The sequence below is a fragment of the Brachypodium distachyon genome, chromosome 3 (genome assembly GCF_000005505.3).
Source record: "Brachypodium distachyon strain Bd21 chromosome 3, Brachypodium_distachyon_v3.0, whole genome shotgun sequence".
Taxonomy (NCBI): Eukaryota; Viridiplantae; Streptophyta; class Magnoliopsida; order Poales; family Poaceae; genus Brachypodium; species Brachypodium distachyon.
The window spans coordinates 47526063-47593977 of record NC_016133.3 but is presented as its reverse complement, the minus strand read 5'-3'; the positions used below and the strand labels follow the sequence as shown (position 1 = coordinate 47593977).

The window sequence follows — 67915 nt, the reverse complement described above, 5'->3', positions numbered from 1 at the left end:
CCAATCATATTATTGCCATCGAGGAGTCTTCCCATCTAGCAAATTAACCCAGAAAGTACAGAACTTTTGCAGATGACCATCAGGTGCAGACTGCAGACACACTCTCTCTTCCACATACTACTACAAAAGTATGTGTATAATCAGATGTGCATAAATTTTCTTACTCAAAAAACTTATCAATAATCCATGCAATTCTCAGTCGGGAACATAATGCAGATTTAAAGATTCAGCTATTTTTTTAATCCTTCCATTCGCAAGTAATTTTTTGGTGATGTATCCAGTACATGGGAAAGCTAGAGAAGCTGGCAATTTTCAGCATCTAAGGGTATATCCTCCAGTACATGGGAGTCTTCTGATATGTACAGAAACAAGTGGATTCAAACTATCCTACTAAGTCAGGATATATTGTCAATCTTTTCCCCTCTTTCCTTTGTTTCCTGGGATCTTTCTTGGGTATGTACATGTACAGACTTCGTTCTTGAATTTTAACGGTGCTAATACACTAGGACAAGACGTGGTTGCGAGTTGGGCCTGGCAGAATCGTTGTGCATATCCTCCACTTCCTCCTGGTCTTCTTAGGTGTCCGATGAAGGCATGTCAAGAAGAGCTCCATAAATCCTTCCCATCACAGCTTGATTCTTTTGAGCAAATGCATCGTAATCGCTCCAGGGCTTTCTCGGTTTCTCTCGACACAAACAATAAGTAGACGAGTCACTAATCAGAATATAAAACAGAGCAGTGAAGAACACTCATACCGGGCAGTGAAGTTCACTTTAGGCCAGTTAATACTAATTTCCTGAGTCACATAGTATCTGAATGTAGTGTAATTGTCTTCTTTCCACCCCCCCCCCCCCCCCCCCTGCAAATAATGTATTCAATGGTAGGGAAAAACGATAAGCAGTAAAGAGTAAGACGGAGCTCACTGTATTGGACTGGTAAGATAATAATAAACCACTGTCTGACAGCAAACTAAGGAAGCTTAGTTATATTGTTGTGGGTACAGAAAAAAAGAACAACAATGAAATAAATTTTAAATTTTAATATTATAAGAACCATCGCGGAATACAGTCAGCTCTGAATAGCAAAGCAAAGAAGGCCAATGGCAAACAAAATTGAGACATCTCATGCTTTATTACAAAGTGGGGCAATTAGAGCTATAGATCTAGTGAGCTGCTATAGAAAAAAAATGACTCATTTGACATCATTCCTCTTCATGCTTATATAGTTCAGTCTGACAAAACCTGCAAATGAAAAACAAATATTGGTAGCACCAAAAGTAGTTATAGATACAATAACATAGATGCAAAAAAAACAATGGAAGACCGCACCTGCCTCATCCTCTAAAACATCCCTATAGGCAATGTTCTTGGTGCTTTTCCTCAATTTAACAACCTCCTTGTTCGGCTTGGCCGAAAGCCGAAATATGTGTCGTCTTTCTCGACACACCCTTAACAATGCAGCATCCAACATATAGTTGGCCATGTGAGAATACATGCTCGGGAAGGTAAATACGGACGTTTTGGATGAACTAACCATGTAACTACCTTGTTAATGGTCATCGCAAAACTTAGGAAGATGGGGAATTGTTTTTCCTAAGCTTGAATTTAAGTGAGATGTCTTCTGAGGTTGGATCCTAGGTATGAACATCTTTCCAGCATGCTGGCCGCCAACAATCTCCACATCTACCGAATTATCATGGAATGCTCTGATCATAAGTCTTGTTGTCATTGCATGGGTTATTATGAGGGTTGAGATTCCAGAGCAGAATAACTAGGATTGACCTTTACTCTCAAGACATGCGAGGGGCAAGCCTTTTGGTGTAATCGAGTTCAGAAAGTCGATCATGTAATTATTATGCAAGTCATCATCGATAGGGTTAAAGCTATGGTATATCTATTCTTCACCTGGAAACCTGGAGATTATCTACACATTCAGCTCCTCCACATGTTCGTTCTTGGTCGAAAGAATTGCGCATGCACCTCATGTACACTCTCGACCTAGCATTTGCGTGCAGCGATGGGAAGACAATGTTTGATGAACCTGTTAATTGTTTCTTCATCCTTGGTATAACCAATCACAATGTCGTCAAGGAGACGCACATAGTTGCTGCCAATTGTTTCTTATGTTCCATTGCCTATCCTTAGGAGGTATTCGGAGAACCAGGGGCTAGCTGCACCCGCAATATTGCGCGTGAAGCATATCCTGCGTGACCCCCCCCCCCCTCTCCCTGCAGTGATCAGGATCTATCAAGCGTCTGACCTACTTGACGGTTTGTCATGGCGACTTCATCCCAAATTATCAAGAATGCTCGTTTAAGCAAATCCCTCGTACCACTCTTCTTTGTGAAACCACGCATGTTGTAGTCGTGACCTTGATTAGGATTTTGAACATGGACCATCAACAAAGAATATTTGGCTTTTATGGTTCGTCACATGATATTTGATGTCATTAAATCTAGCAAATTGCACACTATTCAAACAACTAAAAAGATCTAGATGTTCTTGGTCCACGGTTGACTTGCATGTAATTTGTAACCTCTCTAAACACAACGTTAGAAGAGCCATTTGTCTCAACCAGATCCGAAAGTCCATACATATCCTTGCCCATGGATTGCACCAAATCCCGGACGTCGGTTAGAACAATCTGCTCAAGTGCTACCTCGTTGGATTGAGTACGATGGTAATCCTCAGGCAACAATGCTTGATGTTTCTCCCACAAGTGAAGATTTGTGTTGCCTCGGAGAATACCAATATTGTTGCAAACAAGGCATCTGAAATGTGGCTACCTCCGTCATACAACCATCAAGGGAACTACCGTGCTCAATGAGGCCTATTTGCTCACACGCATCTTCGCAGGAAATGCATGGATTGCCATCTACCGTTTTAAATCATCAAATAAAGTTGCATCTTGAACATTAGTTAAGAGCACCTGCAAATAGTACCTCTCTTCTTCCGCAGGTTGCGCATACACGAGTCTCCCAATTCGTGACCTCTTTTTTCTTGTCTTCTATCACTTCTTATTTCCACCAGTCCACCTAGTGTTTCGGAAACTTATATAGCCATTTTTGTGCCTTCGAATACATTTGGTACATCTCAGAGTACTCAGTAAGCATGGATTTGGAAGAAGATGGACGAGCGGCAACATCTCCCATATTTTCACAAGCTCCAAATGTGAAGCTATGCATGATTGGCAGATGAAGGTGGAGCTGCAAAACTGAATGACCAACACCAAATATGTGAAAACCTAATATTCTATAGCCTCTAGATGAGATACATACCGTGCATCCCTATTACTGACGAATTTATTGATGATTCCCCACTCATTGATGAAGTCCTGCTAAAATGCAAGGATTTGACAATTGCTTTTGTAAATGTACCTGAGCCAGTACTTGACTGCTTTTATCCTCTAGTAAGCTTCCACATTAATGTGCCTATTGTATCGTAAGTCTGTTGCTCTAATCCAACTCCCCGCCAATCATCCCTCCTATAGATGGGATATGAGTTCCAGCAGCGGGGCCAAACTGTCGGGGATAATGAAAATGACATTGTCCATCAATCATGCAATTACAACTTTTCATCAAGTGATAACAAGGTTCGTGCAGCATGTGTTTGACAACCTGATCATGTAGAACAGGGTACTTATCTTTTGTAAGGTATCTCTACATATATCACTGTATCATAGTCATATGTGGTCTTTAACTAGCTACGTGCTCATGAAACTACGTAGTAAGTTAAAGACCCCAGATGACTATGATTGGGTGATATCTACATGGTCAGGTCGTCAAACACATGTTGCATGGATCATGTGGTCAGTTGAACAAAAGTTGTCCTTGCATGATTGATGGTTGTGTTGTTTTCATTATCCACAACAGTTTTGCCCACTACGCGGAAGGAAAAGGACTCATATCCATTTATAGAAGAAGGGACGGTGTGTGGGGAGTTAGGATCAAAGGAGCAGATTCGACAATAGATGAGTGCTCCCGTTGAAGTTTGCTCGAGCATCAAGGCAGTCAAGAACTTGTTCAATTACATCTACAAAGGACATCACTGAACATCGTTTGCATTTGAGAACGATGTCATCAATGACGGGGGAATCATCAATGAAATTCGTGAATATAGGGGTACATGCTATGTATCTCCTCCAGAGGCTATTGATAGAGCTTTCGGTTTTCAAATGTTTGGCGTTAGTCCGTCTGTTCTACATCTCCAGCTTCATTTGCCAAACATGCACACCATCGCATTTAAAGCTTGTGAAAATCTGGAAGATGACGTGAATCAGCTATCTTATTCCAAATCCATATTTACCAAGTACTTTGAGATGAACCAAAAGTAATCAGAGCCACGAAAATAGTTTTATAGAGCGTTTCCGAAACATTATAGGTGGATTGCCCGAAATAAGTGGCAGCTAACAAGAAATAAGAGGTCAAACATTGAAAGATGTGTGTCTGCGGTACTAGTTGTTGATGCTCCTAAGTCATGCCTGAGGTGCCAGTTCATTTGATGATTTAAAAACAGTAAATGGCAAGCCATGCAGTTCCTTCAGAGAGACGTGAGAGCAATTAGGCCTCACCGAGCACAATAGGTCCTAGATGATCGCATAACAGCGGCAACGACATTTCAAATGTCTTGTGCACTTAGGCGATTATTTCCGATTATATTGGTATCCCACGTGGCAATAGAAATCCGCCACTTGTGTGACAACACCTAGCATCGATGTCTGAGGATTGTCGTCACACTCAATCTAAGAATACCAAAAGTTATGGACTCTTCTGACGTTGAATTTAGAGAGGTAACAGAGAGCAAATCAGCGTTTACCAAGAACATCTAAATCTTTTAGTTGTTTGAACAATAGCATGATGGGTTCGATGACATCATAAATCATGTGACAAACCAAAAAAATCCAGGTACTTTGTTGATTGTCGAGGAGGCATTGGGAAAACGTACATGTACAAGGCATTGCTTGCAAAGGTGCATTCAATGGACCTAATAGCTATTGCAACTGCTACATTGGGTATAGCACCGTCGATATTGCTTGGAGAGCGGACTCCAGACTATAGGTTCAAAATCCTAATCAAGCTCACTGACCACAGCATGTGTGGTTTCACAAAGAAGAGTGGTACAAGGGATTTGCTTAAACGGGTGTCTTGATAATTTGTGACGAATGTTCAATGACAAAGCGTCAAGCACTTGATACTCTTGATAGATCGCTATAGGATACTATGGACTGTCCTTTTGGGGGGGGGGGGGGGGGTTGTCGTCTTTTGGGGATTTCAGGCAGGTACTTCCCTTTCTGGCATGTGGGACAAGATCACATATCACATATCCTACACTGTTGAGATCATATATGTGGGAAAAGATCCGCAAGATACGCCTCAAGTGCAATATGCGGGCACTTGATGGCCATTGGTTCTCCAAAAACCTGCTAAGGATAGGCAATGGGACAGAAGAAACAACTAATGGCAAGTGTGTGCGTCTTCATGACGAAATTATGATTGGTTCACCAAGGATGAAGCAATTAATAATCTCACCAAATTACCTAGATTGGTGTCTTCCCACCACTACACGCCGATACTAGGTCAAGAAAACATAACTGTGAAGGGGCGCGTAGAGATAAACAAAAACTTTTCCTACGCGAACTCCCAAGATCTAGCCGAGGTAGAAGGCCACGAGGATTACCACTAGACGCGCAGTTGCGGATTATCGATGCGGCGCCTTGATGCAGTGCAGTCCCTCGATCCGATCCAGCCGATCCAATCCCGCGATCGTCGAAGTGCTGAACGTACAGCACCTCTGCCGGTATCCACACGTGCGAGGAGGAGCTCCGGCGGCGGACTGCTAGGTCCGGTGCGACGGTTGAACTGAATCGGGCTAGGGTTCTCAACGCATGAGAGTGGAAAAACCGTGCCCCTTAGGCATCCCACGCCCCTGCTTATATATCGAGTGGAAGTGGGCTCCAAGCCTTGTGGCCCATCCACCCTGCGAGTCCAACTCGCATTGTCAGCCCAATTCCAGTTCGGGTCCAACCCGACCAAATATTTGCTCCCGCTCTTAAGTGTGTGACCCCGCAGGCTCATGGCGACTTGGACATGATTGGAGTCCGACTCACAATCGATCAATCGGTAGCGGCTCCTAGCAGAACGTGCCGACTCCCAAGTACCATCGAGTCATGACAACGTACCTTCCAATGTGACATACGTCTTAGTCCCTTTTGCCTCACGATATACCTTGTCGAACTATAGGCGATTAATCGTCATCCCTTTAATAGTTCAACTCTCTTCTCGATCCGTGATATACGATTCATCCGACTAACTCTTAGTCGATCGACCCGGTTAACAGTTAACCAAGTCGCGCATGGCCATGCTTCCCGAATCATATCACTCGAGAGGGCCCAGAGAATATCTCTCCAGTCGGAGGGACAAAATCCCATCTTGGTTATCCACATCACACAGCTTGATTCTCAGTCAACCCGAACTCTGCCTTTATAACTGCCCTGTTACGGAACAACGTTTGACAGAACCTAAGTTGGTGATTCACAACTCGGATTGTGCGATAACCTCAGGTCTAAGGATTACATTGATTGAGACATGCAAATGACGACCTACTAGTTGCATCTCAATATGGGTCAGTCCGACTCGCTAAACTCTTTAGCCGAGTCCGTGTAAGCTGGAATGACATCACCATGCCCATGACAAGTGGAACCGAGTCATCAGCCAACTTTCACATTAGTCTAGGTTATGTGTCCAGCACAACCTCAATGACTAAGGACAATTTAGTATGAACAACATGAATACATAGTTCCACAATCAAATCACATATTCAATGATACATATCAGATGTTCAAACAAGGACAACTTAATAATATTTATGAATACATTGGGAATTACATCATACATGATTGCCTCTAGGGCATATTCCCAACAGACTGGACGTGCAATTCTTTCGACCAAGAACAAGCATGTCGATGAGCTGAATGCGAAGATGATCTCCAGGATTCTAGGCGATGAAAAGGTATACCATAACTTCGACTCTATCGAGGATGACTTGCAGAATAATTACACAATTGACTTTCTGAACTCGGTCACAACAAATGGCTTGCCCCCACATATCATGAGAGCAAAGGTCAAATGCTCGGTCATTCTACTCCGAAACCTCGACCTCATAATGCCCTATGCAATGGAACAAGGCTTATGATCAGAGCCTTCCAAGATAATGCAATTGATGTGGAGATTGTTGGTGTCAGCATGATGGAAAGAGGGTGTCTATTCCTACGTTCTCTATGTTGCCCTCGGAGGGCATCTCACTTCCCTTCAAGCTCAAGAGGACACGTTCGCCATCCTCTTGAATTTTGCGATGACCATTAACAAGGCACAGGGTCAAACCATCCCAAACGTCGATATTTGACTTTCCAAGCCCAAGTTGTCACATGGCCAACTATATGTTGCATTGTCATGCAGCGTGTAGAGAAATACAACACAGGTTTTGGCCAAGCCGAACAAGGAGGTTAACAAATTCGGGAAAAGCACCAAGAACATTGTGTATAAAGATGTCTTAGAGGGTGAGACATGTGCCTTCTTCGATTGTTTCTTTGCATCTATGATGATTTATCTATAACTACTTCAATATTTGTTTTTCATTTGATGAACTATATAAGCATGAATGAGAAATGATGTAGATCTTGGATATATACGAGTCACTGTTTTTTCACAACTGATAAGACATATAGCTATAATTGCCCCCACTCTATAACAAAGCATGTGATGTCTCAATTTGTTCGCAACAGGCCTTCTTCGCTTTGCTATTCAGAGCTAAACGTATTTCCCAATGGTTTTTATAATATTTATCACTATTTGTGATTTTGAAGATTTCTGAAAGAAGACATTTACATTACAGTTAGAATATTAACTATGTGGCTCGGGAATTGGTTTTAACTGGCCTAAGGTGAGCTTCATTGAAGTACGAACAGAATGAAGCTACAAACAATATCCCTCCCATGGAACGAGGCATTATTGATCGCATAAATAGGTAGACCTTCATCATAGAACAAATTATTGGATAATATTGTTGACTAATTGTCTTTTAAGTACCGATTTAAATTATGGTTGAATTGTAATATTTCTGCAACTAATTATAATATATTTTTGTGCTCATGAATTTCATCAGATGCAATGTGCGTGGATCGTACATTGCACGCACAAGCTAATAACGTTCTATTTAAGTGGCTCGGTGAGGAAAACGGCAATAAAAAGCAACTACTTAAAGAGAAATAAGATTTGAAAGACATGTTCTAGATGTGATGTCCCTACAGTCGTGCTCAAGAAAATTCCCAGTAACAGGGCACTAGTGAACACTCTTGACAACCTTCGACCGTACTTCCATTGATTTGATAGTACTCTCTCCGTCCCAAATTAATTGGCGCTGGCTTTTTTGCAAAGAGATCCCTGTAAATTTCCGAAATAAACCTGCAGCCCACGTTCTATTGGAACTTCTACAAAAAAAACCTGTAAATTTTTGAAATTAACGCGCAGTCCACGTTTAATTGAAGATGTGGACTGTAGGTTTATTTCGAAAATTTACAGAAATTTCTTTGCAAAAAGGCCGGCGCCAATAAATTAGGGACAGAGGGAGTACTTAATTATAGGTATAATGAACCAAGGGATTTTGAAGAAAAAAGTGGCTAGCTATTCATCGTGTGGGAATGGATATTATTGGTTATGTATGGTTGACAAGGCATGGATGTTGACTCATTAACAGTGGACACTGTCAGGCAAATAGTTCAGACCCAAGCTTTCTCACTTAAATTGTTCACATAAGCTTGGTTGACAATAGAAAATTTCAACAAGTACACTAAATTCATCCATCACCAGCACCGCCACAGGATTATACCTGAAGCTATATGCTGTACTCCCTCCAATTTTTCTTTAAATGACATTCTGAACATAAGTTTTAAGATTTCAGCACTAACCTATCTGATGAATGATGCTACGGGTAGGAATTTAATGAAAATTTTGCTACAATTTTTTTTTGACGAACCTCGTCACAGGGTGGGGAGCTCCCGCAATTCATTTAAGAAGAATAGAATGGCCCGGTTTATGAGGAAAACTAGGCCGAAAACCATACAAGAAAAGCTCGCCCTGCCTAGCTCAACTAGGTCCGGAACCCGACACACCCACAACATAATACTGTTTCGTCGCCCACACAACACAAGAACAGTAATGCTCGCGCAACAAAACACATATCCGGGGCCGCTGCCCCGGTGTCCAACCACCCAAATGCGCCCTACACAAACCACCTGCACCACCTTCCAGGGCCGCCGCCCTGACATCCGCCGCTCACATAGGAGCTGCAACGCCGCACGAGACGGGCTCTTCGTAGCCCTAGCCGCGCAAGGCAACCGCTCGTAGACCTCAGCCGCCGCACCAAACCCGAGGCCGCCACCCCGACATCCAAGACAACCGATCCCCAAAGAGATCGCGTTGACCGGGCCAACAATTTTGCTGCCCCAACAGCACAAGATCCACACCCTAGCCGTGGCAAACCGCAGCCCCACACCATAGAGCTGTAGAAGCAACGCTTTCCGGAGCCGCCGCCCCGACGTACACTGTAACCAAACCCGAGGCCGCTGCCCCGGCGTCCGCCGCCCACGATGACAAAGCAAAAACACATAGAAGCCTAAAGCTTGTACCCGTCGACGGTCTTGGCCTCCAAGACGATGCCTCCAAGGAGGAAGCGACGTGTCCGCCGCCATCGCCCGCTCCGGACAAACCAAAGCTTGGGTTTTCACCCGGAAAGCCAAGCACCCGCTTTCGGAGAGCGGGAAAAATCTACAACGACGCCTCCAAGGAGGGAAACGACGCCAAAGAGCGCCGCCGCCGTTAGCTCCGAGCACATCGAAGCAAGGCTTTCGCCTAGAAGCACACCCCATCCACCAAAATTAACAGCCAAGAAGGCTGCAGCCGACCAAGGCACAAGACCAAGCACGCCACGCAAAAATTGCAATTGTCATCACCACCACCTCACCACCATGCCCAGCAACCACCGCAACACCCCAACCGCGATGCAAGCTAGGCCCGGCGCCAGGGACGACCGCCGGGTCCACCGTCGTGATGTCGCCGCGCCGCCATCCCAGACCTACGACACACCGCCACCACCGTAGATCAGCAGCCGGGGCTCCACCGGGGCTGGAGTCCCCGTGGCGACACAACACCTCGAACTCCCTGCACCATGCCGCAGCAGCTCACCGAGGCGCCACCACCGTCAGATCTGAGCGCCAGGCTCAAGACTGACGGACGCCCGGCCACGGCGCTGCACCCGCACGACTCCTCGCCGAGGGCTCAAGCAAATCCCGCAATCTCGCCCCGAGGCCGCCGCCCCGGCTTCCCCGCGCCGGTGAGCCCACCATCTTCGTCCCAGTCGAGGCCAATGGGTGCCAGCGCCACACGCAGAGAGGAGCCCCCCCCCCCCCCCGTCCTTTTTGGCAGTGGAGGCCCGCTGCCACCGCGGCTCCGAGGCCAGCAGCAGAAGGTAGCACGGGGAAAAACTGGGGCGGCGCTAGGGTTTCTCCCGGTGCCGCCTGGGAGCAGCACGGGGAGTCATGGGGTGGGGGAAAACAGTTTGAAATTGTTGATTGCTAGAATTTATCAGAAGTAAGTTACAACCAATACTCAGCTAATCACAAAAACCCTCAACAGAAGAAGCAACTCGTTTGATAAACAAGGAGAAGGAAGAAGCTATCAAGCAACCTTGGCACTCACGTTCCCCATGCCCGTATCGCCTCCGCCCAAGGCTAGTCACTGCACCGCCGACGTTGGTGACTGCCTGTTCAAGCCTCCAGCGCGATGTTTTTTTTCTTCCGGCGGCTAGGGTATCCAAATTGTGAGTATATATGATCTAAGCCCAACGCTGTCGTCAGCCCATCGAGCCATCAGCCGGCCAGCGGCCCATCCCATCGGACCTTAGCCCATCTTCCATCAAGGAGACGACGTCGAATCCATTCTGCTGAAATAACGCTCGATTCAGTACTCCCATGTCCATGCTTGGTGCGCCAGGATCCATGGCATCTCAAGCCCAAAGTGACCACAGATGAAACGTTGTTCTACACAAACAGCTTGCTGCCAAAGCTCCCGGTGACTCCCCCGCTATCTACCCCCATCTTCCCAGCCACACACCTGTCCATGTCTTTTTTTTTAATCTTTGAGGCCAGGTGATTAGCAAAAGGTGTCGGTCCCTCCTTCTCTCTCTCATACTTTCTCTCCTGGGCATCTCTGTATCCCACCTCTCTCCTCCTCCCTCTCCTTTCTCTCCTTCATCTCCGTATCCCACCTCTCTCCTCCTCCCTCTCCTTTCTCTCCTTCATCCAGATCCCACTGCCTCAACTCCTCCTGCAGGTGAGCGCTGTGCTCGTGCTCCACCGCATGGAGAGGGACGACGGAGGCCCGAGGAGCCAGCGACCCTGCCGCCTCCGCCAGCGCATCATTCAGGACTTGCCCTGGCTGCGGCGTGGGACTAGGCCGTGCTGCCCTTCAAGACTCATTCAACCGCGTCGTGGCCTCTGTCCCTGTCCCCTTGTTGAATTCGAGTACATAGTTACTTAGGTACTTGGTTTGTTGAATTCGAGTTCTCCTCTTCGATTCCTTCTTTCTATTTTTTTATCCATCGATTGTTGATTGTTATGATTGAGGATTGATGAGATACTTAGGTATCTGTGATGTACCTTAATGTACTTGTCATGTAACTTGATGTATCTGTGATGTACCTTCATATACGTGTCATGTATCTGTGATGTACTATGATTTTTTTGTGGATAATGTGATATACCATACGATGTACTCGTCTCAGAAGTTCATGTACACGAGGTACTTAAAAACTGATAGGTACTTGTGATGTACAATACGATGTACTCGTCTCATCAGTCCATGTACACGAGGTACTTCAAAACTGATAAGGTACATGTGATGTATCATTTGATGTATTCGTCTCATAAGTCCATGTACAAGAGGTACTTAAAAATTGATAAGGTACATGTCATATACCATAATGTACTAAATATTGACGACGAACTAAGTATTGACGAGGTATTTCTTTTGTAAAAATAAAAAAATTTGAGTGTCTGACAAAAAGCGAGAGAGAAAGAACAAAAGTTGCCAGGAATCCCACTGTTAATCCCCACTTTTAGCCTAAAGCATAATAATTAACTAGGAGAGAGAATAAAGGGAAGATGGAAACTTGTGGACGGGAAGATGGGCTAGATAGCCCCGGTGTCACAGGCTCCGCGTTAACAGCTTGCCAATGCTGTGTGCCTGTGTCCAGATCGGCTGCGCCGTCACACGGTGATCAGGCGTCCGTGGTGTGAGGAGCAATGAGGGCCATCAAGATATGCACGGCACAGAAGAATAGCAATATAACAAATGGAGTTCCCAGCCCAAGTGCAGAACACGATGCGGTAGCAGTTAGCTTCCTCGTCACAGGCTTGACGGTGTGTTTTTAGTCCCCAGGATTTTACAAGGAACCGACTGTTTTAGCATGGCAAAATTGCCATAGCATCCAGAGACTATCAAACTCGAAATAGACCAATTTGCTGAGTGCCGACACTGAGCTCCCCTGAAGAAAATGGATGAAGTGAGCCCAGAAGAAAGCACCAGATTCACACTGTGTTCCCTTATGATTAGCAGCGGATAGAACTGACCTTCCTTTCAAAAAAAAAAAAAAGAAAGATAGAACTGACCACTCCCATCTCAAGAACGATGTTACATACCTTATGATTAGCAGTGGATAGGACTGATGACCACTCCCGTCTCACGCCTCAAATTCTCAGGAAGACTCCCTACTGTCAAACGTTCCAAAACAACGTTCAATCACCAAACTAATAATCCAAAGGTGAAATCAATATCAGAATCATTCTGGTCAAAATTGAGAAGGGCTGGAACCTGAAAGCAAATCAAGTATGCATTTTTCTACAAGCAGAATCACTAACAGTGTACAACTTGCCTGATAAAAGTGTTTCTGTACCAATGTTAATGCTCTCGAATCATTCGTTCAGTATAATGATAACATAGCAAGATTTAATGGCATCATACCACAACCAATCATAGCTACTGTAAAAAGACAACTCTTAGGTCAACTTGCTTGTTCTGAATAGTTTGGGCATAGTCTCTGACTATTACGAAGCAATGTATATTTGATTGTAGTGACAACTTAAATTTCTGAACCTGATAGTGTTATTTTTAGCACTATAACAAGGTGAGAGAACCAGAAAGTCCTAACCTTAGCACTATAGCAGTCCATGTTTGCAAAATCCTGCTGCTTCACAATAATTCAACAATGCAGATATTCAAATATGACTTGTTCAACAGAACATTGGTTTTCAAATGAGACTCATTAGCAGGAGTTGTTCTTGTATGGTATGGTGAAGATTGAAACTGAATACAACCGTGCTAGAACCTAATAAGTCACGACACCAAATCTGGTCTTACCTCTATGACTCTATCCTGTAGTAACTCAAGAGTACTTGACTATTTGTCTTCACAATATAGTCAACATTGGATATGATGAGATAGATGAGACTAACTCTGTTGTATGTTGTAATCATTGTACATAAAATTTGGGTCAACAGTCATTTTATCAAACTAAGGAGTGCCTAGCAGTCTCTTTCTACAATCTTCACGGCAGAACTTCGAAACAAAAGATGCTATAATTCAAACTCAAATAGCATTATGTTCATATAACCTAGAAGGCTAGAACTAAACTACAAGAACTGAAGATAGTCACTTTCTCTCTGACTCATTCTAATATGAGAACAAGTTCTATAGCTAATGGGAACCATAGAATTCTCCAGTTACTATTGTACTTTCGAAATGAAAATATATAGTTTCAAACATCTTGATATGAAGATGACAGAAAAAACATGGTGCCTTTCGGGCTTCCGGCACCAACTATGTGCTAGTAAGCAGAATTTTCATTTCTAATAAAATGATATACTTCCATGTTCCTATGCATGGACGCATGGTACAGAGCTCATGGAGACTGACCTTAAAAAAAGAGCTCATGGAGACTGACTATTGAGTTAGCTAACAAAAAAAAAGGACACAGAGAACTTTCTGCTGCAATAATATGAATTCCTCAACCTCCCAGTACAATGAGGTCACAGAACTGGAGAAGCCAGCAATTTTATAGTACAATTCAGAAATTGTTTTGAATTCTATGCCATCTACCAGAATTACATGTGTTCACCCACCTAAAGTGTGCATATATATTTCCCTTCATAAAAACAGTTGTAAACTCCAATGCCATCAACCAGATCTCCTATACTAAGTACTCCGTATTGTGTCTTCCTCATACTGGATATGCATAACTATCATTAATTAGCACCCTTTAAACACACTAAATTTCTTCATATTTCAAATTCTGAATTGGCTATCAGCGAAACATAACAAAATCCTGAACTCAGAAAGCTCTAGATACAATGGAAGTCATAAACTTAAAACAAATGCGAGGGTAATCTTCATAAGCATCAGGATTCACAACCAGTCCAAAGCAACAATCCAGAAACGAGAACGGGGAGTGAAAATTCCCAAACAGCTCAGCTACTATCCTCTCGCGCCTGAACTTCCGAAATATCGACAGTTTGCAGCCGTTCTTCCTCCGGAATCAAAGACCAATTCGGTGACTGCACAGCCCTGAGCCACTTGAAGTCATCCACATTGGCCCAATTACCAGTGTCCTCCTCAAGGCCAGAATCCCTCAGATCCTTTTCAATCCCTTCATACTTCAAAGCATGTGGTGCAAATCTTACACCACAGCAATCTTCAATGATTGGTCTGCTCCTCACACGCAAGTAGAAGTCTGTTGCCCTCGCTTCATGAATCCTGATCTGGTGCGCAGCCATTACAAATGTGCAGCGCTCAACATCCTCTATGAGCACTGAGCCAAAAACAGGGCCGACGAACAGACGGCAATCTCTTAGCTTATGAATGTACAGCGCCCGGCATTTGCCCTTGAGGTAAACTTCGCAGGAAACTAAATCCGCGAGCGTGAAATCCCCATCCTTCTCGTTGGCAATTCTCAGATCCTTCACCAAGGTAGCGCCGTTCCTGCTCCGGAAAGCAAACCCTGGCAGGACCGCATCGAAAGTAGGCTTTGGCTGCTCCGTAGGTGGCTGAGGTAGGGTGGGAGGATCTTGCTGGGGGGTCTTGGTGGCTTTGCTCTTGTTCCTGAAGGAGAAGGACTTCTTCGGTCGGATTTCGGAGGCGGCGAGCTTGTGGGCGGCGCGGAGGTCGGAGACAGAGGCGAGGGCGGAGCGGAGCTCGTAGGGGGGAAGGGAGTGGGAGGCCTCAGCGGCCAGGCGTTCGAGGTCGTCGATGGCGGATGCGGCGGCGGCGAGGGAGGCAGGGGCGTCGTCGGGGGAGGAGCGGCAGGCGGAGAGGGCGGACTCCGCGGCGACCTTGCCGGCGGCGAAGCGGGAGAGGAAGGCCGAGACAGGAGATGCCTCGGGAGAGGCCACGGAGGTGGTGGCGCTGCGCTTCGAGAGACGCTCGAGCATGGCCAGGTGCTTGCGGTTGCCTGCGGCGGCAGGTTTGGAATTGTCGAGCTCCGGCTCCATTCCGGCAGCGGTGGCGGCGGCGGCGTTGGATGGGCTCGGATCCATGGCGGCGTTTGCTTTTGCCGCTTGGTCGATACGGAAACAACGATTGCAAGCGAAAGGGTTCGGCCAGACCGCAAACTACCGTCATACCGTGGGCAAGGTCAATGTGGTACTGGTGACTGGTAATGGTAAAGCCAGACCGGACGTTCCAATGACGGTCGAAATACCCGGCATCACCACCGTGATCTGCATTCATTTGTTCATCACCCGGCATCACTACCTAAATCCCTCGGACATATGATTACAAGATGGATGGGTATAGCATTTCTCTCTCTCCTCGTCTTCTCATAACTTGTCCCATCAATTCTCTCTCTCACACCCGCAAGCCCTGGTCACCTCTAATCGCTGCCGCTGCCGTCATGCGCTTGCCTCGCCTCGCCCTCCCTGGCAGCGGAACCCAATGAGGAGGAGAAGGCGCCGCGGCGAGGAGCGAGATTCACCTGCTCCACGCTGCCGTCACCTTCCTCCATCCTAGATCTGCCTGCTTACAATCTGGTCGCCGCCGACATGCTCCTCGTGAGATCTGCCTGCTCCGCACCAGGAATCACTCGGCGCCCTCGAAGAAGGTCGCGAGGTGCACTCAGGCCGTAGAGGAAGGTCACATGGCACACTTGGTGGCAATCAGGTTCGCGAGTGCATCCTCCTCTTCGATTCCTTTTTTTTAATCTCAGATCCATCGATTGTTCATTCCTATGATTGAGGACTGATGAGGCACTTAGGTACTTAACCGATGAGTTACTACGTAGAAAAGTTCCTTGTGTTATCTTATACCCATGAAGTAATCTGATTGATGATTGATGAGGTATTTCTGAAGGAGTTCCTGTCTACGATGATGGCTTGTTAGGCGCATTTCTTATGTTCATGCCTAACTGATCTGTCATTGGGCTGTAGTTGAGGATTTACCACAATGTTTCATTTTTTTATCTTAGATCCATGAGGTACAGTGATCGATGATTGATGGTGTATTTAGGAAGGAATTTCTGTATATGATGATGCCTTGTTTTGATTTCTAAGGCGCATTTCTTATGTTCATGCATGTCTGATCTGCCAGTGGGTTGTAGTTGAGGATGTATTTATAATTGACGAGGTATTGGTTAATTATGGCATCAAATGTATATCGACAAGGTACTAAAAATTGATGAGTTGCTAAGGTTGAGAAGGTACTCAGTACTTTGAGTATACTCGTAGTGTAGATGAGTATTGACAAGGTATTTAAATTGATGAGGTACATAAAATTGACAATATATTGCCATCTACTATAATGTACTTGACATGTATTCTAATATATTTGTTATTTTCTATGATGTACAACCAGACGAGGTACAATGTACTGAGATGATGTACTAACTTTCATTACCATGGATCACGGTGTACTCAATATGTCGTGCATTCATGTACACTTCACATATCACGTACTATCTAAAATCTAAATAACAACGGCTAATTATTATTATCATACACCGCAATGCACGTCGTAGATTTTTTTATCAATTTGTTTATGTACCGTCGTTTGATGTACATGCACCTGGGGCACTATAATATGTTTTATAACGAGTAAAATTAGTACAGACGAAACAAGTCGTCCTCTAAAATTTCATGTACAAAAAAGCAAAATGTACTAGAGAAAAACGTGATTGAGAAAGGAAAAGTGCATGTTTGACACAAAGAAGTGAGAAGCACAAAAGAGAGAGAAGCAAAGAAAATAAAAGGTTGTCGGGTGGTGACCACCCAAAAGATATGTGTCTGACACACAAGTACTTTCTTCGTTCCATAAACTTAACGTGGTTTTGAACTAGTTCTAATTTAACGCCGCGCCAGTCTCTGTAAAACGAAGAGAGCAGTATTTTTCGTGGATAGTCATGTGTCTAACAGGCAAACTAGACTAATTTGATGTGTAGGATGAAACATGTGCCTGCAACGATGCGTAGATACCCTTGTTGCGTCAGACGTAGAGAAATTTCATTTTTTTATTATTATTCCTCTAACATATTTTATTTGTAAATTATAGTGTTACACATTTTCTGGAATGAAGGGTGCAACGTGTAAATACACGGCATGCTCGGGTCGATGCTCGATGCACGTACGTGTACAACGTACAAACTTCCTTGGCAATCAGAGCAGATCTGTGTGCAGAGCTTTTCACCTTTTCCCCACCGCCCGCAATCGCGGTTCCTCCAAAAAAAATTCCCCCCATTTTTTCCATCACTTCCGCGCTTTAATTTCATTCGACTCCATCTCCTCCATAAAAAGCCAACTCGAAAACGGGAGCGCGAAACCAAATTGGACCCAAAGCTCCCCGCCCCGCCCGCGCGACCACCACGATCTGAGGCACTCTTCGGTTCTTCGCCGCCGCCGCCGCCGTCGCGTGACTGCCCGGCCTCACAGCCGAGCTCCTTTGCCTGGAGTCCCAGACTACCCGCGGCGGAAGTTCGCACTCGGTGAGATCCATGATCCCTAGTGTTTTTCATTGGTTTCTGCCATTCGTCTGAGGTGATTCGGCCGCGGTCCGGGAGCGGGTAGCCAGGTTCCAGCAACGACGGCAGGGGCGGCCGGTGCCGCCGTCTGGCTAGCTGGGTGCGAGGGCGTGTGATTGGGATTTGGAGGCGACTTTTTTTGGGGAAGACGCCAGGTCAGGGAGACGTATGGCTCTTGGGTTCGTTTGGAGCAAGTGCGTGACAGGAAGCAACCTATGCAAAGTGATGTATGGTGCTATTCTGCGTAGCGGAAACTGTTGCTGGTTGATCTCGGATAGATTCCTGCGTTGGTTTGGGTTTCTGATATCTGCTACTTGGACTGCGAGCTAAATTACTTGCCACGTTACACTGCATTCACGCTATACTCACTTTTTTCTCATCGCTTCATAACCTGGCATATACTGCATTTTCCATTCTTTCTACCTGGATTGTTAGCAGCATCCCTGATCCTTTCTCTAGTGCATCATGACTTCTCATGGGAACCTTCTTTATCCTATCGATGTATTATCTTTATGCCATATAAATTGTATCAATGCACTAGCTTTATGCCATATAAATTTGCTTTATTATTGTGTAGGTTGCATCAGAGGTACAATGCCTCTCTTCATGAAGAAACCTTTCTCCTTACTAGAGCCCCCTAAGGACTTGGATCCTAAGGAGAAGGTTTTCCAAATTCGGTTCACCAAGGAGATATTCCTAGATTACCAGTATCCTCTTTCATGACATTGTTGCAGCTTCTTTGTTTTTAATCTGTTTAGAAATATCATCATGCCATGCTGGAGTTTATGGCTTTTAGGTTTGCTAAGGAGTATGTTACATCTTCCAAACCTCCAATGCTTGTGCCCTTAACGACTGATCAGAGAATATGTAAAGAGGTTAAACTTGTATCGCCAAAGAGTTTGGACATGTAAAGCGTCTGGGAAATCCAATTTGACTTTTGAAGAAGCTTTAGTGTCTGAGCACAATGCGATGAAAAAGGCTCAAAACTTGCCAAAAGAGCTGATGGCTCATGTTCTCCGGATGACTCAACACAGTGAGTTCAAATATTTCTTGATTTTGTGCAAATACTTCACTTAATTGTAATGAAAATTGGTTCCATCTTACCTTCTATTTTAGGCACACTTGGCTTGCAGGCGCTTGTCGACAAGATATATGCTACTCTACAGGAAGATATGTTACATGCTAAAAAGGATGGTTTCGAGGCTGCCTGCAATACTACGAAGACTACAGATTCTGGTGACACAAAGATGTATACTGCGATCGACACATCAGTAGTCAAAGCTATAGATTTGGTGCGCCGCAGAGCACCTGTTAGTAGGAATACACTGAAGCTTCTTATTGGGGATTCAACATCACAAAGTACCCCATGGATTATACATGAACATCTTGCCAAAGAATATGGCATACCCATGGACCCCCCTAATGACCTGATGGTAAGCACCCTCATTCATATGCTTTGATTCTCATGCATGTTATGCTGAAACTAGCTTTCTTGTTCTAGTACGGGGAAGGTTTGCAAAGGAAGGGGAGGAAAATACATGAGTGTGGAACCACAGATGATGCGAGAAAAAAGTTCAAGATAGGTGATTCAGTTGAAACTGCACCATTTGTTGTAATGGTTTTATTAGCAGGCTTTTGACATGTGGCATTCACCCAAGCTTCTTATTATTGATTTTTGTATGGCTTTCAGGTGATGAACTTGCATGTGTGCCAATTAAGTACCCAATAGACGATCTCTTATTAAGCCCTGCAGTAGATGACCCTGCTTTGTTGAAGAGGCCTCCTCTTGCTACAGATTTTGGAATACCAAGAAATTCTGTGGGAGATCTACTTATGGTATGGGACTTCTGCTTGTCTTTTGGGAGGGTTCTGAATCTGTCTCCGTTTTCACTAGCAGATCTGGAGAATGCAATTTGCCACAAAGAAAGCAATGCTCTTCTTGTGGAAATACATTCAGCAATGTTCCATTTGCTTATTAAGGATGAAGGTGATTATTTCATGGCTCTGAAGAACAATAAACGGAAGTTAAAGGTTTCCCCTTTTTCTCTTAAGATTACCCTCCACTCCCTTCGTCTCCATTGAAAATACCTCATTTGTTCTCTTTTTTGTATGCATCCTCTACAGTTAAGTTTAGAAACATGGGCTGAATATCTCTGTGATTTCTTGGAAATGGCAAAGATTGAAGAACTCTCCAGCAACATTGCGACTGTCAGAAGGGGTTACTATGGTCATATTGATGCTGATATGAAGCTTAAGATTCTCCGGGAACTAGTAGAAGAAGCTATTACAACTTCTGCTATAAGAGAGGAACTAATTGAGCGGGTGGACCAACAACAAGCTCTTGTTGCAACAAAAAGAGAGAACACCAGAAAGGAGAAAGAAAAGAAAAAATCAAACATTGAAGTTGATATGAGAAGTGATGCTGTACAAGATGGCATCGGGAGTGTTGATAAACAGGGTAAGGGAAAAGAAGAAACATATACAAGAAATATTTCCACAAGCAAGACAGGGAAATCGCATCTGGTGAGCCCCTGCTTGTGAATTTACCTCCTTATGCATTCAAGTCATGTTTCATTGTTACAAGGATGCTATTTATGCAGAGTCTAGCTATTATTGTATGCGCATTAAATTTGAATATATTTGTAGGTTCGACACCTTGAAACAGAGAGGACAAAATTATCCATCCGTGCCAGCCCTCTTGGAAGTGACAGGCACTACAATAGATATTGGTTTTTCAAGCGTGAAGGAAGGCTTTTTGTTGAAAATGCAGACTCCAGAGAATGGGGATACTACAGCAGCAAGGAAGAGGTAATTGCTATGCTCTGTTTTTTAAGAGAATTTGTATGTGGTATTGATGGTAACTATAAGCTTATTTTGAAACGACAGCTTGATGTGCTCATGGGCTCACTGAATGTAAAAGGTATAAGGGAGAGAGCTCTCAAACGGCAACTGGAGAATTTCTACAATACTATAAGGTACATGTATCTTCACTTCCACTTGTTACTGTTGGGCTTCATTTCTGTAGGTCGCATAAATGGGCTTACATTTTGTTTGTCTTGTTACAAACAAGTTTTTATGACACTCATTATGTGTTTTTTTTATCCGAATGACTATTTGTCTGCTTGGTATAATAAGTGCACTTGTTATTTAAGCTCTGCAAATATACTAAAGTTCTGGTGCTATAATGTCCACCTGATTTTCCAATCATCTTGCACACACTAGAAGTAATGGGTAAATCAGGCATTTTTCAGTGTTCCTATTTCATCAATGAAATGTTGACCGCTAATTCTTTCACTGCTCCATGTTACAGTAATGCTTTGGAGAAACGACTGAAGGATATCACGCACAAAACATTACTTGATGAGGCTGTGCTGCGCCGCTCCACGCGCGTTCGGGCTCAGCCAAGGGACAGCCCTTCCATGGCATTCCTCAAGTATGTCAACAAATGGAAGGCGAACTGAGTTACCGAATGGCATGGCTTAGTGTCGGGAGTTTATGGACGCTTTTGTGAGGTGTTCTCAGATTCGCCCTTCGTGGAGGCTGGAGCCATCCTCAGAAGCCACTTGGGGATCTTGGCATGCACAAGTGGAAGCGAGAGTGCCCCCTAGACTCTAGTGCCTGAGGGATCGTAACGAATATATATGTGATGTGTGTTAATCTTATGTGTCGTCAAAACATGCCCCCTAGACTCTAGGCGTAATAGTATTTCAAAATCAGAAACGAATGCTGTAGTCAGTTCAATATTTTCCATTTCTTGAACGAAAGAAGTTGACAGTCTGTCCTTGGGGAAGTTTTTTTGTTTGGCGAATTGTCCTTGGGGAGTTAGCCCTTCAAGGGCAAACTTGTATTTTTACTCAGATGCCCAAGTCTGCTCTTTCTGCGAGTCACTTCAATTTCCCAGTATGTTTATACATCGTCACTGTTCCATCATCTATCTCCGTTTGAGTCATGGCACGACTGCTACTCGAGTGTTCCGTATTCCGCGCAGTCGTGTACAATGCACACCACTGAGCCTGCGGGGCAAGCCTGGCCGCAAAGCTTGCGCAAGCGAAGCCTGTTGCTCTGCTCCTCCGTGCGGCTGGCGCATGGAAATGCTGCCAGCTCCAGAAAAAAAACCCGTAGCAGCCAACAGGGCAACGTGGACGACGGAGCGTCCACACGACCAAATATCCCAACAAATTTTTTTTGTTTTGTTTTGGAAAAGTCAGGAGAAGCGAACACTAGAAAAAGCCTCCTGGCAAATCTGTGGTGCTCGTAAGCCACAGCCATAATCTTACTCTAGCCCGCGACTTCCTTTCCGCTCGACTGCGTGCGCGTGCTGAGCAGAGAGGACACACACAGAGAGATTAGAGAGATGGCTTGCCCTGCCCAATCCATGCTCTCTGCCAGCAGCTGCGTATTCCTGAGGAGCAGCAAGCCTCAGCAGGCCACGATGCTGCGAGGCGGAGGCACCGGCATCGGCAGCGGCAGGCTCTTCCTTTGCAATGCCTCTTCGTCGCCGACGCCGTCCCAGGACGATTCCGAGTGCAACGAGGTGGAGTGCGCCCCGGAGAAGGAGGTATACATCTCGTCTAGCTACCTCGATCCCCTTCTCTTCTTCTTCTTCTTCTTCTTCTTGTGTGGACTTGGCAGTGAAGTGAAGTGCATGGCGTGTGGTAGGTCGGAAGCCTTAGCGTGGAGTGGCTGGCGGAGGAGAGGACCAAAGTGGTGGGCACTTTCCCTCCCAAGAAGAAAGGATGGACCGGCTACGTCGAGAAGGACACCGCAGGCCAGACCAACATCTACTCCGTCGAGGTACGTTAGCATAATACCATGTCCAAATCATGGGCAGATTTTCTTCTGGGTCTTCTTGTTCTCCTCACCACGTGCAAACTGGACGAGCAGCCGGCGGTGTACGTGGCGGAGAGCGCCATCAGCTCGGGCACGGCGGGGACGTCGTCCGAGGGGTCCGAGAACACGGCGGCGATCGCGGCCGGGCTGGCGCTCATCTTCATCGCGGGGGTGTCCTCCGTGCTGCTCCAGGTGGGCAAGAACCAGCCGCCGCCGCAGGTCACGGCCTACTCCGGCCCGCCGCTCAGCTACTACGTCGCCAAGTTCCAGCCGGCCGCCGCCGCCTTCTCGGCCCAGCCCAGCCCCGCCGTCGTGGCGGCTGCGCCGGAGGAGACGCCGTCGACGTCTGATTCGCCCACCGTGGAGGCTTCGGCGGCGGATCAGTCGTCCCCCGACGCGGAGCAGCTGTCCTCGTGAGCTGCTATACATGCTCCTAGTGTGATTTGTGCATCTTTTCAAGTGCACGTCCAGGCATATAGAGTTTGATGTGGAAGCCAGGCATGAGCTTGTGCGTGCCTGTAATACAGTATCACGTTATCTGTAACTGTAATTTCATTATGTTGTGATGATGCGTGCTAGGAAGCAAGGATGAAAGACATATATACATGGTAGATGGAATGGAAACGTTTCCAGAGTGTTAAAAATTTCGTAGTCCTCTATATACAATACGGCACATATATAAACACCAACGACACGATGCCAGCAGCATATCTGCGTTCTTCATCTTACTCACAGAATCACCACAGCATTGTTTCATCACATAACTAGCATACCTGATGCCCTTTCCCAACGGTGAACCTTCCGATCCTCCTTGCTCCAAGAAGGCATTTCCACAGCCGGGGCACAAACGTGCTTCGTGAAGAATTCGACCACATATTGGCAGAAGCAGAAGACCGATTACAGCAAGTGAATGTACCACGGGCCGTGGACTTGTTCTGATACTGTCGCTACTTTGATTAGTAGTTCAGACGCCTTCACTACACGGTCGGTGAGATATGTAGCACCAATGCGCCTCAGGGCTGCCTCGGCGAGTTTCTTGCCCTTCGGCCCGCTACCACCCAAGGTGATTGCACGGAACGCACAATAAACAGATCGAGAGACCTTCCTGAAGACAGTGTCATCGGTCTGGAGGCTTTTAAGGAAGACCCTAGTCAATATCTGCTTCCTGTTGGCCACTTGATCTGAACAAGAGCCGCTTGAGGTTGACGAATGGATCATCACCTCAATGATCTTGTCTGTGCTAACATCAGGCAAGTCGTCTAGTAGCTCTGTGAGAGTGTTAAACAGTTCCAAGATTGCACTTTCCAGTTCTGAAGGAGTGGTCTCTGAGTTCTCACTCATTAAAACTTGACGCTGGACAAGCATACTGTAAGAAAAAGTTAACTAGCTTCAGTCAATTATTCTAGTGCTGCTATGATATCACATAACAATGATATAAAATAAATTAAAGTTTCACCTTGTCGCAATAACTATCACTTGTTGGAATTGACTCTGAACAGAGCGCAACCTCAACCAATTGAGCTTGAAGGTCTCAGGTACTGACTTCCTTTGCAGGCCCTCCATGCTGCTGATAAGCTGTAATAGCCCAATTCTTATTAGCTTGTCAAGCCTTTCACCCGTGCACTCTGGTAGCCCTGTACATTCTGTTTCACATTATGCAAAGTGAGCAATAAATTCAGGTAATGACCAAGAAAGAAAGAAGGGAAGAATATACCTGCTGCAGGTACTGTAGAATGTTGCTGATCTGGAAATCCACGGCCAGTACGAAGGGTAGTAACAAATGGCTGAACCTGCTATGAGAAGTTTGTAAGTTAAAACAGTCCATGAGCTCATGTGAGGGGTCTGTAAGTTTAATGACTAACAGCAGGTGAGAGCCACGAGTACTTGTACTATTGTTGCTTAAAACAGACAGTGGCTGAGCAGTGTTTATTAAGAACAAGAAACTAACATGGTCTGTGGCAGGCAAGATCTGAAAGGAGCTGACATATTCATTCCATTCTTCTTCTACCATATCCTTTGAGGTAGAAATCCACTGAATAGTTGAAGGGAGAGATATTGATGCACTGGAACGGGATCCATAGCGATCAGCAAAAGCTTTCTGCAGGTACTCGACCCCACCTGAGCCCTTTATAATCGGTTTCAATAGTTGGATTCGTGCTTTACTGACTTCTGCCTGAAGAGCCTGTTTAATATAAATATATTCAGTCTTGGAATGATGTGTCATCGCATAGTTAGTGAAGTTTATTTATTCAAGAACCCAAGGTATTAACAAACCTTTAATTCTTCCATAGTGAACCTCAAGCCCTTGCTGATAGCTATTATGAATGAATTTTGACCTCTATCATTACATTCAGAGTGCTCAATCAATTCATTCAATAATTTGTCATGACTATTCTTCATTTGGTCTTCCTTTGCAGGAGAAGATAATTTACGCAGCATGCCCAGAGAGTACTGCAAAATCTGCCCCAAATATTGTGTATCCTGGGTGTTCGACTCAAGTACCTTTATGCCGAAAACGATAAAATTGTTATCCGATTTTTTTTTTGTAGATTCATCATAAGACCACTCAAACTCTTCTTACCTGGGACAACATTTCGACATTAACATTGTTGGTTATTTCTTCTTTCCAGCCATTAGGAGCCATCTGGTGCAATGCATCCCTGACTTCCTTTACCAGGTTGATCAGATAGCTGTAGTCCGGTTTGTCTCCTCTCATTGAATCAACAACCACATCCCAGAAAGCTTTCTCCATTGTTTCCCTTACTTTTGCCTGAGAATTAAAAGGCAAGCGACTGAGAAATTACATACTACTTTAACTATTTGAGTTCCCCAAAACTCAAAATGCTGACACAAATTGTCTACCATGATATACATTTCTGGATCTTATATTAGCCTAAATATGAAGCTATAAGATATGACTTTACCTTGAAATCCCCCTCAGCTTTACCAACGTCATCAAAGCTATCAGGAAAAGAACCATGAAGAATCTCATTGACCATATGTTCATTCTCTGTGGGCATCTTTTCTGGTACTGTGCTCATTTGGTCAATCATGGCCTTGTCTCCTGCGCTACTTTCAGATGGTGCAGGGGAAGCTGCAACCAAAGATTGGACAGCCTCAATCTCCGTCGTAAGTTTTTCTGACATAAGTTTTTCTGACACTCTGCTGGTCTCCGGACCACTGTTGTCCTTGTGTCCGGTGTTACATTCAGAAGGTGAAGAGGAAGATCTGCACAAAGATTGAACGACTCTACTTGGCGTTTCAGCGATGTCTGAATTATCTTTAATGGCAGAAAGAGGAGGCTGTCTAGAAGGAGAAGCGGCCTTTGCAACAGCTGTTGCCAAGGGGCTCCCATTTTCCTTGGCTCCAAGAAACTTAGACCTTGTCTCTGACAAAGCAAGTTGCATCCTCTCAATACCAGCTTCGCCGCCTAGATGCCAAACCTTCTCCCTTAGAAGTTTCTGATCTACCATAACCTGGATGACAAACACAAACGTTTTTCAGCAGATGTTACACGTACAAAGGTGTCAACACAAGAGTACAAGAGTAAATAAACAAAATAAAAGTTGTAGAACTGAAATGCCTCGTGCACTAGACAAATAATATGCATCAAAAACAAAACTTGTCACTCAAGTGATATGGCAAAACACAAAAGGAAGCACTGAGCATATAAATAATACCTGTTTCTGGATGGCCTTCAAATTATTAGTGAGGTTATCTTGTCGGCTTTCAGTAGTTAATTTGCATGTTCGCATCATTGATAGCTCAAGCTTGCATGCAGCTGTCACAAGATCTTCCTCTAGCGCCTTGGCGTCTTTTGCTTTCCACACCACAAAATGGTAAAGATAAGTACACCAAGCTTTGTCAAATGAAACCAACTGAGATCTGAATTTTTTCCGATCAGCAGCAACTGAAGAAGATTCCTGGTGATTAGGAGGTCCAGGAGAGACGGTATCTAGTGTTGGCTGCCTCAATATGCATGCACCATCTAACCCATCAAGTATTGTCTTCGTCAGCAGTTCAAATTCCTTCACAAAGTTTTCTGCCGACTCCAACAGTACTTTCTCTCGCTCACCTCGTACATTAAAAACAGCACTGGGATGACCTCTTATCATGTAAGAACAAAGCACTACCCTGGGTGAATATCTAGGTAACTTGCCAGTGTCAGCATTTTTATTTGTCTTTTTTGGTGTTACTCTAGCTCTTCCAGCACTACTTGATAGGACCATCCTCTTTGGTGATCCCAGGTGCTTGAGCAAATGGTTGATATTCTCTGGCGAGGATGAACTTGATGACTGAGAAAGAATAAAACGACTCTCCAAGCGATCAAGCAATGCCCTAGTGGTCTCAACAACTTTTGGGGATTCAATGCACAGCGCTAGTTTTTCAAATGGCAAGGATTCAGCAGATTCCTGATTTATTTCCAGCACATCAAAGGCCCTAGCCAAAACCACTGTTGTCTTCCTAGACATTATGAATCTTCTCCAGCACCTGATAAAAGAATCAATAAAACATCCTCTATGCATACAAACAAAAATTATTTGAAACTTGAAAGTTGTTGGGCCACATAAGACCATACCTTGCCAGCTTTCTTGAAAGAAAGTCCCCGTGTTTAACTGAACTGATATGTACAGAGCACTGGGGCCTTTCTTGCTGCCGTTTTGCCTGTTTTTGAATACATAGTTTATAATGTAAGTCAACGGGTTAAATCAATTGTTCCAGCTCTGCACCATAAAATACATACCCTCTGAAGTTTGTCGTCTGGTTGTTCTTTTAATTTGCTCCTCTCAGTTTCTCCCTGGCCAAATGCAGTTTTGGTAGCAAGATGGGCCTGTGAAAGCCTACCCTGAGCCCGTGTTTTCTCAGCTTCCAATAGCCCTATCCTTCTCTTCTCAGCTGCATTACGCTTCTGCAGGAATGCAGACCGCACACGCTCCCTGTACTTGTTCTCATATGCCACTCTCTGCCCAAGGAACCTTTTTGTCCTCTCCTCCAGCGCAGCCCGCCTCTGCAAACGTGCTTGCAAGAGTTGAATACGATTCTCCTCCGCCTGCCGGACCCGGTATTCAACTCTCATGCCAAGCTCCTCCCTTTCCCTGTTGAACCTCATTTCTGCGTCATTCTTAGCAGCTTGACGCATCTCGTCCAATTTAGCTAAACGGTTCTGTTCCTTTGCCAAAAGGTTCAACCTACAATTATAAATTAGTCTTAACTGATCCCTTTGCTCAAGTAGAATCAAATGATATAATATGCTGATTTCCCTCTTTTGATTACCTCTTCTGGTTAGCAGCCACAAGCTTTGCTTCAAGGCGCTGCTTGGGATCCTCCTCCTGAGATAGTTGTGAAGTGCTCCTGACCGTACGCCTTGCTTTGCATGACAATGCTTCATGGAATTGCTGGAGAGGATAACATCTTACATCAGTAGGAGTAGCAATCATATTTTTCTAGGAGCCAATGAAACCTCGCACGCAAGTCACAACTCTATCCAATTTTGGTCGTTTCACCCCTTCACACAGCTCTCAAAAGCTAACTAACTGAACAAGAGAGTATGTGAACTTCCTGGTCGTAGTCTTGTAATTGGAACTCAACATTCTCATCATCAGAACAGGGGCTCTTTTTTTTCTATTCTCCTTAAGCCACACCATCAAGTAATAAATGCTGGTCATGCAATGGTAAGACACCCGCTGTCCTCTGGCTGTCAAGCACGAGCCAACTCCTCCCGTCCTCATTTTTTTTTCCACCACAACGAAAAAACTACTCCCTCCGTCCAACAAAGGATGTCTCAACTCTGACTAAATTTGAATGCATGTATACACAAAATCATGTCTAGATACATCCAAATTTTGACAAACTTGAGACATCTTTTGTTGGACGGAGGGAGTATAACTTATCTTCTACTCCGTATTAGACTTTATTGTTGGCCTATCATATTGGTACATGCTTCAAATATTTACAGATTTTTAAAGTTTGCCATTCGAAGGCCTCTTATATTTGCGGGCATATCTGTTTTATGCAATTCTTATAATTTTTAATTTTGTATCATGCATTTCCGCAGCAACTGCTGTGGGGCATTGTCTTTTGCCTAGTTAAGTACGTAGTACTATAAGAATTGCAACATTAAGCTAATGCGAAGTTTTAGTCGGATTAGTATTAACCACATAAACGTGCTAAATCTCCACTCCGAAATCCTACTAAAACTCGGAACTAGCAGCCAGCTAAAAATACGTAACCGGACCCAACCCAAATAATGGAACACGCAGCGAAGAAAAGGGAGAGAGAGCGGCGCACCTGTCTCCGCAGATGGGCGTCGCGGAGCTTGGCCTCGATCTCCTCGGCCGTCGCCGGCGCGCCAGCGCTTGACTCGCGCGCCTGGAGGAGCCTCCTCCTGATCCGCGGCGGAACCCTGGAGGCCGGTGACCCTTCCTCCACTGGTATCTCCAACGCCACCGCCTCCGGCACCCCCATTCGCTCCGAACACCGATTCACGACCAGGTTCCGCACGAAACTCCGCGAAGTCGAGTCAGATTCCGCCCGAGATATGGCAAATCCCTCCGCAAGGCTCGTCGGATGTTGCAGCTGGGCTGTCGTTGTTGGGTCGGGGGACTTCCGGGTGTCGGCTTCGCTCGAGAATGTTTTGAAGCGGATCTGAATAAGGGACGCAAGAAGTGAGGCCTGCGTGTCAGCGGTTCTGAGGGTGTTTCGGTAATTTGGGTCTTCAGACGTTGCGGAGGAGGGAGGTTCGGCAACGGCTGAATGACGGTTTTTTTCTTGATCGTTATAAGGTCCGGCGGTTTTCGTATTTCTTCTTTTCTAAGAAAAAGACGTCTCAACTTTTGACTAAGTTTGAACGTATCTATACACTAAGTCATGTCAAGATATATTTAAATTTTGACAAACTTGTGATGTGGCTCGTGGTGGTCCGATCTTTCGATGAGATTGGTAACTTTTTCGATTTGTGTAGGAGGTGACGTTGACGATCTGACTACGGTCTAAGAGGCAGTGCCTTAGCAATCGATACATCAACTACAGAAGGTTATTGATCACGCGGGGGCACGATCAACCTGACCACGAAGGTTTTTGTTCCTGCAAGCAATCGAAGAACAAGCAAGAACAAGATAAATAGCAGACGCAATCTGAAATTGCGAGTATACTATATCAAACCAATGTCTCAACGAGACGATGAGTTGGGGTTCCGAAAGCGGTAAAACAGGTGGTCTAACCGACACACGCGATTACACGAAGTAGTAGCAATGGTTAACTTTTAACTAAACAAAATCCAAATCTTCATAGGTGAACTCATGGAGTATATAAAGGAGTGGGGAGAGGTATTTTCATCCACCTTGAGGAGGAGGCCATAATCCATGTCTATCTCTAACTTTCCTAACAAACTACAACTTCATTGGAAAGATAAAAACAGAACTGTCAGCTTGTTTTGTTCGTCACGGTCAGCACGCCCCGAATATCTGGTGGGGCTGGATCCATTGGAAAGGTATTAAAATTACCTTTCCAACAAGTACTTGTTTGCTTGATTTGGACTCCGTATGCGGCCTGGGTGATTAAAAACAAATTCGGGTCTCCTGACAGCTTGGACCCGAGTCGGATTCAACTTTAATTCGTGATATCTTTCTCTAGCAAGCTCCGAATCATGTGCCGTTTGATTTGTTGGAAAGTAGACTTGAAATCCTTCTTTCTCAGCTGCATGGATGTTTGATTCTTGTTGCACCTCCCGCTGGCCTCCATTGTATCTCATCTTTACCTTGGACTTGAAAAGCTCGACCAAATACCTACGTAATAAAATGATACAAGCTAGTAGCTCTGCCTCTTCATGCATATAACATTGAAAACAAATAGTACTTGACTTCACCTAATTATAAATGTTATCGAATACTATAGAATTGAGGGTGCTGAAGGTCGTATCCATGGTCATTATGTCCATAGCCGTCCTCGGCGTTGTTTGTGCTGAAAAGAGATTGACAAAATAGACAAAGTGTGTGCATGGTATATGTATATGTCATCCATCTTAAAACATCTCCTTTCTTTCACAAGTTTTATTGGACCGACGAAGTAGTATTATTTAAAGTTGTAATATAAAGGGTTAATTGGATCTATGCCACTTTCTATTCCACTAGTTGGAGATATGCTATTACAAAAACTTGACTTGGAAAAATGTCACTCTAACTTTCTTATACCTCTATTAATACCATTCTGTCCACTTAGGACCAACAAATGTTCATAAAATACATGTATTTCAGCGTGTACAACAATATTTACTGTAATATTTACAACGTTCATCAGTACGTTCGAGTCTTCCAGGCTCCATAAAGGTTAAATTTTTTTTCAAATTTGGCCCAAAATTCAATCTTCTCAGAAAAATCTATAAAAATTACAGAAAATAAAAAATAGTAATATGAGTCCACCATTGGGGACGGGATATGAGGAGCGCGTGGGATAAGAGGAATGGAACTGTTTGATTTGGGATGGGGAAAAAAACTGTTCGTATAGAGCTATGTCTATACGTATTTAGACAGTATACATGCTGGTATTGAACAAAATGGCATGAATAGATGTATAAAAAAGTTAGAGTGGCATTTTTCCAAGTCAAGTTTTTGTAATGGCATATCTCCAACCGGTGGAAATTATAATGGCATAAATCCAATTAACCCTAATATAAATGTCTTACTCTATTTTTAACATCTCTAAAAAAATATCGTTTAACATAACATTGCTTGAATTTAGCCATTCATTTTGTAGTCAATGTTACGAATTTCCAACCCCTTAATATGTGCTTTAGTCAACCCGTTAATGGTGAATCTTTAGATAGAATGAACTCCAAAATCTAAACCGTTGATTATAGGATGAATGGCGCCATATATGATTTCAAAGAACACTGGAGGATTGTCCCTGAGAAATAGAGTAAAACACACGCTTAGCAAGAAAAATTCAATTAACCTTTACCAATATTCTTTGGAAAAGTAAATATAAAGCTCACCAAGCATGACGAAATCTTTCACTTACAATCACTGCACACGTTATATGGCGTATTCCAAGGGCATGGCGTATACGTTGACAAAGGTGTAGGTTACTGACTTGTGTGCATGGCACATGCGTCAAAGTGCAAATGCACGCGTCTATGCATTGTGCGTGCTCCGTGCCCAAATCGCATGCCACTCTCCAACCTATGTGGTCAGTCAGTTATATAGAGTCAATTTATGTCTCATATCGTTGAAGCACAACCTATACCACATGATTCCATATGTGAGACATTTTGTTATTTTCTTTCCAAAGTATAGTGAGCAAAGTGATTTTTTTCTCAAGTATAATGATCATAGACATATTTTACTCTGAAGTAAAGTATAAAGCTTCATGGCACACATTTTTGTTGTTGCTGGAGAAGCGAGCTAGGTCACTGCTGTAAGAAAAAAAGGCAACAATTAATGATTAATGACTTTGGGGGCGGCGGTGGAAACCGAGGGTGCGGGAGAGGGGTTACCCAAAAACTCCCTGGCAATGCACTCCGAGTGGTAGTCATGCTGGGTGGTGGAGGTCAACTTAGGTTGGTGACAGTGTTGTCAACGCCGAGAGAGTGAGGGTGCTTCCAGCAAGCTAGTGGCATCAGTTTTCTGGCAACGTTGTTTGTTGGGTTGAGTTCGTTGGGTTGCGTTCCTAGCCTAGTTTACCCACAATAGTCTATCTCAGTGTCAGGTTCGTTCGATCGTCCTTAATGAATTGCTTTGTATGTGGTTTCAGCCTAGTTTTTCTTATAAACTGGGCTAGTATTTGATATGATATGAGCTTGCAATCCTCTTGATGAGGTTTATGTAAAGAAGGAAGATGCATTGTTATGATGAACATGGTGAAATGATGGAAACAGTGGCAGAGCGTGTTGAGACATACTATAAGTTCAGTTTCCCTAAATGCAATTGCACCCTAAGTCGTATCATGTATATTAGACATATTTATACAGTTTTTTCAATGGTTTGTATCCTAGTGGGCTGCATAGGAATGCTCTCTTTTCAAGTGTCTGCGATGAAAACATGAGTTGTTCTCGGTTTGCATGGTCGCATCTAATTAAGATGCGATATATCTTCTTTTCCTCATTAAAGTCGCATTCGATTGTTTTGTTAGGTAGTAGGTTTTACATACAATACATTGGAGCGGTAGGAGTTATGTTGTAAAAACTTTCCTCTTATATATTTTCAAACAGTTCCTTCCTTTATAAGCACTTGTGGGGGCGTAGGAGGATGGAGACCGAAACTGCCTTAGAGATGGATAAACGTTTTTGCAAAAGGTTCCGGGACGCTCATGTCAAATAGAGTGGTTTAGATTTGATTCATGTTTGGTTGTAGACACAGTCTAAAATGAAACACTAGTCTAGCGATGACGTGACAAAATTAGAGATGCAAAAAGTCAACACAGAGACGAGAGAGACCAGAGCTAGTAGAGATAAAGGGTTTGAAAACAACAAAATTACTCCGTACTCCCTCCGTTCCATAATTCTTGTCGAAATATTACATGTATGTAGACGTTTTTTAAGAATAGATACATGCATTTTTAGACAAATTTAAGATAAATATTATGAAACGGAGAAAGTATCTTTTAAAACAACACAACAAAATTTAACTACATCTCCGACGAATTCATTTTTACAGCCGCATCGAAAGCATGCGAGGAGGCAAAATTTAAATTCTCCCACAGCCACCTACGGGGAGCGGCTGAGTTCAAGAACAAAGATTTACCAAATTACCCGTATGAAACCGGCAATTACACTCTCCTGCCCCTGGAGGTTACCCTGTGGAGAGTTCGAGACGCGACCCCCCCCCACCCCCCCCCCCCCCCCACCTCACCTCACCAGGGCTTCTCCGCCTCGTTCCCCACGCAACCGCGACCTTCCGGTCCATTCCTTTACCCCGTAGCCGACTAGCCCAATCGCGGCTGGACTCGCCTCTGGGTAAGCTTCCCGTCGATCCAATTCCTGCTCCTGGAGTTCTAGAGATTTCTCCTGCGTTCTAGGTTTCGGCTGGGGTCGGCGTGTTGTGTGGGGGCAATCTTCGTCTCCTCACGGCTTGGTCCTTTTTTTTTCCTGCTGATTTTGCCCCCAGGAGTTGGATTGGCGGATGGTTGCGAACCAGGAGGCGGCGGCCACAGAATCAGCGCCGGCGGCGACGGTGGACGCGATGCGGCTGGCGTCGCGGTGGCGGTCCCCGGCGGAGTGGGAGGCCGCGGCGGCGGCGCTGGAGGCCGAGCCCTTGCCGTCCCAGCTCAACACCGACAACAGCTCGGGCCTCTTCGCGGTCGTGTCCATCGACAAGATGTCCGTCAAGTACCTTGGCGTCAACCACCACGGCCATGATGTCGGGGTCGTGCAGGCCGACTGCCCGGCCCCCACCCACCGAGCCGTCTACTACTTCGAGATGACCGTGGTGAACGCTGGCCTCAAGGGGCAGACCTCCATTGGGTTCACCACCGAGAGCTTCAAGATGCGGCGCCAACCTGGGTGATCCACCTTTTCTTGGCTCTTCTTCTGTTTGGTCTCGATAGTTTGGATTTAGTGCTATTTGAGCACTTAGCAGTGTCAAACATGGAGTACGTACATTGTCATTTTTAGAAAATGTCAATAGTTTGTGGTGTTATTAGCTAATTGCATAGCCTGTCTGGTATGAGTTGTGGTCTTGTGGAGACCTGAAATTGCTTAATCCTGACGAGGAAAGCTAAATACATGTAGCTTCAGTGCTTGTATTTAACTATTTGTTGCAATTCCTAGATCTTTCGTGATGACAAGAGTATGCAAGTTCGTATGGATGTTCGTAATTTCTAACTGTTGTTGGCCCTTCGGCTATTATTTTCATGGCAGTCTATCAGTTGGGAATGTTGCTTGCCATGCTCTTAATATCTATGTAATGCTTCATATTTGTTTGCAAATAGAACCTGTTTTCCTTTTAATTTCAACTGACTTGAAATTTGCTCTGCTTATATCATTTTAGTGCTTTCTATTCAATGACAATTTCCTGCTGGTTATCCTCTCTGTCCTTTCTTCTTTCCAGCTGGGAATCTCAAAGTTGTGGATACCATGGCGATGATGGCTATCTTTACCGGGGTCCAGGGAAAAGCGAGTCTTTTGGTCCCAAATTCACATCTAGTGACATAATTGGTGCTGGCATCAACTACATATCACAAGAATTTTTCCTCACGTAAGTGCGATAATTCTTGACAAATTGACAGTGTTTGTTTGTTTTGCTGGTGATTCGTTAATCTTCTATGAGGTGTTGTATTTCTTATATACTAGCATAGTGCCTGTGCGTTGCTACAGTACAGTATTGCAAAAAAAAAAGATCCATCTTCAATTGTATGCAACGAACAATCACGTCTTCTACATAATAACCACGTAACAGTAAGTATGTGTCTTCTGTATGAGTAGAAAGTATAGGGGGAGTGAACTCACCCCCAACCCAATGTTTATATGCAGGAAAGAGTTAGAGTTATCGTCTCTGTTTTTGTTGGTTTGTCTAAAGATGAATAAATATGTTTGGTTGGTACTTTCATTATAAACCTTTTAATTTGGAAAATGTCAGTTTTGGATTTGCACTGCCACCATGACCTTCTGGTACTGGTATCATATGCTTGTTTCTTGTTCCCCCTCTCAGGTTTTTTACCTGTTCAGTGTTTACTTTATTAAGGATATTATGTTACACTGTGATCTAATTAGTTCTAGTATCTTGTAGAAAAAATGGATCTCTGGTTGGAGGATTTCCAAAAGATATTAAAGGCCCACTATATCCTACTGTTGCAGTTCATAGCCCGGGTGAAGAGTAAGCTGCCTCTTTCTATTGTGTTTTAGCTAAAATGAAAATGCATAAATTTTTTTTGCGGGGATGAAAAAGCATAATTGAATCTGCAGTCTGCAAAATTATGTGTTCATACCTTTCTTTTCCAGTCTCTGCTGTCCCGGTTTACTGAATGAGTAATATACTCCAGGAACTTTTTTTTTGCCCCAGTGAGTGGGCATAACCCTCTTATGTATATTATAAAGAGAGAACAGTCCGCTGAAATCTTCAACACTTTCACTTCTACTGCACTGTGGTCTCACAGCTGTTGAATAGGCTTCTTTTAAACAAGCATGAGGTTCCATATTTCTTTGTTAGTTTAGACTTTTTTTTTCTTCTTCCAAAAAGTGATTGTAGTAACTACCTGCCAAGTAGACTAATCACAAGAGCTCTGACCAGGAAATTAAATGAAATAATCCATATTCTGATTCATCAAGCACAAACTTTATAGTTGGTGTTCCAAGTTACTTCAATTATTTGCTAAAACATACCTTATGGTAACACCTGTTAATGACTCTTTGTTTACTACTTAGATATACCATCACAATAGTCTGACCTCCTTGCCACATCATCATTTAAACTAACAAAACTGCCTCCAGTAATACATAAGGGTGTTTTTGCTCCAGTTTCAAAAGACTATGAGCTAGAGTGCCCAGTTTTATAATTGTGAGAAGGAAATAAGTTTTTTATTTCCCTACCTGTTTTCACTGAGCCCGCCTTCATCTTATTTATCAACTACCTACCTCAAGCTATTATCTTGATTTCATAAGTACATACACCTGTGACTGGTCGATTTTGGTTAGATCTGATTATTTGAAATTTTGCAAATCAGATTGACAGTAAACTTTGGAAAAGAACAGTTCTGTTTTGACATTGAGGTGAGTCAAGATATTTCTGCTACTCATTTGTGAATTGTGATTCCTCCTCTCTATGGTACTAAGTGCACAATAACAGTATTTTGCGGCATCCATGAAACATATTTCATTGTCTATTTTGAATTACCCATCTCAGTGTCCCAAATTTCACTGCATTGCATCTTAAGTGCTACTCTTATTCCGAAATTTTGCATGCACTTCTTATGGCATATTGGCCACCAAGATATGGGGCCACAAAGTTCAATTGATTTTCCTCGATTGCAATCCCAGCTCTTCTGATACACATGGTGTTTTAGTTTATAGAGCTAATGTGGATATAGTTGTGAACTGATGATGTAGCTGACATGCCATACAGAGTATTCACTTCACTTGGTGTGCATTGTATAGAGTCTTCATGATTGATGCAATTCACACTTGTTTAACAGGGTTATATTCTCGAGGAGAAAATGAAGCAACAATCAGTTAGTGACAAATTGTACTTGCAACCAGACATCAGTCACTGGTATACCTCCATATCTAAATGACAACCTATTATGTTTAGTGTTGCATCACACATTGCATGTAAATCCCCAAATTAAGGTAAAATGGTCATGATTAGAGTTTTCTTTTATGACCATTTTACTTGTGCTGTCGATTTCTTTCTTTTACCAGACTGTCAATGTCTTTGGGTTCCATTGCTGTTTTTGTGTTGTTGAGCTTTACCACTTTGTATAATCTAATTTGTGGCTGACCATCTTCATTTTCATCGAACCCTATTTCAAGCTTGCTTCCACTAAATTGTTTAATTACGTGCCGTGCACTTCGTTCTTTTCATGATATTTGAAATAATCTTTCTAGGTTGAACCGTCTTACATGTATGTGCCATGCACTTATGACAGGATTGTTCGTTCATATCTCCTACATTATGGCTACCAAGATACACTAAATTCTCTTGATATGGCAAGTGAAACTGATCCTCCGGCCAATCACCAAAATGGTTATGGGGAACCGCCTGAAATGTACGGTCTTAGCCACAGAAAAATGTTGCGTCAGGTGAGCTGAGAAATTTACATATAATGATATAATTGAGTTCCTGTGGTAGTTTATTTCGTTCTCTTTTTTAATACTCCCTCCGTCCCAAAATAACTGACGTGATTTGTATAGATTCTTATACAAATCCACGTCACTTATTTCGGGGACGGAGGGAGTATCTTAATTAGCAGCTCTGAGGAGTCAGATTTTTTAATTAGCCTTTATTGTAACAGTTGAACAGCTAAAAACCAGTTACTAGTCAGATGAATGAAACCTTTGTGCGAAGTATCCAGTGTGGTTATTGTCTATGTGTGCTACAGTGGGGTAACCAGACGCCAATTAGTTATATTTGTGACTTTTTACGATAACTCAACACAAAATAGTTATGTTTGTGAAGTGGTACACTTATACACTTCATTGACTGTTGCAAATGGTATGATTGGAAGCTCCATGAGAATAAATTTTCTTAAAACAAAATCAACTAGCTAAGTGCCTGCACGTTGCTGCATAGCTCATTATATTATTTTTATTTTAAACCTAACGAATGTTTTTCACATAAGGAACGTGCCCTTCCCTTTCAGGACTTTCTTTTTCTCTTTACTGGCCCTCATTTTTGGAATCGGGAGATTAGATTTCGGGCCCCCTAATTTTTCCAGTGTGTGGGGAGGATGCACCATCACTACCAACTGTAAATTTAGAGATAGTGAAGATGATTGCTCACTGCTCTGCTCTTAGCTGTTATTTAAGTTGCATTGTAAGCTTGACATATTCCGTATTTTTGGCTGTGCAGCACCAATACGTGTTGTAAGCTTCGCATATTCCATATTTTCGGCTGTGCAGCACCAATATTTTGTAGCTATTACGTTTGTCCATATTTTTCCACTTAACCTTAAGTATAACATGCAGAGGAAATTGTCCCCTTTTGATTTTTGCCTCTAGTGTGGTTCCTGTCTTCTGAAACAGTTCACTTGATTTCTTGAAGCTTATCATGAATGGGGATATCGATTCTGCATTCAAAAGACTAGAAGAGTGGTATCCACAGGTCATAAAGGTATACTGTACTGTCTTGTAGTTTATTCAGTTATTCCCTGTCATTTCATTCCACAAAATGCTATCGTGATTACCAAAAAACCGGTGTTGTGATTTGTGACAAAAAAAATTGTACACTGTCTTGGATCAATATCGTGGACTTGCATTTGTAGTTAGTTTCCTCAGCGCAACATTTTCCGTTTTACATGATCTGTTCCCCAGAAAGAGTTAGTTGCATTCTTTTTGCAGTCTAAGAATGAAATTATTTTTTGCAGGACAAAACATCAGTTATTTGCTTCTTACTCCATTCTCAAAGATTCATTGAATACATCAGGGTAATTATCTGAATATTCCGAATCAGTTGTTCTGCTTCATGATTCCTGCAGGATATATGGTTGGATGAGTTATATGAACATTTTCACTTCCGCTGTACATTAGCTGCCACTTTATATTGCAACTTCTGTGCGGTCTTTTCAATGATTAATATTTATCTCTCAGTAGGGTCCTCCACTAGTGATCTTAGAAAAAGAAGAAAAGAAATAAGAAATGTTGTTGTTAATAGGCATGTACATTAACTTCTCTCCATTTGTTGGAGTGTTTTTTAGATGAGTATACCTTTGAGTAAAGCAATAATTTAATATTATCTAGCTTAGCCTTCATGTGGAGATGCTTAACCACAATATGAAAACGGAGTAGGGTCTGCTTGTGGTGGCATTCCTCTGATGTTGTTCTTAACACCATCTTAATTATACTTACCTCTGGTCGTGCAAAAATAGTGGTCAAAGATGCATAGTGGAGACTGTGCAAAGTCAAAAACATCATCTACTTTTGAACAAACTGAGTGTTATCGACTTATCATAAAGGCACCAATGTTTTGATTCATTTCATGTTATATATCTTCTAACCATCAAATTTGTGAATATATTACAAACCATGATTTTTAGGGAAAGAATATGATAGCGGCGAAGTATCCGGTGAAAACCACCTCTACGGTGCAAACTGTGAAAACTCCATCGAAAAAAGTTCAAAAAATTCTAAAAAAATCACATATGTTAGAAAAGTGATGTTTTATATATGTGTAAAATTTCAAGTGCAAACTCAATTTTGTTTGGTAGCAGCGAAAAAAAAACAAATTCTGCATGAATAGTGGTCTTTCAGTGTCTGACACTACTCATTGTAAATTTCTCTTTTTAATTCCTTTCAAATGCTTATTATTTTGAAATTGAAATTTTGCAGGTTTGTAGAACATCACACTCCCAACATATGGTATTTTTGTAGAATTTTTTTGAAACTTTTAAACATGGTTTTTATGAAGTTTGCACGGTTTGCACCAATTGAGGGCTTTCACCGGATACTTCGCCTATGATAGCATCCATGATAATATGTTGCAAGTTGGTAGTTGTGTCTAGTTTCACCTAATTCCAGCATGTTGCAAGTTGCTAACAGTGTCTAGTTTCACCTAATTCCAGCCTTCACCAGACTTATAGCAAATGATAATTGATGCTGGTTTACCCTTGAGTTTTCTGGTGGTTATTTGTACTTGTCCAAGCTCCTCTGATTGCTGTATGGGCTAGCTGGCATACAGTTTGTTTGCATGCACACAGTTAGCACTGGGATATGAACTATGCTGCTTTATGTCTTATTTAATCTGTGCACTCATTTCTTCATGCATTAGGCTGAGCACCTGGAGGATGCTGTAAAATACGCTCGTGCTAACCTCGCCAACTTCTTGACACACAAAGCTTTTGAGGGGTTGCTGAAGGTAGTTCCATGGCCTTTTTAGATGGTTCATTTTTCTATTGCCTACAATACCTCTTTACAATAGCAAATTACTCAAACGTCATCCTTGGTGGACTTGCATCAGTGAGCTATATACTTTGTATTGTTGATCTAAACAGCGACTACTTTTCTGTTCTAGGAGAGTGTGGCCCTGCTTGCTTATGAGAAGCCTTCTGAATCTTGCATTGGATATTTGCTGGACTCTCCGCAGCGTGAATTTGTAGCAGATGCAGTGAATGCTGCCGTCCTGTCGACGAATCCCAGCATGAAGGACCCTGAGAGCTGCCTTTACTCGTGCCTCGAGAAGTTACTGAGGCAGCTCACGGTATGCAGCTCTGAGCTACGCGTGTTCAACAACGATCAAGGGGATGCGTTCCTACTTCATAAAGAAGTGCAGACCTGCGAAAGATCCAGGCGTTCCTAGGCACATCAAATTGGGCATCTGAGCAGTGAACTCCAAATTGAATTCCCCGTCCTTCTTGGAGTTGGAAGCAAAGAAGGATCGCCTGGAATGGTACGGTGGACAATGCCATGAGCAAACACACGTTCTTCCCTTGAGGTCCTGCAGCATTCCCCGAACCTCCATGAGGTGGACGGGATTTCACACAGCCACTGTAGCTGAAACATTTGTGCTTCCAGGAGTTCCTCCCGTGTAATCAGAAAACTTAGATTGACACATGGTCTTAAACCCCCCCAGTGTTTCAAAAACTCTGGTGGCTATGTGCAGTTAGACACTGAATGTTCAGATAAAGAACTTGAATAATACTGTAAATGAAATCAGATTAGCCTGTACCTTAGTTGTCCTGCAAATTCCTGTAACAAGTTTCAAGTATCGCCGGCGCTTTTCTGCCATTTCATGGCCTAAAGTGCATGGCAAAAAATAAATTGACGCTGTACTGCTCCCTTTGATCCTAAATTCTTGTCGTGGTTTTGGTTCAAATTGGAACTAAAACCATAACGAGAATTTATGATCCGAGGTAGTACATGTTTAGCCAAAAATAATTCTAGTGTAAAACTTTAACCAATTCTTTTCTCTTTGGTCAACTCCAGTCTCTATGGTGTTGGACGTTACTAGGTTAACACCGTATAGCTTGGAGTTGAAGAAAATTTAAATTTTTTGCCATTTTAGAGCTCAACACTATGGTCTATGGCATTAACCCCCAAAATATCAATTTTACCCCTGGGAAGAGGTATTTTAGTTTTGGGGATCAATGCCATGGTTCATGACTTTGAGCTCTAAAACGTTGAGTACTTCCTCTGTCCTATATCCTACAGTAAGTGTTGCATTTTGTCAAATACGCATGCATCTAGAGACAATTTAGTATGTAAGTACATGCATATCTAGACAAAGATGCGACATTTAATATGAGACAGAAGGAATAGTTTTTTTTTTATGTCAAGACATATGATGTTAATCTAGCCACACTCAACGCCAGGTTGACGTGAGCAAATGGGTCAGATTTGGTTAAAATTGCGCACCAGGGCTATTTTTGTCAACTTAAACATGATTAGCTTTGTCGATGTACACGCTTCAAGCAGTTGTGAAAGTTTAGTTTTTTTTGTTGGCTTTAGCATTTGGATCATCGAAGTCTTACTCCAGAAAGTTACATGTTGTCACCTCAGCAGACGTGTAGTCCGTCTACAGTTTTTCCAGAGTCTCCACGCCCTTGGAAACTTATGGATGTAAATAATAAAGATACTAAAGGGGATGTAGCTCAAATGGTAGAGCGCTCGCTTTGCATGCGAGAGGCACGGGGTTCGATCCCCCGCATCTCCAAGTTTTTACGTGATTTTTTTTGTTTCTTTAGCTTAGACACTTGCACCGCATCTCCATAATTACTGACTTACTTGCATCCAATATTTTTGATTACCGCATCTCCATAGTTACTGACTTAAATTATGCGCTTGCATCCAATATTTTTTTATTACCGCATCTCCATAATTACTGACTTAAAGTTAAATTATGTGCTTGCATCCAATAATTTTTATTTACCTTATGTGCTTATATCTGATTAGTTACCGTTTTGTTGTCACCAATAAGACATGATCTATGGTGCGATTACTGCTTGATTTACTTGCAGCATGCAAACCTAAAAGTACTCTCTCCGATCCAGAATAGGTGTCTCCGTTTTAAAATAGGCTAAGTTAAGTGTCTCAGTTTTGAACTAGGCTAAACACTTAGACTACTAAGCTAAATACTTGGCCTAGTTCAAAATTGAGGCACTTATTTTGGATCGGAGGTAGTACAAGACATTTTTCTTGACAGTAAAAGTAAGACAATTGTAGTAGCTGAATGGATCTTATGTCAAACAAAAATTGAAACATCTTTTCACAATTTCGTTAAACATGTTCATACAGTTTTGAGTTTGAAGTGTAATTTTGTTTGTGCTTCTTGAAAGATATTTAAAATCCATATAATCCTTTAGATCCTTGCTCTAATATAATGGTGTAGTAGGTTCACCGAGCAGGATATCCTCGTCGTCAAGGGATCTAATTAGCTTTTGTGATATATCTTAGGATATGTTTGGTTTGTTATGAAATGCATCATGCCAAATGTTTAGTGATGGCGAAATTTTAGTCTTTGTTTGAATTTTAGCCAATATTTTGATTTGTGAATCCTTTTTCTTGCCAAAAGTTTATAGTCAATGTATTGGATTATCAATATTCCTTTGCTAACTCTAGTCTATGTCTTTCCAAAGTTGGCTAACTCATTAAGAAACAAACGGTTAACAATATTTTGGTAAGACAAGCTGGGGTTCAATACATACAAGGGAACAAAATCAAGTAAAGAAATGACATAAACGAAACCTGGAAAAACTATCCTATTATGCAGCCCTAGCCCTATAGTCTTCTTTCTTCCGCTTTGTCGTCTTTGAGCTTCAATACATCTTTGCTATGAATCTATGATCTGGTAGGGGTTGACAGGGTCAATCTCAAAGAGGCTCCGAGGATCATTAGCAAGTGTGCAACATATGTTACTATCCTTCTAATTAATTAAGTGGCCATCCAGTTTCACCTCAAAAAAAAGGACCACCAAGTTTTGCGTTGAAGTTACAATCCACGTCTCATCCAAATGTGCCTGTCAAACACAATTCTTTTCTAGCACTCCAAAATCCCACACAGGAATGCATCACAAACAACATTAAGGGCCATATTTCCGCAACCAATTCATAGCTCAAGATTCATATGTCCGCAACCAATTCATAGCTCAAGCAAGATTCACTGTTGGTTATCATTGTGCCAAACAAATTAGACACTCCCTTCAATCAACATTATTCAAAATTCAAATTAGTTGTCGGCTTGTCACAACATTATTCCAAATTAGCGAACCTAAAACGTTAGACCAAACTACAAAAATTTCTTAAATTTGAATTTATTTTGTTGGGTAGTCCTCTATTAAGAGAACACCCTCAAAAATTAGCGTATGCTGCAAATTGTGGCGTGCACACGGTATTCTTTAGTAAAAGGCGAAAGAATAGTTCGCTCTGTGCTCACCACGCAGCTCCGTTGATCACAACCGTGCCTCTGCCTTCCTACATGTAACCCTTCCCAGCGTCCCGTCCGTCTTAGCTCCCCGATGTGGGACTAATCACGCTCCATCCTCAGCTGCTTATCCTGCTCGGACGAGTGACGGGTGACGACACTCTTACACTCGTGCTGCCCGTGGGCTGTTAATTATACTGGCGGTAAAATGTGATCAGTTGGGCCGCGTGTAGGTTCTGTGCGATGGGCCGACAGGAATCATGGCCCAATCGTGCTGTGCGGTTTATGTAGGTTTTCTCTTCAATCTGTCCATCTCTTGCTTCGATTCCCTCCACGCCACGCCGCCGCCGCCGGAGACGCCACGCCAGCCCAGTCGACTCCGCCGGCCGTCCATAGGATGTGGTACCTCTGTGTATTCTACCACAGGCTTCTGGACTACCGGCGGCCGGAGGTGCAGTCGCTCGCCGAGATCTTTGGCGGCCCCGGCGCCGGGGACGCCGTCGAGTGGCGCATGCCGGAGAATCACCACGCTGACTCCCCCTTCCACTTAGTTCGCCTCCCCGGCGACGAGCGCCTCGCCGCGCAGATCGCCAACCGCAGTAAGCGAGCTTGCATACGAAGATCCCCTTTATTGATCCTAGTACTATGCCTACATGATATGACTAGCTGCTCGCGTTAATCTCGGGGGCTGCTTGTGTCAGGCTTGCTCGTGAAGGGGATCTATGAGCTGTGGGGGCAGGGCACCACCTACGAAGAGCTGGAGAAGGCTATAAAGGAGTACCCCGATGAGAGGAAGCTGCCATACCTGACGCCTGAAAGTACCTTCAAGATCATCGTCGACAGCTTCGGCAAGGTGATCAGCTTCCAAGAACAGAACGACATCATAAAGGGGCTCGCTTACATTCCATTCGAGGTTATTGCCACGGTGCTACCTTACACTTAGTTCCAAAACATTTGTGGATGTCAAATGTTCTTGCTGTTCCTCTTGTTACAGGGCCGTGTTGATTTGAAAAAGCCTGAGCACAAGTTCTTTGTCATGGAGACTGATGATTATGGGTCACAGAATGGCCTTCCGCCGGTTGTTCAGAAGACGGTATTCTTTGGCCGGGAGGTTGGAGCAGCAGATAGGCATCTATTGCCGACATATCAGTTGAAGAGCAGGAAGTATATTGGTCCAACTGCAATGGATTGCGAAATGGCGTTTCTCATGGCTAATCAAGGGCTTGCGCGGCCCGGGAAGCTCGTGTATGACCCCTTTGTTGGGACCGGGAGTATTTTGGTCGCTGCTGCACACTTTGGAGCCATGACAATGGTTTGTGCTTACTGCATAAACGAATGCATCGCTCTCCTTTTGTAGTCAACATGGCTAGCTTACAAAGGTTTTTCAGGGTGCAGATATTGATATAAGAGTTGTGCGGGATGGTCGTGGCCCTGATTGCAATATTTGGAGCAACTTTGAGCAGGTAATTAGTTGGAGTTTACCTAAGTTTTAGTTCATATAAGTGTCTAGCATGCCCCTCATGACTCATGAGACCTATGTGACTATGTGGACCATCATTATTAGCATCTTGATGTAGTAACATTAATTCCATATGAGCTCGTGGATACCCTTTTTTTTTTGTCTTGTACTAAGTATATTGTCTTATTCAGTACAAGTTGCCCGAGCCCTTGTGTGTGCTAAGAGCAGATAACAACCTCCCACCTTGGCGGACAGGATTAAAGGAGGTACTGTCTTGCATTTTGTGCCATTTGTGCATTTTTCATTGGATCAGTGTTATAATTTTAACATTATTCATTAGCGACTGATCTGAAGATAAATATGAGCAACTACGTCCCTTTTGCACAATCTTAATGTTTCGTGCATGACATGATACTTGCATATTCATGCTTATAGTACATGTATTTATTTAGCATAACCCTAGTCTTCAAAAATAAAATTCACCTTGTTTTTTCAGTCCCAAGAGAAAATGATTGATGGTGTCTATTTTCTTAATACTCTCACGTAGCCTTAAATGCCTTGCATGGAACAGATAAACTACTGTGATATATAAACTGTATTACTATGTGAACTAGCAAGGTACCCCTGCTTTACTACAGAATCGCCAAGAAACGAAAATTTACAGATCCACAACATGATAATTAGATTATGGTCAGACTATGGCAATGCCATTAAAGCCTGATGATAGGCTTTGCTGGATTTGAACTATGAACCAAAACTCATGGAGTGGAAAACAGAGGCAGTAATAGGAGACTGGGGAAGGAAGGCTTATGGTTTGCTGCTCCAACTTGTTGCTTTGTATGGTCTGAATTGTCAGGGGTGAGAAGAGAAGGGTTGGGAAGGAGTGAACTGACGACCACCAACTCCAAACTTTATAAGTAAATAATAATAATATAATATATATAAGTAGAAGATAGATAGGAGATAGATAAAAGAGTAGGAAAGATTGTGACCTACAAATGCCAGAGCCTTTTTTCATTCTGGGGATGCTGTTATTAGGAAACTTTCTTTTATGTAAGCTGCATGCCACTCTGCAGAGATGATGTTTTATGGCCTTGTCTCACAAGAAATGCTAAACCACTTCTTGTGATCAATCAGATATTTGATGCAATCATTTGCGACCCACCATATGGAGTCCGGGCTGGTGGCCGTAAGTCCGGTGGTCGTAAGCTCCTAAAAGGCATCATCAGTCCATACACCGTTCCAGAGGAGAAGAGGGGCACCCATATCCCATCAACCGCACCATACAGCCTTGTCGAATGCGTCCATGACCTCCTCCACCTTGCTGCGAGAATGCTGGTCATGGGTGGCAGGCTCGTATTCTTTTACCCGGTGGTACGTGAAGACGACTTCACTGACGTAGCAAAGTTCCCCGAGCACCCCTGCTTCAAGCTGGTGGCTTCTTGCGAGCAGATCCTTAGCCTGCGGTACAGCAGAGTCCTCCTGACAATGGTGAAGATTGGGCCCTACACGGAGGAGGTTGAGAAAATGGCCGAGGAGCGGCACCGGGAGTTCAGGGAGAACCACCAGAAATGGATGGAGGAGGGCAACCTCCACTCCGCGGTGTTCAGCCCAGCGGAGCAGGACGGGAAGCCCAAATTTGACAAGGACTCCAAGCCTAAGTACAGGGGCAAGTATGTGTAGTGATGAAGACACCAGCTTGTGTGGAACTATTCTCTGGGATTAACAATTTTGTTGTAATCTGTATCCTTCAGTAAGGGCTCCTCTGTGTCTGTGCCAATTTTACATGCTAGCTAGCTAATTAGTGCTAGGAGCTGTACGATGTATTATTTCTAAGCTTGATAGGATGCCGGGCTAATACATTTGCCGGATGAGGATTTGTAGTTTCAACTTGTTCTACCTTCCTTTTTTTGGCCAAGTATTGGTTTGATGCTTTGTGAGGTTTGCTATTCTTGCATTCAGACTAAGCCACTAAGGCCTAAGGGCCTTTTTGGAAGAAATAAAAGATTTCTGGCAAACAGAAGATAAATATTCATTTAAAAGGAATCTCATGTAGTCATATGATATAATTTTTGTGGCGTTGAAATGCACTTTTTGCTCTTTTTTTCACATAATTAGAACATCTCTATTTCTCTAATCAGTGGCCTTGCATCCCACCATCAATCTTAGCATGTTCTGCAGTAATTTTAGACCCAATACGATTATCATCTCATATTTTTCCCAACTTGAAAAGGCTATTCCAAATACATGAATGAAATCTTTTATATAGACATTAACACTATGTGCAAGCACCACCTAAATCATCTCTTCACATGTGGTTCTCTCGCTAAAATCAACAAGAGCAAGATCCCAAATAGTCGTCTTGTCATTCTTTGTTTTTTGGCTCAATAATTCATCGTCCATAATTCATTATAATTTCGGGACGACAACACGATGCTCAATGTGTGTGACTGGCGATAAACAGTCCTTCGGTGGCAACGTGTCTGTCGTCCTCTACGACTATAGCCCTTCACTCGGATCAGTACGTGCATTGTCTCCCAGCACTGCCACTTTCCATTCTGCTAGCGTTCAGAGCTTCTGAACATTCAATTAGGAATCTTAATTTGTACATTTTACAATTTTGTGTTGTCCCGTTTCAGAAGAGAGCTACTGTAATTATGTTTCAACGTATCAGACAAAGCTTACAAATCAAAATATGAAAAGAACATCAATAGTCCAAATCCGAGGAACTAAAACATCAAGAACCAGACAAATAAATAAAAGAAAAATGGCACTTCGGAGGATTGGAAAAAAGAACCATCAGCGGCATATGTATTTGACCTCAAAGTAATTTCAGTCCGCATCATGGTAGGATCGCCGATAGGCAATCCTCATCATCTGGTTCAGTACAATTCGGAGAAACCAAACCATGAAGATCGAAGGAAAAAAAAAGCATTAAAGCAGGTAACGATGAGGCGGCTCAGATGTAAAATGGGTTGTAAGTTTGTTTATCAGCACAAAAGAGATAAATCTCTTTCAGAGTGGTGCATGACTTTTCTCATCATCGCCTCCTACTTCCCTGCCAACAAAGATCAAACAGCAGCCGAAACCAGATCCCAAAACAAAACTAACCAGACAAGACCTATAAAACATCCTCCCCCAAGAAGAATGAATCCACCTTCGAAGCTGGAAGAGAAGGCAGAGACAAGATTGGACCAAAACAGATGGAGAAAGGCGCGCCGCGGAGGAGATCGTTGCGTTGCGGCGGGTGAGATGAGGTTGGGGTCGGGGTGGACGGAGGAGGGGATGCTATTTTAGTAGCAAGCGTGGGCGTCTCCCTTATCTAGGGTTTCCATTACTCCGATTGTTGGGCTAGGCCTGGAGGCCCCGGACAGGTACAGGAAGCCGAGGCCTGGCCCATGACTTTTGAACAAGCGAAGGAAAGCGAACACAAGCGCCGGGGCTAGCTTCCGGCATGCGGAGGACTGCAGCTCCGGAGCCCATAGGCTGTGATCTGATTCTTAAAAAAAAAAATCTAAAAAGAAAACTACTAGTTACTCAAACCACAAATAAAAATCGCCACCACGTGATTTACATGTAGTACAACGAAGGCATCCCAAATTTGCTGCTCCCTCCCTCCGGTCAAAATTACTTGTCGAAATATTACATGTATTTAGACACTTTTTATACATAGATACATCCGTACTTAGGCAAATTTGACACAAGTAATACCGGTCGGAGGAAGTATCACTAGAAAACCTTACGTTGTTGTTCCAAACAGAACAAGCAAATTTGCTATCACTAGAAAACCTTACGTTGTTCGAAACAGAACAAGTTGTCGGTTCTTCGTTGCGTGTTAGTTGGTTGACCACCTGACCTTTTAGGGGCTGTTTGGTTCGTGCCCCCAACTAGCCGTGCTAAAAAATTAGCAGCATATAGTTATTTGGTTGTTATTTGGTTCACTACCAAAATTTTGGTTGCCAATATGATCCGTACCACTTCACTCACAGATTCTTGCCAAATAATTGGCAAAGTAAGGGCCAAGTGATCCTTGATCAAAAAATTGACAAGCCAAATCTTACGAACATTTGGTAAGATTGTATTTGAGACAAACCAAACAAACCCAATTCTAGACCTTGTCACGTCAAGAAATCCATCGAAGTCGTGGACGTGTCTTCGCAGGCAGGCAGGCGTAGAAGAGAGAAGTAAACAGGCACGCGTAGAAGAGAGAAGAGAGGTCAAAGAAGCAGGTAGACACAGGGACGAAAGAGGGAAGATAAGCTTTTCTCTCTTGATCCCTGAGGTAAGCAAAGATTGGAGCTCAGCCTCAGGCTAATTTCTCCCTCCAAATAGAAGCAAAGTAAGACCTGTTCCGTTATCACCAATATGCTCACGAACGTTACTTTTCTTCCTTCCCCAGTCATGTACCTTAACAACCTTCCTTAGTTTGTCCCTTCTGCTGCTACTTGTTCCCTTCTGCTGCTACTTGTTAATTAATGTGGACAATTAACAACTATAATAATCTCCTTAGTAGCAGTAGCCGGTATAGTTTGTCCAACCATTCCACGTCACCCAGGTGTTCTACGCATGCAGACAAACACCTCGCCTTAGCAATATTTAGGTGGCAGGTAACCTTCAATCTTGGACCTAATGGTTGGATCACGGTTCACGGACAAATCAACCCGGCCTAGAGGCTAGAGGTCTAGACTACTCGTTTTCTCGTTCCAATTGTCTATGATGTACATGTTTCGAATTGCCCTTTTTTCACCCTTACTCTTGTATGCAAATTAACCTTCTTTTGCAGGCTTTTTTAGTTTTTAACTAGTACACTCTAGCAGTTTACCTGAAGCAACAGTGGAGGATCAGATGCAATCCCTTGGCTACAAAGGTTAAAAGAATTTGCTTCAGGTCCAACCAAAACACATACACCCTGGGCAGATAGGTTGGGTTTGGTGAACGTCAAAGCAAATGCCAATGTGTCTATATATGTGCACATATATATATGCTACTAAATCTGCATTCCAACTACATCAATAGGAAAAATTCCTAGCTACATAATAATTACATACGTTCCCGTCAGAAAATCCCATCCAGAAGAGAATAAAAAGGAGTACTAGGTAATAGTAGCTAGTTTTAGTTTGGTTCACTTGTGTACATCTCAGTCAGAAAGAGGCTTTTTGGGATGAGTTTCACCAACTCTTTCTTTGCACATAACAGAAGTAAGGTGGTACGCTGAAGCAAAGAAATGACAGCGGGGAGTACTGAAAATGGAATTCGAAACACAGACATGTAACCAGAGGAAGATATCAATGGAGCAACTGAACAACAACCAAACTAGGGTGCATGGTGTCTTAATTAGCTTTGGAAGCGAAAACTTTACATGCAAAACCTTTGCAGGCCAAGGATTTATTATCCTCCCAAACAGATGTGAAAGGGACTAGGTCTTGCTGCCTGCTTGCCTGCAGGCTGCAGGAACTTGTCAAGCACAAGTGTCGTACATGGTCTCGCTTACCTCATGCCCACCTCCTCGCCTGCCAATTGCCAATGCTATATAAGTTCCTTCCATCCCTTGGTTGGAACTCTCAATTTTCCTCTTGAGAGTCTACCTTGATCACAGCTAGCTCTCCACCTTGTTAGTGCATATGTGCACATATTTAGATTGCTTGTTTTGCTTCATGATATCGAGGAATTCTATGTTTTGAACAGTTCAAACTTTAGGCTTGCTATACAAGGAAGAGCAGTTATATATTCAGGGTGTAAAGTGAAGCAGAGGTGCTTTTGGTTTATCAGCAAAGTTCGTGGTGGGCTAAGGTGACTTGTGCTGCTTCAACAAGAGATAGGTACATACTGAAGATCTTTGGCCAGAACTGCTTCAAGATGAGAAGTTTTGCTTGTGCTCATGCCGAGAAGAGGCATCGACTGGATAGAACTTTGTAAGTTGCTGCTCTCATCCCTGCCTCCATCTTGCAAGCTTAGTTGCTAGCTACTGCCTCTGCAAGACTGCGTCTTTAGTCGTCTATATGTTAACTTGTTTTTTCTTTGCATCTGCGTGATACATACCTGATGATACCAATCAATGCTATGGATCATATCGATTCCATTCAATCAAACTGTTGTTTGTGTGCTGCCAAGCCTGTTGTCCTTGTGAGATCAGTTTTTACAAATGGTTGTCAGCCACCTTCCTGAATCTATTCTTAAAATAAGTCATGCAAATTTAGGTGATTTTGTTTTGAGATATAAGTTTAAAATCAACCCTAACATTTTCCCCCTGATAACGGACATATTATTGATACTTATTGTCGCATTAACCGAAAACGCACAAAGTAAAAAATGTGGACACCCTGGCCACCTGCTCCACGTGTGTGCAGCAATGTTTTTTGCAACACGGATTATTTAAGAAGCATTATTTGCAACACAGTTTTTCTTTCACTCTCCGTGCTTTATCTTTTGTAATCGGTCACATGTACTTTAAATACTTTTAATAATTTATGACTGTGTGCATCGATTGATGCAGAGGCCGGGGACAGTCCTCCCTCTCGGAAAAAAACACAAATTATTTAACAAGCAAAAAATTTGTTAAATTTCACAGTGAGTAGAAAAGTACTACCTCGTTCTGCTGACTTCCATAGCAAGTAACTTTCAGATGTTAGCATTTTTCTACAATAACGTGTACACCTAAGACTAAGATATCCAATAATTTCTCCAAACTTGGCATCTAATAACCAGATTTTCTCCGGCTTCTAGGCAAGCTAACATAGATTAAATCAAGATCGCTGAATCGCGCAAGGACTTACATCACAGTTTTGTTCACCTGCTCTGACCTAGCAATCAACCACAGATTTCATTCAGTTTGGTGGAGAAAAAGTCAGAGTTAGCACTGTTTCGATTCTGAAGAATTGTTCCTTTCTCTATGCATGCCAAGTAAGAGAAGTTTAATAGCCTCTGAATAGAATCATGACAAGCAAAAGGGACGCATGACAACACGTCAGGGAGGAGATGGATGGAGTCAAAGATATATCGCGAAAGCAACCGCGGATGCACTCAAGCAGTCAGCGATATATCGATGAGAAATCGACGCCGAGCCTGGACCGTTAAGACTTATGCATGGTACTAACTGTCCACGAAAGACTTGCTACTTTGCTCTAGTAGGTGAAGCTAGGTTGCATGTGTGACTTTCAGGTCATCAACTGGAACTTTTTACTGATGGTTAATTGGCATTGGCAAAATTTCAGAAAGCAAAAATCAGTTTTTTTTTGGGGTCACCTAGTACTAATTGAATTGCATCCGTGTTATTTTCGGGGTTCTTGGCTTGTTCAGTCTGATGAAAACTCAGGTGCTAATTAACCAACCCGTGTTAATTTCAGCAACAGTGTTAGCAAGAAGGGGTACGTGGGAAGCTGCTACACCAAGCACAAGCCGTTGAGCTTGCTGCTACCTGAAGGCTTCAGCGGCAAGATGCTGTATGTGAAGCTTGTCCTCATCCTCCTCATGTGCGCCTCCTTCATGGGCCTTCTCCACTCGCCATCGATCCGCCATGGCCATGGCGACGACCAACATAGCACAATGTGAGCAAATCAAACAGCACTTCTCTTCCGATAACGGAGATCAATTAAACGGTAGTCTGATGATCTCGATCGGTGATCAGTGTACATGAATTTGATTAACTGATTCTTTTTGGCCTGTCTGAAACCACAGGTCACCTGAAGTGTCGAGACAGGGGTCGTTGGCACCGGCGGACGCCGACGAGCCGGCGGACTCAGGCGGGTACGCGTCGAGCTTGAGGATCGACTGGTCGCTGATCTCCAAGGCGGTGCAAGAAGCTGCCGCTCGAGGAGTAGAAGGAGGTGGCCATGGGTTGCGAGTCGGGCTGCTGAACTTCGACGGGGACGAGGTCGAGCAATGGAGGACGGTGCTGCCGGAGTCCGCGGCGGCCTCCGCGGTGCACCTGGAGCGCGTGGGGAGCAACGTCACCTGGGAGCACCTGTACCCGGAGTGGATCGACGAGGAGGAGCTCTACGCCGCGCCGACATGCCCGGACCTGCCGGAGCCGCAGCCGGCGGCGGAGGGAGCGCAATACGGCTACGACATCGTGGCGGTGAAGCTCCCCTGCAGCGGCGCGTCCGGCTGGTCCAAGCACGTGCCGCGGCTCCACCTTCAGCTCGCGGCGGCTCGGCTCGCCTCCGGTCGCGGCTCATCGGCGGCGCACGTGGTGGTGGTGAGCCCGAGCCGGTGCTTCCCTGCCCCGAACCTGTTCAGGTGCAAGGACGAGGCGATGCACGACGGCGACGTGTGGCTCTACAGGCCGGACATGGCCGAGCTGCGGCACAAGCTCGCTCTCCCCGTCGGCTCCTGCAAGCTCGCCATGCCGCTCAAAGCCCTGCTGGGCGAGGCTCACGCTCACGCAACGGCGCCGCAGAGACGAGAGGCGTTCGCGACGATCCTCCACTCGGAGCAGCTCTACGCGTGCGGCGCCATCGTGGCCGCCCAGAGCATCCGGACGTCGTCCGCTCCGGACGTCCAACGGGACATGGTGGCCCTGGTCGACGAGACCATCAGCTCGCGCCACCGGGCCGCCCTAGAGCTGGCCGGGTGGAAGGTGCGCACGATCCGCCGGATCCGGAACCCGCGGGCGTCGCCGGACGCCTACAACGAGTGGAACTACAGCAAGTTCTGGCTATGGACTTTGACAGACTACTCCCGCGTGGTGTTCCTGGACGCGGATCTCCTGGTGCAGCGCGCCATGGATCCCCTCTTCGCCATGCCGGAGCTGAGCGCCACGGGGAACCACGGCACGCTCTTCAACTCGGGCGTCATGGTGATCGAGCCCTGCAACTGCACGTTCAGCCTCCTGATGAGCCACATCGGGGACATCGGCTCCTACAACGGCGGCGACCAGGGGTACCTCAACGAGGTCTTCTCCTGGTGGCACCGGCTCCCGTCGCGGGCAAACTACATGAAGCACTTCTGGTCGGGGGATTCCGCCGAGCGGCGGGAAGCCAAGCGGCGGGTGCTCGCGGCGCGGCCGCCGGTTGCGCTGGCGGTGCACTTCGTGGGGATGAAGCCGTGGTTCTGCTTCAGGGACTACGACTGCAACTGGAACGCGGCGGAGCTCAGGCAGTTTGCTAGCGACGAGGCCCACGCCAGGTGGTGGGAGGCCCACGACGCCATGCGGCCCACGAGCCTGCGGAGGTTCTGCCTCCTGGATGAGAGGCAGAAGGCGCTGCTGCGGTGGGACGCCATGGAGGCCCGGAAGGCCAATTTCTCTGACGGGCATTGGAGGGAGCGGATCGTTGATCCTCGACGGAGGATCTGCGCCGATGACGAGGCGGGGTTGCGGTGCCGGGAGAGGGAGATCGAGGGGAGAAGGGTGGAAGGGAACAGAGTCACCACGTCCTACGCCAAGCTCATCCACAACTTCTGATTGCCTTTTTCTTTCTTTCTTTCTGATTCAGAGGAGGATCACGCATCGCGTCCGTTTCCTGCTGATCCGACGGTACGGTGTGCACTGTGCCGGTGTCTTGCATGCACAAAGTTCGACGTGGCGGCTTTGAGATGTTCGAGCCTGTTGCACGCTTGCCCATTTTGGGGACAAGGAGCTTTTTTTCCTTTTCCTGAGCGGAACCCATTTTCGGGAGCTGTTGCAATCGTGCGCATGCCATCTGGAGTACGTAGTCACAATACTGAGAAGCTAGAGAGGAATGGACATGGGGCATCTATGGTTTTTCTATTCTATGATGCCGGCGTGTGTGTCTGTTTCTTTTTAAGGGAGCCCATGTGGTTGATGGTCTGTTTTCCTCTTCGTCGGCCTTTTTGTGATCTCCTGGTATATGCTGTTTCCATTTGTGTTTTTCTGACCTGCCCTTGTTGGGTTAACTAGTAATCACCGTGGTTACGTAAAATTATACTCCCATCTTTTCAATTTGTTAGGCCTAACTCAAGAATTCTGAATTTTTTTTTGTTAGCCCATCTTCAAATTGTCATTAACGCACGGCATGGAACATTGCTTCGGTTCAGAGGCGCTCTACTTGTTGGCTCGCACGAGTGTAAAAAAGAACTCTAATGCTAATCATACCCTGCAATTAGCTGGTGCACCAGAGATTATTAGGGGTTGTGTTCCAGGCCAAGCTGCCTAGGGGTCCCAGACAGTGTGATCGTTAAAGAGTCCACCCGGGTGCTTCTTCCTCTAGCTCCGCCCCTGCTTCGGTTCATGGAGTGAATATACTGCATGCATGTGATCAGTTACGGATTGGAAGCCTAAAATTTTTAGGATGCCAAAGGATTCGTCAATGAATGAGTATGGTAGGCGCTACAAGTGAGAAATATTTTGATGCGGTATTTGAGCAGATTTCAGTTCAAATTTGGGTTTGCCGATGCCCAGTTTACTTTGTGTTACTATGATTTTTAAGTCGGCCCTAAAAAAGTGAAAGGAGTAACAATTCAACAAAAACGTAAACCCCATATGCGAGTGTCTATTTCAATATGTAACTCGATACTTTTTTTCTGCAACTCTAGATCTCGTATTGTATAAATTGGAAAGTTTTGAAATAATAATCTCAGCATCTTACAAAATAGCCCCCCCCCCCCTTCATATTGTTAGATACAACGTACGCAAAACATGCGATTTTTCTGATTCTAATTCTAGGTTGTCGTATTGTATTAATTGGCGCCGCAATGAATTGTTGCATCCTTGGTCTTTTCCTCATGGACCCTTAGGGCAAATAGCCGCATTAATGGCTCTGCGTGCCAGATGTGATTTTTCCCCTAGAACATCCAAGCGGATGTATCTTAATTTATAGAAGGAATTTGCCGCGATGCAGCTACAAACCCTAAGGCCAAATGTAAATACATTTTGCCGTTATCTCGCCACTCGCTCAGTAGCATGCCAAACCCTAATCCACTAAGTAGTCTCGCCTAAACCCAACAGTTGGCTTCCTCTCTGATTGCCCTCAGGATTTCAGTAACACTGACACAACACCATCGAAGACAATTCGATTCCTACCAGAACACCAAGATGGAGCTAGTTGCAAATTGCCGACGATCCTTACCGACCACTAGAATGCCAGATGTGATAAACAATGGAAACATACACTGAGAATAAATGGGCATGCTTGCATCTCTTTTAATGATCCTCAACACCACAATTTCTGGGTTGGCCGGTATAAATCAAGATTTTCTTTGAATGTTGTGCCTTCTTTTCCCTTGGTTATTGTGTTTCTAGAGATCTGCCCAGCAATATGAAAGAGAGGGAGTGGTAAATTCAAATAAAAAACAATAATCCGAGTTCTCCTCAATGAAAAGATTTATGGGTTGCTATCTGACCCAAGTGTGCTGCACAAGCATGTGTACGTGAAGAAACATGTCAAAGTGTTGGAGGTCCTCTTCAAAGTCATAGTGTTACATATTGGCAAAGTTTGTTGCCGATGACATTCGGAACAACTACATTCTCCATACCGGCATACTCCATATTACATGCTTCTTGCTTCATTATTCATGGTTGCTCGGTAGGGTTCACTACGGCGAGATCCAAGTGTTTGAGATTGGCGTCCACGACCACCAGCATAGACACCCAACACCCAAGACGACCGGTGGGTTGCACTGCCACCTCATCGCCGGTGCCATACGAGGTGGGGGCCTAAATCCAGAGGTCTCGTGGAAATCTCCAGTATTTTTTAGTAGAAAGCTTGCATGCACATTTGTGAAAATGTCTCTGAGTTCTAGCAAAAGTTTGTAAAACCTTACTCAATTGTTGAAATCTCTTTGAATCTATAGTTGCTCTCTAGTTTGTTGGAGTTTGGTGGAAAATTCATTGAAATCTTGTCGGGAGCTCGCTCCAATTTGGGCGCAAGTTTACATGATTTTGGTGACAATTGTCTGAAACCTGGTTAACCGTGACAAGAAATCCAATAATTTTGCCATCTTGTTGGACGACCGATGTAAATTTTGGACATGGGAGGAGAAAGACGGCCCCCGCAGCAAAGGAGCAAAGTCCGTGGATTAGCAAAGGACTCGTGATATTCTAAGAAAAAAAAAAGCAAATGTCTCGTGACAGTACAATGTCAAAGCCACCACGTCATGGGCGCTCCGTCAGTTTCCCAGATCCCGGCAGCGTATAGGCCCACCAGCCGCACCAAACCCCGCGCCACGCATTGCCGGCACATTCTCATTCCTGCGGGCTCGCGTGAGCAGTGAGTGCCCCCGGACGCGTCGGCCGAACCCCTGCCGCCTTCCGAAGGGGAAGGTCGGAAACTCGGAATGAAGTCTCCGGCCGCCCAAGGAGGCGACACCGGCCGCCGACCTCACTGGCACAGCCGGCCCGCGGCTTCCGTTAAAGTCCTGGGGCCCAGACCCCGGAGGCATGTTGCATTTAACCGACGCACACACAGCAAGACGACACTTGACGCTCGTCGTCGGGGGGCTGCTTTCTTTGGCCACTCATCATTTGTTCATTACTGCTGCTCCTCCTTCCCCGGGCTCCGTCCTTCTTTTTCCTCCTTATAAACCAAAAACCAGGTGCAACCTTCTTCGGCTTCGACTCACTCCGCCCGCGATCTCGCTCCTCGTTTCAGTTGCACGCCACCGGCTCTCCAGCGACCTTCGGGATGCCGCTGTGGTGGCTCGGCCGGAGGAAGTCCAAGTCCAAGGCCTGCAAGCACAGGGCCGGCGGCAGGAGCCCCGCCGCGGCGGCCGTCTCCGCCGTCTCCTCGCCGCGCAGCTCCGTCGACATCGGCTCCCCGCCAGCCTGCGCCCCGCTCTGGAGGCCCAAGCCGCACGGCCTCGACACGCCGGCGCCGCGCCGGGTTGAGCGGTACGGCGGAGGTGGTGGTGGCGGCACGGGCGGCGCCCCGGAGGGAGGGCAGGGGCCGGGGCAGCCGCTCCCGCCGCCGGTGTCCAGCTCGTTCCCGCTCCCTCCGGCGTGGGGGGCCTGGCCGGGCTACGCGTCCGCGGCGGTGTCTCTGTCCAGCGGGAGTTCGTCGGGATCGTTCGAATACGACGAGGAGCGACTAATTTACAGGTAATTCGGCCACGTGATGATCTTTTCTGATTTGGTTAAGCAAGATTGCCACCTTTTTCATGTGCTGAATTCGATATGATTGTGACTGATTGTTGCTTATGTTTGTCGAGCTGACTTTTACGGTACTCGTGAATGTCTGTAGTGTAATCTAGAGGGTTTGAGGTTTAGTGCGAACTCCAGGGTGTCTGTAAGTGACGCTTCACGCTTCAGACCAACTACGGCCGTTGACGACCTCATCCCTGCTTCTTCTGCTTAGTCTGTCCAGAACCATTATCTTTGTTTAGTACATGCCGTGGGCATGGGGTGTCAGGCTCCCAAATCACGCGAACCTGTTGTTAACCATCCTTCTTTTATTTGAACGCTAGATTGTACATTGCATTTTGATTCCATCCTAATGAGAAAGGCAGACTGGATTGTTTAATCTTGCAACAAATGATGAATTTGAATTCGATTATTTAAATGCATCGAAAGTCCATCTATTTGGCATGTGGTGCACTTTATAATTCACAGCCTTGCTGCATTGACTGGAACCACTAATTTGGCGAAGATGTTCACAATCAGTCCAACCCAGTGAGTCCACACAGACAAAAGAACACCATTGTGGCAGGCGGGAGGTTTAGGCGGGGTTTTTGGGCACTCGCAATTCACGTACTTATTTAAGGAAATTAAACTCTGTTTGCTAGATTGCACGTGTTGCACTCCTTATGTATTCTCTGATATTTAATGTTGTTTGGTGCAATCTCTAGGTACGCTGATCTAGTTGTCTCCTCCAGAGGAAGGCTTATGCCACCTGATGAACATAATAAGGGCATGGTGCAAGACAAGTACCTTGTCTCATGCAGTGCTCTCCGGGAGCACCAGAAATTCTCTAGGGTGCCTATCGATAATGTGAGAGAAGTTCATTTGCCAAGCTGTGAGCCTTCAATGAGTGAAGACAGTTGTTCGCACGATGGAATGTTACCCGATGCTACATTCTATGCAAGAACAAGAAGTCTTTCACCTGGGCCAAGGAGGCATGGATTTTCTGCCACTGATGCAAGTCCAAGAGATTTTGTCTTCAGTCCAAGGTCACCACTGAAACGGATGGATGATGTGAGGATTTTACCTCAACCTTTGCCTCTTCCTCCACTTCCTGCTGCTAGCTCACCCCTCCCTTCATCTGGCATTGGTTTTACCCAATCCCAATCACAATGGAAAAAGGGGAAGCTGTTAGGTAGCGGCACATTTGGTCAGGTTTATCTTGGATTCAACAGGTACAAAGGTCTTAATATGTCTCACAGAATATGCAAAGTACAGTTCAATTATTTTTCAGCTGAAATTTGAATATTCATATAGAACATAATTCCACAGCTGAGTTTATATGTAAATTATGACCCTGTGGCTAAAATATAGCATACCATAAATGCAGACCCCCACACCTGCCATCATTTGTGTAGAACAACGTAGTGTAATTTGGAGTTCTGGACATGGATGCATAAATGTTTTATACTCATATGGACCCACATGTATAACTCGGTAAGCTAGGGAAAGGGAAGTCATAACTATCAGATATATGGTTCTAAATCTGTTTCACTTTTAGCACCACATGAAAGAATGTCTTATGCTATTTCTGTTAAAAGATTCTATTTTCGACGCCTCTATGGTCGATATCTTCTGATTGATCTTAACTAATGATGCAGTGAAAGTGGGCACTTTTGTGCAATCAAGGAGGTACAAGTTATTTTGGATGATCCACATTCAAAAGAACGTCTTAGGCAATTGAATCAGGTTATTTGCTTGCCCCATTTGATTGATAAGTTGATAAACTGCACGTCTATGAGAAGAAAGTGTGTCGATTTTACTCGGAGAAGGAAAAAGCTCTATTGGTTTACAAACTTTACATTTGTAGCATGCAGCCATGCATTTTTCTGAGTGTCTGTGCAGCATATATCCTCTTGATTTGGTTTAGTAACTTGGTACCCATTTGTATATTGACAGGAAGTAGATTTGCTTAGACAACTCTCAGATCGAAACATCGTGCAATACTATGGAAGCCAACTGGTGAGTTTCACGTGATAACTAACACACTACTATTTCAGTGCTTTGCAGGCACAAAATGTACTCCCTCCGTCCCATATTAGGTGTTGAAATATTACATGTATCTAGATGCTTTTTAGGTATAGATACATCCATATTTGGACAAATTTGAGTCACTTAATATGGGACGGAAGGAGTATCTGTTTTTCATTCTGTTTGTTTTTGTTGCGTGTACTGCTTCTGGGGTGGTAAACATAGTAATGTGCAGAGTATGCTCTCTTTGAGATAACATTTGCATACCTCATTTTTTCCTCATTTTGCCATCAACAAGCTTGATATATTCTGTACAGTTTGGACCATGAGGAGATCTGTATGCAATTTATGTTCACCTAAGAATTGAGTATCCTTACCGCATGATGTGTGGTACTACTAGGAGAAATGAAGTCATCTCACATAGTCATGTATGAGATTACATGATCACATGGTTCCATCAAAGATATGGGTGGCAATCTGTCAAGATGCCATGAAAAGCTTTCTCTCCCAGAATACTACTGTACTTTGCTGCACTTCCTAATTGTTTCACTGAAAAGATGTTATGGGCTAGATGTCAAATTCCTTAGTGTGGTAAATTGTTATGCATGGGTCCACTTGGATGTGATAGAGTAAACCTTTATGCTAGTGATATAGTACAGCTGCATAGCTTACCTCACTTTTTTTTGTTGTTACTATTTTTCTACTCCATTTGTAGTATCTTACTAGATATATGCCTTTCCTGCTTTTCATTTGCCTTGTGCTTTTATTAACTTATTATTATCTTGTTATTTGTCCAATTTGGAGGAGGTGGGTGGACTTTTCATTCAGAAAGAGATCGTTTGTCTTTAATAATTACTACTCCCTCCGATCCATAATAATTACTAACTTTGTACTAGATCCAAGACACTTATTATGGATCAGAGGGAGTACCATTTTTCTATAAACATATACACTGTAAAGTACTGATTATGCTTTGACTTACCTTTGTTTTGAGCAGACTGATGAAGCTCTCTCCATCTATCTTGAATATGTTTCTGGTGGTTCAATTCATAAATTACTTAGAGATTATGGTCCTTTTAAGGAACCTGTGATCCGTAACTATACTCGGCAGATTCTTTCTGGACTTGCCTATTTGCATGGTAGGAATACTATGCACAGGTACTGTAAATTATCTTACTGCGTTTATGGTCCCTTTGTCAAAATTCAACACGAAAATAACTTTGCAATGCTTTTCTTGGCAGAGACATCAAAGGAGCAAACATACTTGTTGGCCCTACTGGTGACGTCAAACTTGCTGACTTCGGTCTGGCTAAAGATGTATGCAGTTTCTTTCCATTTTGTACAAGGTGTTTTGTTTACGTGCATATCTGCGGAAGCATCATCAAAACCTAACTTTCACATCCACACAATAATTAGCGTGTTTCCTTGGCCAGCCAGCCAAGCAACTCATGGAATTGTTTGAATGCGTTGCACGTATTAGGCCTTCAACATAAACACTTTGCCTCATTTGAGGGTTGAGAGTGGTCAAAGTCTGTTATGTTCTTTCTGCTCTCATGCTTTACAGTCCATGCTTCCGAAAACCCCTCAATTGTTAAGGGCTTGCAATGTGCTCCATATTGTATATATGATTAAAGCAAAAGATGGTTTTGGTTGCAGTTGCTATCTACTCTTGCTATTTACAAGGAAAAGGGTTCTTAGAGTTTTGTTTCCTCCCCCATCTCACTTTATTGCTTATGTTGAAACTTGAAACAGATAACATCTTTTGCTGAAATATCCTCTTTCAGAGGAAGCCCATATTGGATGGCTCCGGAGGTATGCTATTTTCTCTTTATGTCAGTTCAAGAAATATTCCATGTATGATTTATATTTCTAAGATGTTTTTTGCCCCAAATACTGTAAAATCTGCAGGCCGTAATGCATAGCAAAGGGTACAGTCTCGCGGTTGATATCTGGAGCCTTGGTTGTACAGTTATTGAAATGGCAACTGCTAGACATCCTTGGCATCCGCTCGAAGATGTATGCTTTCATTTCATGTTATACTTTGATGTAATATTTCTGCTCTGCTTATCTGCTGCTTCACTCCTAGTAGTTAAGTAACTAAAATTTGTGACATCCTAATATGATAATTAATGGGGTAACAACTATCTTTTCTGAATTGCTCGTGCTCGTGCCAAGGCAGGTGCCGGGCTTGGCGAGCTACTCTCCGGCTCGGATGATGTTCCTTGAATTGTTTGACTGTATTGCCTCCCCTCCCCTTTGCTCGTGCCCGTTTTCTGTATTTAAACTGTGTATTTTCTCCTGGGGTTGATTCTCTCAACTCCTCTATTGGCAATAAATAGCTCGCTGTGGCTGTTTCGTCAAAAAAAAAAACTATCTTTTCTGATCGTTTTTCTTTCTTTCTAGATGAGCTTCCCTGATCCTTGGTCTTGCAGGTACCTGCACTATTTAAGATTGCAAACAGTAAAGATATACCAGAAATTCCAGAAAGTATTTCCAAAGAAGGGAAGGATTTCTTGAGTTTGTGCTTAAAGCGTGACCCATTGGAGCGCCCCTCTGCAACTCAGTTACTGGATCACCCTTTTGTTTATGATCATCTAAGAGTGGCAAAGTGCAGTGCTACCCAGTTGAGAAATGGACCATCTTCCCCAGTAGAGGCAAGACATAACAAGGCGAGTTCTTTCTACAAGCTCTCATTTCATTTGTTTTGCAAAAATTCTTAATATTTCCAGATATTACGTTTTCTTCGTTCCAAGTACAAGCAGATGATACTTATATGGAAACTAAATTACACAAATCTTGAGACAACGATTTTACAGTAGTGTAGTAAGCAGTTGCAAATCAAACCGTCAATATGTTAAAGATTCATGCCTTTGTTTTTGGGAGCTTTTGAGCACGTCTTCTCTTGAATCTCCCGTTAAGTTTGTCTTATGCCATAAAGTTCTTTTTTGTAATATATGCACTGATTATCTGTACTATTCCTTGAATTTGGTTCAGTCGTCCCACAGAGAATCTTCATCAAAGAGAAACATTGCTCCTTTACGGGATATTGAAGAACTAAATGCGAGAGATTTTGCTGGATTTGCCACAGCTTACCCTTCGCCTCAAAATACCTCCAGGTACTGTAATCTACGTACATATAGTGACCATTCTTCCTTTTCAATCCATCCACGCATTTTGACTGCAACCACCATCTTCTCTTGGCAGCTCTACTGCAGCGACAACAAACATGTCTTTACCAGTGTCCCCATGTTCAAGTTCAAGCCCGGTGCGGCAGTTCAAGCAATCGAAATGGAATGACCTACCTTCCCCACCGCACCCAGTAGACTCTATGCTGGACCTAATGAGACAAAGCACCGTGGTTCCAGATCCTTGGCTTGATATCGGCCAGTTGAGACCCGGATCCCCAAGCCCATATGGCTCACCGAAGAGATTCTGAGTCTGATCTGTAGAGCTCTAGGATGATGATTCGACATTCGAGGCAATGGTTTTGTGGACGCTATCGATTGTAACTGTGCCTATTCGGATCTGATTCACTGACTAGAAGAAAACAAGGTGCAACCTGAGATAGGCTGATCTCTGTAGACTGTTGATATTGGAGTATATGCAGGTGTTGTAAACAGTCATTATACATCGGATATTATACATCTAATAAATTATAAATACAAATAATTTTCGATGCTTAACATCCAGCAACAACTGCCAATTCACTTTTTTGTTCCTGCATCTGCATAGGAGAAGATAAAATATACTGAACGTAATTCCCTATGGTGTCTTTTGAATTTTGATAACTGATCTTCACACACAAAATCACCATAAAAGCCCTAATGGCTAGTATTACGTAGCGCAAGAAAAAACTAAAACTTTCAGAAATCTTGAGACTATGCCAAAAAACAAATATGTTAATTAAAAATTACTTGCGGTGAGCGTGGATCGAACACGCGACCTTCAGATCTTCAGTCTGACGCTCTCCCAACTGAGCTATCCCCGCCTTACAGTTAGCAAGTTAAATTCATTTATTGTACCGAATCAAAAACTTTTCTCATGCCTCTGTCAGACCTTGGATGACAAAATATTTGAGATTTACGATTTAGTTGTTACTCCCTCCGTTCTATAATTCTTGTCGAAATATTACATATATTTAAACACTTTTTAGTAATAAATACATTCATTTTTCGACAAATATGAGACAAGAATTATGAAACCTCCTATGTATCTTATTGTGTTTTGTTTTTAAGATTATAATCAATTTGTTCTACCTCATTTGGGTATACCGGGATGCTCTAAAAAAACGTTGTAACCAAGAGGGGGCGAGCCATTACGGAAGAAAATTTGCCAGACAACAACCGCGTGCCAAAATTTGCTGGACAACAAACGCACCCAACTAGTCTTCGATATGCACATGTCTTGCCGATTACTCCAATTAATGCCATCAAATTACTCCTATAAATTAAACGTGGGGTGGGCGGGAGAAGCAAGGGCATGCGTCAGCGTCACGAAGAGGTAGAAGTAATTTGCATGCCCTCTTAATGACATCGTTTCCGGTTCACATTTCTCAATCGATGTATCTGTGAATAGCCACCAAGTTTTCAAGATAGAACCACCGGATTGTTTGGAAACAACTACCGAGTTTTCCTGTTACACTACTGTGTTTTGCAGATACAACTTCCCGTTTTACAAAATACATCTACCAAATTGTTTGAGATGGCTACCATATTTTAAGATACAACTAATTGTTGTTGGAAATAACTACCAAGTTTTGAAGATACAACTATCAGGTTGTTTGAAATTAGACCCCAGATTATTTGTAATATACAGCTACCATGTCGTCTAGTAATATATACCAGATTTTTTGGTAGTAGTTACTAGGTTCAATCTACTGTTGAGAATAGAGATTGCACATGAGTGACTGCAAAAGAATATTGTGGTCTACTTGTGACAAACGAAAGTCACAATATCCCCAATGAATCAGTAATAAAAGACACAAACATGTGGAGACTGACCTCTGTCCATCTTGTCGGTCTGCTTCTGCCCCAAATGAGTACTAACAAGAAGATACCCAAGATGTTGAGGCCGACCTAAATTAAGGTCATGTCAACAATACTAAGTAACTACCAACAATCTTGATACTGATACGAGGGGATGGGCGCTTGGAGAGGGCTCTCCCCTCCCGGATATGAGAACATGTATGTTCATTGTACTCTGTTAGCATATCTTCAGATCTTGATGTCATGTCCTGGTATATGCTAATTTGGCGATACCATATGTGTTTTTCTCTCGAGGAGAGTTGGGAACTCACAAGACATTTTATATATGGCGTTTTTTTTTCATGTTTCTCTGATTTTAGAATCCTACGTGCAACCATGAAACAACTACGGTGGACCGACCAACTTCAAGGGAAATTTGGGGCTTGCAGACATGCATGGAAACACAAGCACAACTGCACAACACTAGGGGATGAGATTAGGCTGCAGGGACCAGTCAGGTTATAAAGGGGTGCATGTGGGATGCATGATGCATGCATGTCTCCTACGTATCCTGCAAGAGGTTGCATGATTTCATCACATGGGGATGCTACTCTAAGCAAGGCCCTCCAGGGATTCGATTCTATGCACTCAAAAGGTTTGACCCGAGGTAAACAAAAACATCCGATTGCGCAGAAGTTGAATTGTTTCACATGTTTGTTTGTTTTTGCAAAACTTCTCTAGAATTCATATTTCTCTAGAATCTGCATATACAGAATTCATACACCGAGTTACACAAAGGGCATGTCTCTGAAGTCCTTGGTATTCTCCTTTCTCTCCCTATACCCTTTGCGTAACTCATGCTCGTAGGATCGAAGTAAATTAAGATCAACCCCTAGATAGATCCTCGACAGTCCTAGGGAGCCAATGTCTACTTGCCTATTGTTTTATATTTTGGAAATAGTTTGCATTTGGTGTTCATGGGTTTTAGCAGTTCCCACTAAAGAAACTCGTCTCGTTTGTGTAAGGTTTCTGGCCTACCTTTCCTTTAGTTATTTTTTAAAAGATAATTTTCCTTTAGTCAAATAGGGAAATTTCTATTTCATTGTGAATTGCATAAACTCCTAGCCCTTTAGAGCTTGGGAGAAAGGTTAAGTAGAAGCAAAAAGGTAAAACTTGGTCCATGCTTATCAAGGACCAAGTGCAAAGTACATGATTGATGCTAATAAGTTATGGTTCATCCTCTTCTCTCTTTTGCTTCTAGCCCACTCCTTTTGTAGGTTTTTGGTCCTTTTTGGCTTGTTGATTTGGTATTTTACTTGACTAGTGACTAGGCGGCACCTTGACTCCCTCTTGACTTTAAACTCGGAAGTTTCAAGAATCAATATGTAACTCCGCAATAGGATGTTCTGAAATCACGATTTGCAAGGAGTTTTCTGTGAGCAAAGTGACATACCTCAACTTGGATATCTGTAAATCTAGATCAAATAAATGCTGATCTTTTTTCTGCCTTGCTATTTTTGACATTCTACTATCAGATAGCATCCTCTTATTGTAAGGTCATACCAGAAATTTTTCACCAGTTGATTTGTCCACAATAATTTCTGTCAGTAACTATCTTTCAACAGGAAAATCGTCCATTCAATTTAAAAAAATCAAGGGAGATTATTCTGCATCTATTTTCTAACAATGTTGTGCGCTTTCAGGGATCTTAGGAACAGAGCTGTGGCCTTGGTCAAGCACTACAGCTTGGTGAAACCAAGAGGCAAAAGAAAGGTGCAGAAAACTTCCTTGAAAAAAAGGAGCAGAAAAATCAAAATGAGCAGAAAAAAATTGTGCAATAGAATATCATTGGTCATCTTTGCTTATGTAACATTCTAAGGTCATGCACCAGCTATTGATTTCCTTGGCATTCCCCTATAAGATAAAAAAGTTGTGGTGATTTACCTAGAAATGCAGGAAAAAGAAAGGGAAGGGAAGCAAGTAATTTCTCCCCAGAAGAGACTAATTCCGTCAACATATAGCAATTGAACATGATTTTGGAAGATCAACTAAACATGCTTCCTGTGATCCAAAATTTAAGTCTTTTAGGAATTGATAGTCTTCAAGATGGTACTTCGACCACCAATTTCTGTGTGAACATGCTGTCCACATGACAATTATTATAAATTATAGAGGTATATTTCACGTTTTGGATGCTAGCAGTTCCTTTTATATATATGGTCAAACTTATAAACATTTGAGTGGTACATGGATCTGGGAACTTAGGTAGTACGTATGAAGCAAATAAAAGGGGGAATTGGGACTTGAAAGAGTGAAGTGCTATTGGTGCTTAAATGTTGAAATATCCGTATAACAATATGGAATGGGAGGGATCTAATATACTCCCTCCGTTCCTAAATACTCGTCGCTGCAAGTTTGCACTAAAACAGCGACAAGTATTTAGGAACGGAGAGAGTATCAGTTATCAATTAGACATAAAATGCCAAGGAAAAATAGAGGAATAATTTAATTAAC

At 43.7% G+C, this 67915-nt stretch overlaps 8 protein-coding genes and 4 non-coding genes across 20 annotated transcripts; 7 read left to right on the top strand and 5 right to left on the bottom strand.

The window, feature by feature from the left end:
* Window positions 1-14077: 14077 nt before the first annotated feature.
* LOC100828406 (tubulin-folding cofactor C) lies at window positions 14078-15760 on the bottom strand. Its single transcript, XM_003572569.4, has one exon. The coding sequence runs from the start codon at window positions 15637-15639 to the stop codon at window positions 14575-14577; it is 1065 nt and encodes a 354-aa protein (XP_003572617.1). The 5' UTR covers window positions 15640-15760; the 3' UTR covers window positions 14078-14574.
* Window positions 15761-17752: 1992 nt separating this feature from the next.
* On the top strand, window positions 17753-21997 carry LOC100841967 (DDT domain-containing protein DDB_G0282237). Its single transcript, XM_003575098.4, has 10 exons — window positions 17753-18074; window positions 18688-18817; window positions 18971-19143; window positions 19227-19543; window positions 19612-19693; window positions 19801-20141; window positions 20235-20633; window positions 20757-20918; window positions 20997-21085; window positions 21421-21997. Exons 2-10 carry the CDS (start codon window positions 18705-18707, stop codon window positions 21569-21571), a joined length of 1827 nt encoding a protein of 608 aa, XP_003575146.1. The 5' UTR covers window positions 17753-18074; window positions 18688-18704; the 3' UTR covers window positions 21572-21997.
* A 348-nt stretch (window positions 21998-22345) lies between these two features.
* On the top strand, window positions 22346-23564 carry LOC100841662 (protein MAINTENANCE OF PSII UNDER HIGH LIGHT 1). Its single transcript, XM_003575097.4, has 3 exons — window positions 22346-22668; window positions 22770-22904; window positions 22995-23564. Exons 1-3 carry the CDS (start codon window positions 22465-22467, stop codon window positions 23355-23357), a joined length of 702 nt encoding a protein of 233 aa, XP_003575145.1. The 5' UTR covers window positions 22346-22464; the 3' UTR covers window positions 23358-23564.
* On the bottom strand, window positions 23528-29599 carry LOC100841358. 4 transcript variants are annotated; one of them, XM_014900926.2, is made up of 12 exons: window positions 29229-29599; window positions 28215-28336; window positions 27685-28129; window positions 27520-27605; window positions 26621-27431; window positions 25865-26416; window positions 25522-25710; window positions 25215-25442; window positions 24889-25122; window positions 24655-24733; window positions 24397-24583; window positions 23528-24306 (listed from the first exon to the last, which is right to left on the bottom strand). In XM_014900926.2, the coding sequence occupies exons 1-12, from the start codon at window positions 29403-29405 to the stop codon at window positions 23838-23840; spliced, it is 3579 nt and encodes a 1192-aa protein (XP_014756412.1). In that variant the 5' UTR covers window positions 29406-29599; the 3' UTR covers window positions 23528-23837. The 4 variants fall into 4 exon arrangements, with proteins under 4 accessions (XP_014756412.1, XP_014756413.1, XP_010235547.1 ...); XM_014900927.2 differs by having other exon boundaries at window positions 24397-24574; XM_010237245.3 differs by having other exon boundaries at window positions 24397-24574; window positions 24655-24730.
* A 4165-nt stretch (window positions 29600-33764) lies between these two features.
* Window positions 33765-41457, top strand: LOC100841058 (ran-binding protein M homolog). Its single transcript, XM_003575095.4, has 11 exons — window positions 33765-33888; window positions 34040-34434; window positions 34982-35128; window positions 35660-35746; window positions 36594-36639; window positions 37062-37138; window positions 37515-37668; window positions 38630-38698; window positions 38952-39011; window positions 40352-40438; window positions 40595-41457. The coding sequence occupies exons 2-11, from the start codon at window positions 34055-34057 to the stop codon at window positions 40877-40879; spliced, it is 1392 nt and encodes a 463-aa protein (XP_003575143.1). The 5' UTR covers window positions 33765-33888; window positions 34040-34054; the 3' UTR covers window positions 40880-41457.
* Window positions 41458-42159: 702 nt separating this feature from the next.
* On the top strand, window positions 42160-42232 carry TRNAA-UGC. The gene has a single exon. It is a non-coding gene; the product is annotated as a tRNA-Ala (tRNA).
* A 1610-nt stretch (window positions 42233-43842) lies between these two features.
* On the bottom strand, window positions 43843-43959 carry LOC112272152. The gene has a single exon (XR_002965847.1). It is a non-coding gene; the product is annotated as a U5 spliceosomal RNA (small nuclear RNA).
* A 376-nt stretch (window positions 43960-44335) lies between these two features.
* Window positions 44336-47337, top strand: LOC100840754 (tRNA (guanine(10)-N2)-methyltransferase homolog). The gene is made up of 6 exons (XM_003575094.4): window positions 44336-44537; window positions 44640-44851; window positions 44933-45250; window positions 45327-45401; window positions 45589-45663; window positions 46535-47337. Exons 1-6 carry the CDS (start codon window positions 44336-44338, stop codon window positions 47078-47080), a joined length of 1428 nt encoding a protein of 475 aa, XP_003575142.1. The 3' UTR covers window positions 47081-47337.
* Window positions 47338-48352: 1015 nt separating this feature from the next.
* Window positions 48353-48449, bottom strand: LOC112272079. The gene has a single exon (XR_002965778.1). It is a non-coding gene; the product is annotated as a small nucleolar RNA Z221/R21b (small nucleolar RNA).
* A 1989-nt stretch (window positions 48450-50438) lies between these two features.
* LOC100840450 (putative UDP-glucuronate:xylan alpha-glucuronosyltransferase 3) lies at window positions 50439-55275 on the top strand. 6 transcript variants are annotated; one of them, XM_014900283.2, is made up of 5 exons: window positions 50439-50493; window positions 50594-51309; window positions 52327-52483; window positions 52741-52941; window positions 53072-55275. In XM_014900283.2, the coding sequence occupies exons 3-5, from the start codon at window positions 52377-52379 to the stop codon at window positions 54795-54797; spliced, it is 2034 nt and encodes a 677-aa protein (XP_014755769.1). In that variant the 5' UTR covers window positions 50439-50493; window positions 50594-51309; window positions 52327-52376; the 3' UTR covers window positions 54798-55275. The 6 variants fall into 6 exon arrangements, with proteins under 6 accessions (XP_014755769.1, XP_014755767.1, XP_014755766.1 ...); XM_014900281.2 differs by having other exon boundaries at window positions 52316-52483; XM_014900280.2 differs by having other exon boundaries at window positions 50440-50493; window positions 52299-52483.
* A 2370-nt stretch (window positions 55276-57645) lies between these two features.
* Window positions 57646-64120, top strand: LOC100828104 (mitogen-activated protein kinase kinase kinase 3). The gene is made up of 11 exons (XM_003572568.4): window positions 57646-58388; window positions 59135-59641; window positions 60068-60155; window positions 60366-60428; window positions 61435-61595; window positions 61679-61754; window positions 62190-62249; window positions 62346-62453; window positions 62870-63106; window positions 63432-63553; window positions 63642-64120. The coding sequence occupies exons 1-11, from the start codon at window positions 57976-57978 to the stop codon at window positions 63871-63873; spliced, it is 2067 nt and encodes a 688-aa protein (XP_003572616.1). The 5' UTR covers window positions 57646-57975; the 3' UTR covers window positions 63874-64120.
* Window positions 64121-64352: 232 nt separating this feature from the next.
* TRNAF-GAA lies at window positions 64353-64425 on the bottom strand. The gene has a single exon. It is a non-coding gene; the product is annotated as a tRNA-Phe (tRNA).
* Window positions 64426-67915: the final 3490 nt, after the last annotated feature.

Excerpts from the sequence above, each read along its gene's own strand:
- LOC100841058 (XM_003575095.4), top strand. The coding sequence starts at position 34,055 with ATGGTTGCGAACCAGGAGGCGGCGGCCACAGAATCAGCGCCGGCGGCG. Across the intron at positions 34,435-34,981 it reads AAGATGCGGCGCCAACCTGG|CTGGGAATCTCAAAGTTGTG; the intron begins GTGATCCACCTT and ends TCTTCTTTCCAG. Across the intron at positions 37,139-37,514 it reads CAACCAGACATCAGTCACTG|GATTGTTCGTTCATATCTCC; the intron begins GTATACCTCCAT and ends CACTTATGACAG.
- LOC100841662 (XM_003575097.4), top strand. The coding sequence starts at position 22,465 with ATGGCTTGCCCTGCCCAATCCATGCTCTCTGCCAGCAGCTGCGTATTC. Across the intron at positions 22,669-22,769 it reads AGTGCGCCCCGGAGAAGGAG|GTCGGAAGCCTTAGCGTGGA; the intron begins GTATACATCTCG and ends GGCGTGTGGTAG. Across the intron at positions 22,905-22,994 it reads CCAACATCTACTCCGTCGAG|CCGGCGGTGTACGTGGCGGA; the intron begins GTACGTTAGCAT and ends CTGGACGAGCAG.
- LOC100828406 (XM_003572569.4), bottom strand. The coding sequence starts at position 15,639 with ATGGATCCGAGCCCATCCAACGCCGCCGCCGCCACCGCTGCCGGAATG.
- LOC100841967 (XM_003575098.4), top strand. The coding sequence starts at position 18,705 with ATGCCTCTCTTCATGAAGAAACCTTTCTCCTTACTAGAGCCCCCTAAG. Across the intron at positions 19,544-19,611 it reads ACCCCCCTAATGACCTGATG|TACGGGGAAGGTTTGCAAAG; the intron begins GTAAGCACCCTC and ends TTCTTGTTCTAG. Across the intron at positions 19,694-19,800 it reads GAGAAAAAAGTTCAAGATAG|GTGATGAACTTGCATGTGTG; the intron begins GTGATTCAGTTG and ends TATGGCTTTCAG.
- LOC100840754 (XM_003575094.4), top strand. The coding sequence starts at position 44,336 with ATGTGGTACCTCTGTGTATTCTACCACAGGCTTCTGGACTACCGGCGG. Across the intron at positions 44,538-44,639 it reads CGCGCAGATCGCCAACCGCA|GCTTGCTCGTGAAGGGGATC; the intron begins GTAAGCGAGCTT and ends TGCTTGTGTCAG. Across the intron at positions 45,251-45,326 it reads ACTTTGGAGCCATGACAATG|GGTGCAGATATTGATATAAG; the intron begins GTTTGTGCTTAC and ends AAGGTTTTTCAG.
- LOC100828104 (XM_003572568.4), top strand. The coding sequence starts at position 57,976 with ATGCCGCTGTGGTGGCTCGGCCGGAGGAAGTCCAAGTCCAAGGCCTGC. Across the intron at positions 62,250-62,345 it reads CATATTGGATGGCTCCGGAG|GCCGTAATGCATAGCAAAGG; the intron begins GTATGCTATTTT and ends TAAAATCTGCAG. Across the intron at positions 63,107-63,431 it reads TAGAGGCAAGACATAACAAG|TCGTCCCACAGAGAATCTTC; the intron begins GCGAGTTCTTTC and ends AATTTGGTTCAG.
- LOC100841358 (XM_014900926.2), bottom strand. The coding sequence starts at position 29,405 with ATGGGGGTGCCGGAGGCGGTGGCGTTGGAGATACCAGTGGAGGAAGGG. Across the intron at positions 24,584-24,654 it reads TTCTACAGTACCTGCAGCAG|AATGTACAGGGCTACCAGAG; the intron begins GTATATTCTTCC and ends AATGTGAAACAG. Across the intron at positions 24,307-24,396 it reads GTGATAGTTATTGCGACAAG|TATGCTTGTCCAGCGTCAAG; the intron begins GTGAAACTTTAA and ends TTTTTCTTACAG.
- LOC100840450 (XM_014900283.2), top strand. The coding sequence starts at position 52,377 with ATGGAGTCAAAGATATATCGCGAAAGCAACCGCGGATGCACTCAAGCA. Across the intron at positions 52,484-52,740 it reads ACCGTTAAGACTTATGCATG|CAACAGTGTTAGCAAGAAGG; the intron begins GTACTAACTGTC and ends TGTTAATTTCAG. Across the intron at positions 52,942-53,071 it reads GACGACCAACATAGCACAAT|GTCACCTGAAGTGTCGAGAC; the intron begins GTGAGCAAATCA and ends CTGAAACCACAG.